Source organism: Gossypium hirsutum, chromosome A03 (assembly GCF_007990345.1).
Source record: "Gossypium hirsutum isolate 1008001.06 chromosome A03, Gossypium_hirsutum_v2.1, whole genome shotgun sequence".
Taxonomy (NCBI): Eukaryota; Viridiplantae; Streptophyta; class Magnoliopsida; order Malvales; family Malvaceae; genus Gossypium; species Gossypium hirsutum.
Window position 1 is genome coordinate 101,372,357 of NC_053426.1, and position 72,089 is coordinate 101,444,445.

General features: G+C 32.3%; 2 protein-coding genes across 2 annotated transcripts; both read right to left on the reverse strand.

Moving 5' to 3' along the window:
• Positions 1 to 26,913: 26,913 nt before the first annotated feature.
• On the reverse strand, positions 26,914 to 28,678 carry LOC107886627 (probable galacturonosyltransferase-like 9). Its single transcript, XM_016810650.2, has one exon. It carries the CDS (start codon positions 28,286 to 28,288, stop codon positions 27,164 to 27,166), a length of 1,125 nt encoding a protein of 374 aa, XP_016666139.1. The 5' UTR covers positions 28,289 to 28,678; the 3' UTR covers positions 26,914 to 27,163.
• An 11,972-nt stretch (positions 28,679 to 40,650) lies between these two features.
• Positions 40,651 to 49,583, reverse strand: LOC107886628 (pyruvate dehydrogenase E1 component subunit alpha, mitochondrial). Its single transcript, XM_016810651.2, has 8 exons — positions 48,400 to 49,583; positions 48,245 to 48,324; positions 47,617 to 47,694; positions 43,680 to 43,775; positions 43,492 to 43,563; positions 43,336 to 43,389; positions 43,103 to 43,168; positions 40,651 to 41,002 (listed from the first exon to the last, which is right to left on the reverse strand). Exons 1-8 carry the CDS (start codon positions 49,097 to 49,099, stop codon positions 40,958 to 40,960), a joined length of 1,191 nt encoding a protein of 396 aa, XP_016666140.2. The 5' UTR covers positions 49,100 to 49,583; the 3' UTR covers positions 40,651 to 40,957.
• Between the last annotated feature and the right edge of the window lie 22,506 nt (positions 49,584 to 72,089).

A 72,089-nucleotide genomic window follows, 5' to 3' on the forward strand; every position in this document is an offset into this window, starting at 1 on the left:
CCTTCAAGAGTATGTGAAGATTGTGTTGTGGGAAAAATGCCTTGAGATAGTTTTCCAAAAGAAAAAGCCTGGAGAGCCTCAAAACAACTTGAACTGGTTCACTCTAACATTTGTGGACCACTGAATCCAACTTCAAATGGAGGTAAGCGTTATTTTATAACATTCACAGATGATTTCAATCGAAAGAGTTGGGTCTACTTTCTACATGAAAAATATGAAGCCTTTGTAGCTTTTAAGAGCTTTAAAACGCTAAAAGAAAATTAGAATGTTAATTAAAGCTCTTCGCAGTGATCGTGGAGGAGAATATCTTTCTCAAGAATTTGTAAGCTTTTGTGACTTTAATAGGATCCATAGACAACTCACTGCAGCTTATACTCCTCAACAAAATAGAGTGAATGAAAGGAAGAATCAAACAATCTTAAATATTGTTCGAAGTCTCTTACGAAGAAGTAATGTTCCAAAAGCCCTTTGGCAGGAGGCGGTGAGTTGGAGTGTTCATGTTTTAAACAGAAGCCCTACATATGCTGTTCGAAACATGACACTGGAAGAAGCTTGGTCAGGTCGACAACTGGATGTGCATTATTTCAGAGTGTTCGGATGTGTTGCTTATTCTCATGTGCCGGATCAGAAGAGGACAAAACCTGATGACAAGGCTGAGAAGTGTGTTTTTCTTGGCATTAGCAATACGTCTAAAGCCTACAAGTTATATAACCCCACCACCAAAAAAATTATTATCAGTCATGATGTAGTTTTTGATGAGCAGGTGTTCTGGCCGTGGGAAGAAAATAATGACAACCAGGAGTTAAGGCAAATTCCAGCTGATTTTAGTGATGAGATCACAGAACCAGTAATGGAACAACCTGTAGTTAAAACAGATCAACAGAACGGGCGTGGTAAAGGAAACAAAAGAAAGCCGGTGTTAATGAAAAATTATGTGGTTAGTGAGAATCAATCTGAAGATGATGAAGATCCTCAGACACCTTTTGCTTTATTTGCAGATTGTGATCCTGTGAATTTCGACGATGCCTGTAAAGAGTTGAAATGGCAGGAAGCTATGAATGACGAGATTGCTGCAATTGAAAAAAACGACACTTGGAAGTTAATTGATCTTCTAAAAGGGCAAAAGCCAATTTGAGTTATGTAATATCCCCTACCCGTACCCATTTCCGGAATAGGGTACGAGGCATTACCGGAGTTTACTGAACATTTTCAGATAATTCTGAGTCATTTATTACTCATATTTTAGAAATAATCATAACGTCTCTCTATTGGGCCCTCGAAGCCCCAAATATACATTAGAAACCAACCGGAATTAAATCGGGATTATAAAAAAATATTTTGCAAAATCTTAAATTTTATTTTCATCTAAGTACTTACTATTTCAATGCTCCTTATAATTAAACATGTTACCGTTCAATCAATAGTTTGGCACTTGTCTAAGCGTCAAACAACATCATTGTTAGTATACTTGCACACATTTCATCTAAATTCAACATTGATATACTTATTTTCTCTACATATCGCACTTGAGTTTAATAATAGTCTCAACTTACATAATTTCCTTGTATCAACATATCAAAGATAACCATATATGTACATGTCATGAAACATATCATGCTCTTACCGTTTCTTCATAAGCATATATCATTCATTTCATTATATCAATATTTCATGCTCCATCATTTCCATATATTTTATGTACATTTATTCCGGTAATAGTTTATATCAAACTTGACATAAATTATATTCCATGTACTTATACTTATTTCGTTTATTTATCTTCATAATTATTTCATACAACTATTTTGTACATGTATTTCCATATGACCAGTTCTTGTAAACATTTCACACAACCATTTCATATAACCATTCGTCATCTGATAAGTATTACCTGAATATCAATTGTTCAATAGATGTCATACCGTCTCCCATCCACGGTCTTATTTATCTTTGACATGATGCCATAGTGTCTTTCAACTATGGTCTTACTCATTCATTTTCTGTCATGTTGCCATGGTATCTTTCAACCATGGTCTTATTCTTTTCATGTCACGTTGCCATAGTGTCTTTCAACTATGGTCTTACGCATTCATTTTCTGTCACGTTGCCATAGTATCTTTCAACCATGGTCTTACACATTTCATATCACGTTGCCATGGTATCTTTCAACCATGGTCTTACACATTTCATATCAGATAGCACACTCTCGCGAACCTCATCCTTACAGTGAGATTACCAGTCCAAGCTAAATCCCCTGTAATATAAACTCATAGAGTATTGTCGGGATTACCAGTCCAGGCTAAATCCCCTGCAATGACAATTACTCTAATAAGCTTGGATCGGATTACCAGTCCAGGCTAAATTCAGACCCTAATTCGGATTACCCGTCCGGGCTAAATCCATTTTACACGTATTCTTCGGGAGGACTGTATCAGAATAGGATCACCCGTCCGGGCTAGATCCTTTTTACCGTCAATTCCTTTTTAGAGATCCATCGAATTTTTCTTTCATTCAACTGGGCTTTATTTTCAATTTATATCGAGTATTAGCAATATTTCATCAATTATCATGAATTGAACATTCAAATCATATTTTCATCACATAACCACATATTTCAAGTATTTAAAATACAATTCAAGTTACACAAACTTACCTCATTGCTTGTTTGTGTTTATAATTTCATTAATCCGATATCTTTTATTTTCTACGATTAAGTCTCATTTTTGAGTTGTCCGGATCTTTATAAATAAATTTGATCATCATTTTCATTCATTTCATATTCTAATGCATTTAATTAATGCTCTAGGAAAAATTGCCATTTTGCCCCTAAACTTTTAATTAATGACGATTTCATCCTTAGGGTCAGGAAAATAAAATTCTTGAAATTTAATCCTTATTTCTAGATATTATTCTCATACATATTGATAACAATCCATGAATTCTATAAAATATCAGAATTTTCCATAATTTCAACACTTTTCAATTTAATCCCTAAAACATGTTTTCCCCCGATCTTGAACTAAATTAATAATTTCATTCAATTTTGTAATTTAAATAATAAAATAATTCATTTCATGCAATTTGGTCATTTCTGACATTTTTATAAAATTACCCATAAATTTTTACTTTTATTCAATTTAGTCCCTAAGCCTAAAACATGCAAATTAGCCATGCTAGATGAATATTCATACATATTTTTCCTCCTCCTCCTCTCCATTCCACATCCTTAGTGTATATAACACACTTGTAAGTAACATTATCTATAATTTTTATTATTTACTTTTATGAATATTCGAGCTGTCTATCTGTGTCATAGTTACTAAATTATTTATAACTCGAGCTACGGAACTCCAAATTAAGATCTGTTAATTTTCCCTGAAACTAGACTCATATATCTTCTTACCATAAAATTTTCAGAATTTTTAGTTTAGCCATTAGGTACAGTTTATTCTTTAAATTCACCTCTATTCTGCTGTCTGACAGTTTTGACCCTTCTTCACTAAAAATTAATTATCTCACAGTACAGAACTCGGATAATATTTCGGTTGATTTCTCTTTAAAATATACTCATTATGAATTCTAAAATATAACTTTAAGCCTCTAATTATTTTTCTTCAATTTTTAGTGATTTTTAAAATTCAGAACAGGGGAACCTGAATTCATTCTGACATTGTCTCACAAAATTCATTTTATCTCATAGTTTACAATTCAATTGTTTACACCGTTTCTTTTATAAGAAACTAAACTCAATAAGCTTTAATTCCATATTTTATTAATCCTATAATTCGATTTCTAAAATTTTTCGTGATTTTTCAAACTTAGACTACTGCTGCTGTCCAAAATAGTCTTAGTGCAAAATGTTGATTTTCACTTTTAATTTCAATTTAATCCTAACTAAATTCACTTACTTTTCTATCTTAATTCATACTTTATTTCTACTCAATTTTTAACTAAACTCATACTTAACTATTAAATTTCCAGCATATTTTCCTAATTTCAAAATTTCATCAATTTAGTCCCTACAACATAAAACTTATGAATTAATTTACAATTCAATCCTTATTTCATTTCTAACTTGAACTCCTATCAATCTAACCCCTAATTCATATTTTTATTCAACATGAACAATATTTAAAAATCTAATAACTTTCAAAATATTCACTTAATTTCATCAAAACATTGTCCCAAAGCTTCCAAAACATCAAAATTAAGTAAAAAGGGCTAAATTGACTTACCTATTTAACTTTCAAGCCTTGAAATCCAATTTTTCCCTTTTTCCTTCTTTCCCTTTTTTCCTTCCTTCTTTCTTTCCCCTGCTCTCTGTTTGGTTTCATCCTTTCTTTCTTTTTCTATTCTTTTTCTTTTTATTTCTTTTACTTTATATATATATATATATTATAATAACTTAATAATAGCTATAATAAAATATCTATTTAATATCCAATATCTATTTTACATTTGTATACACATATATTATTACATTTTTCTTTCTTTAATCTATTTATTATATAAATATCTTTTACTTAATAATAATATATAATTTAATAATATACTTACAGTGTGTTTGGTTCAGTGTAATAGGTAATCCATTACGCCCCGATTACGCGCCTATTACATTACCGACCTATTCCGGCGTTTGGTTCGCTGTAATAGGTATTACGCGCGTATTACAATACCGACCTAATCCCCAAATTCTCTGTTTTTCTATTCCCTTCCCAAATCGAGGATTACCCATTACGTCCGGCTTCCCTTTCCAAGTCTCTGTTTTACCCTCCCTCCCTACCCGACCCTCTCATTTTTCTGTCCTCATCATTTCTCCTCGTCTGCCTTTACCGATTCTCTCTCTCGATCATTTTTTCCCTTTCATTTGTTGCAGCACGTTTGAAAGCCACTGCTTCATTTTTTCTCTCGGTCTCGGCGTGAGGTATGAATCTTGGTGTTCATTTTTCAGGTCTGGTTCCTTTTCGGTTTCTTGGTGTTAATTCCCTTTTCTTTTTATTTGGTGTTCAAATCCATCACTGCCAAGTGGCTTCTGGGATTCAAAAATCCAACTATTCTGGGTTTATTTTGTGTTTGCTTCATGAACTTGGATTTTAATCGAGAATTTCTCTGTGTATGTTTGTAGTGGAAATATACAATAGAGGGTGTATTTATACATGAATAAATCCCTAATTTTTTTTTCTATTTACAACGTGATAATATTAATGAGCTCATTAAGATAGTCGAAATGCTAGAAGAGCTCATCAAGATAGCATCATTAAGCTGGTTATAGTTGGAGTAATGAACCAGGGATTTTATCTTGCTGGAAAATAAGTATTGAAAGACCTAATAGTATAAACATGGTTACAATTGTGTGCACATGTGGGAATAAGGTTAAATTGAGTGTTTCTTGAGAAGAATGAGTGAACCCAACCCTATAATACATTGTAGCTGTGTGTTTTTTTTCTTCCTTTCTATGTGAAACTGAGTGGGATACTTAGTATTGCAGGTGATAATGAAAGCAGGAATGTGCTGGATGTTTTTTTCTTAGGGAAGGCTGTAGCTGAAGCATTGAATGAGAGAATCGAGTCCACAGTTGGGAATTTTTGAGTGTTGTTGGAAGGTTGCAGGTTGAGCAACAAAAGCAAGTGCAGGATTTCCAGGTAACCAGATTTTGTTCTTGAATCTAATCCTTGATAAATTCATGATTCATGTCATGGCCCTTTCTTTTGGGGGGGAGGGGGTGTTCACTTTTGCTGGGTTTATTTCATAGCTCTTGGAATAGCTTATTTGGTAATGCACAAACGCCACCAGTGGAGAGTTTTATGAATTTGAAATTTGGCTCTAATACACTTCTGTGCTGCTTGACCATTACGTGTGTTTCTGAATCCTAATGTTATGGTGCCCAAAGTGATTGGTTCTATTGCTTACAAACCAAACCTTACTGGAAAAATAACAATAATTTGAAGGTATTTAAATGGGAGGAGTTAAAGGTTTTCTTTTCTTTTCTTGACATATGTTCTTGGGAGCCTTACGAAATTGCAGTCATCATTTGTTTTAAATGCCTTCTTTTGATGCTGGTATTATTTTTGCTTCATTTACAATAGGAAGAGTTAATGTAAGAGACCCCTTTTCTTTCTTTTGAGGAAAATTATGGCGTTCAGGTTTTCAAATATACTGTATCAATGGCATTTCCAGTAACCAACCCTCTCTCTTAACCTCATCATGAACTGCATGGCCATAGTTTCACACCAACTTAAATTCTAGCAAGTTGTATTATCTGAATTCCATTTCTAGTTAGTTATTGGAGGCTCAAGCTAGAATTCAACTTTACATCTACTACAGCATTTTTGAAACTGACCTTTGTCGGTTTACATAGGGATGTACCATTATTTTCTGAGTAAATGCAATAACAAATTGGCCATCAGGATCTTTTCTTCTTTTGTTGGAATTGAAATCGTTCATCTACAAATTTGCTGCATTTTACTACTCCATTTTGATGATTTATTAAAATATGACATCCCCTTTAATTCATGCACACAGGAAGAGGTATTGGAAAGAGCAAAAAGAGCCAAAGAGCAAGCGGCACGCGAGGAATTGGAGGCACAAAGGCTGATTCCAAAGTCTACTTCCCTAAGTACATCTATGGGCAGTGGTGCCACTGCAAACAATGGGGCTGCAGCTAAAGCTTCGCCCTCAACTGCCAATAACGGAGTTTCTACAACCCCATCCTCCTATAATCCCCCCAACCCTGCTGCTGCTAATACAGACCCTGGGCCTGATACTAAAAAGGAATAGTGCCAAGTATCTCTATTTGTATTTCACACTTTTCATCTGATACAGTACCAAATAAATATAATATCCAGGGTGTTTAATCCCCATTATCCTTTTTGTTTGAATCTATTTCTGCTCCCTTTATATTCAACAAAAAAATAACTTTCAGGTTTATACGTTCAGGTTCTTAAAAAGTATGTAAGCATTCATTAAATAACATTTTAACAAGTGACAGCATTGAAAGGAATTACATCGATTAAACAAAATTTCTGATCCTGCATGGATCCAACACCTTCAGTGTCTGCATAAAATTTTCTAGGTATGTCTAGTTCTCATCACTCATCAACTTCAACACCTGACATTGGAACTCCTCCACTAGTTTTGCTCCTTTCCCTTAACATAATCCACACCAAAGTCATAATTATCATCATCATCATCCATAGCTTCATCCCATGAGGTTAATTTATTTTTGGCTTTTTTCCTTCTCTTATTCTCAGCTCTTTTCATCTTTGTGTTCAGCATGCCTTCTACTGCATACAGCTTCTCATTTTGCCTGCTTGTGGCAGATTTTGACTTTGCCTTTTCAGCATCTTCTTCTTCAGAAGCCATCTGCTCATCATTACCACCATTACCAGATGTATCTTCTTGCTTTTCATCACCTTCAATTGATTGCAAGGGTTGGGCATTATCCTGTGGTGCGCAAATATCCAACAGATTTATATAACACCATTAGTTCAAGCTATTCCAACTATTAACATGCAAAACTAAGATTAAACCACAAAAGTGTCCTCAAAGAGCAATTATAAATTATCTTATATGAATTCATATAAGAATATTTTATTATTAAGAATTTTATGAAATTATATATCATTATTAAATTATATTTAATATTAATTATTTTAAATTGTATAAATTCATATAAGAAAATTTATTAGGAAGAATTTTATGAAATTATATATTATTATTAAATTATATGTAATAATAATTATTTTAAATTATACAAATTCATATAAGATAATTTATTAGTTATAATTATTTTAAATTTTATTAAGTCATATATTTTAATTAAAATATATTTAATATTAATTATTTCAAATTATCTTTTATAGTATCATATATTATGATTTGAGTAAATTCATATAAGAATATTAATTATTAAGAATTTTATTAAATTCATGATATTTTAATTATAATATATTTAATAATAATTATGTTAATTTATATTTTATAGTATCATATATTATGATTTGAGTAAAATCATATAAGAATATTGATTATTAAGAATTTTATTAAATTATATATTTTAATTAAAATATATTTAATAATAATTATGTTTAAATATGATTAAATTATTTATTATTGATAATAATAATCTTATTAAAATTTAAATAACAATAACAATAATCATTTACCAAAACAAATTTCTGCTAAGGGTATTCTAGTCATTTTATTTTTTCATTATGCTATTACACCTCTATTACACTCAACCAAACACAGGATTACTATTACGCCTCTATTCCATTACATTCAACCAAACAGTTGATTTGCTATTACACAGCTTTTCCATTACACCTCTATTTCATTACACCTCTAATCCAATACACCTCTAATCCAATACAGCGAACCAAACGTGCTGTTATTGTACAAGCCCGTTTGGCCCCTAGCCCAAAACCCATTTTCTAACCCCCTAGCCCAAAACCTATATTCTAACCTACAAAGCCCAAACCTAAAAATTTTAAACCCAAATAACCCTTAAACCTAATGACACAGCCCAATACATAAAAAAAGAGAAAAGGAAAAAGGAAAACAAAACCCTAGCCGTCGGTCAACCCCCCTTTTGCCCCCACTTGCTTCTGACGACGCCTGCAGTACCGCCCTCGTCAAATCCACCGCCCAAGCTGCACCTGCAAAGCATTAAACGAAAAACACAGCATAAAAAATAATAATGTAAAAGGCTTTAAAAGCCAAAAACAGAAATCCTTTCGGGGATTTTTTTTTTTGAGACAATCTTGAGCAATATAGCACTAGATTTTAAAGGCAAAACATTGATTCAAACGCATAGAATAGAGAATAACAAAAAACCAAGCAAATTCGGAAGAAAGAGGTGATCCCGTCAATCTTTTTTATTTATTTATTTATTTCCCTTCTACTTCTATTTATACACAAATATATAAAAATAAATAACAAAATAATTTCAAAAAAAAAAAGAAAAAATTACCTTTTTCGGCCACCGTGCACTGTGGCCGGCGACGGCGACGGCGACGCACGGCGGTCCGATGACCGGACGGTGGCCGGCCTTGCTGCCGAAAATCGCCCCACTCCCCTTTCTCCCCTTTTTTTTCTTCTCAGCTGCACAAATGAATTTTTTGAAAAGAACTTGGCCTTTTATAGCCTCCCAAAACGACGTCGTTTTGGGGGCTGCCTTTTAACCCCAAAACGACGTCGTTTTGAGCATGACCCGATCCGTCCGACCCGACCTCCCTCAAGATCCGCATGTTTTTGTATCATGGTCTAATTGCGCGCACGGTCCTTCCGCTTTTTATATGTTTTGCAATCAGGTTTTTATTTCTTTAAAATTGGCCCCGAAATTTATCGTGTTTGCAATTTGGTCCTCCCTTCAATGACGTCGTTTTAGGGGCTTGGGTAAATTGCCCTTTTGGCCATCTGCAGTCGCACGCGCATTCAAATGGGTCCCCTTTGTCATATTTTATTTAAAATCGGCCCCAAAACTTCATATTTGTTTCGAATTTGGTCCCTTTTTTCAGATTCAATGTGGTTTCTATGTTATTTTTACCTTTTTTATTTTAAATATTATTGATTATTCTATTTTTGTATTATTATTATTAGCATATTTTACTATTATTTAGACATCTTAGTTTTAATTAATACTTACATATATTTTTTATATATATTCTTATAGTTTTTTTATTTTTATATTATTATTATTCCTAATATATATTTTAGGTACACACATTTAAATACTATATCATATTCCATATTACGCATATGCATATTAACATTATACCATGTATATATATATATATTTTTATAAATATTATATATATTTAATATATTATATATTGTGTACATGCTTTTAATATTATCATGTATTCATTTTAATATATATGTATATATCTATGTAATATCATTAATATTTATTTTTTAAACATTATTATTATTTTTAGCATGTATATATTATGTAAATATTTCAAATATTGCATTTTTATTACTTATATATTTTAATACGGATACATCTTTTATATATTACATGTATATATCTTTTAATATTGTATTTTTATTGTTATACATATACCTTAATACTATATCATTTATATATTTTTATTTCTCATATTATCTTATGTTTATGTTTTTTAAACTATATCATGTATATACTACTACTATATATCTATTTATATAGTTATTAATAGTTGTTTTTAATTATTATGATTATTTCTAATATGTACGTATTATGTATTTACCTCTAATACTATATATTGTATATTCTTACTATTATCATTACTATATTTATTATTATTATTATTATTATTATAGCAATCCATTACTACTCGTGTATTGTTATTTCTCATTTTTCATATTATTGCTATTATTAGTATATATATTGTTTTTAGTATTTCACTACTATCATTTTTTTACTACTGTTATTTTTAATACTTACTATCTAACATATTGTTATTCCTTCTTTATTACCATCTTATTAAACTACTATTTTTTAAAAAATTGTTACTATTATTATTATTATTATTTACTTATTTTCTCATTACTTAGTTATTTATGTTTCTTATTCATTCATATTTTCGCTATTATTATGCTCTAGGCATTATGTTTACTCGTCTATTCATATGTGTCTCAATATATTTGCAAATTTACATTATTCGTCATTATTATTGTTTATATCATCACCTTTGTTATTATTATGCATGTTAGTGCTGCGATTTGTTTCTCATTTCATCATGTGATTACGATTACGTTGGTCCTTTACTCGAAGCATATAATTGTGTTTTCTAAAATAAAACAAGTTTCGTATTTAGACAATTTGAGAACATTGTGCCCTAACTTACTGAGTTTCGGTTTTTCTCGTTTAATCTAAGTAACGACATAATCCTATTAATCACATTATGTTTTTACTCAATGCCTTAAAATAATTCATTCGTAAAAGTGATATTCCGTATTTGGTAATTCGAGACAATCGTGCCCTAACTTATTGTGCTTCGATTTTTCTCATTTAACCTAAATAACGGAATACTCTTTTAAATCGCTATACGAGCTTTGAAAATGTTTATTCTCGAAGATACGAAGTGTTGTGCCCTTACTTACTGGGTATGACATTTTGTCACCTCGAAATAAGAATTTGTTTTAAAATAAAGGCGATATTCGGTGTTTGAGAATTCGAGAAAACGTGCCCTAACTTACTGGGCTTCGATTTCTCTCGTTTACTCTAAATAATCGAATCCCCTTTTAATAAATTAAAATACGCAAATTTTATATAAAAGGCAAGCTCGCTCTCGAAAATTCAAGATGTCGTGTCCTAACTTACTGGATGTGACATTTCATATTTAGAGAGGAGAAGGTCTTTAACACTTGAGCATTTTTATAAAGAAGGATCGTATTTCAAAATTCTTTCAAGTATTTAAATTTTCGACACTAAGACACTAATTAATCAACTAGGTACCAATTTTGGGCGTATCGAGGGTGCTAATCCTTCCTCGTGCGTAACCGACTCCCGAACTCGTTTTCTGATTTTCGTAGACCAAAAATTATCATTTTAGTAAATCTTAACTTTTATTAAAATGATTAATTTAAGGTGATCCAATCACACCTCATCAGAAAAAAGGATTGGTGGCGACTCTCGTTCTTTCATTTTCAAAATCTAAGTCAATTTCCGTTTTTTTTTTTAAATGGTTAAGACACTTATATAATAAGTAAATATACATGTATTTTACAAATGTATGTATATTAGTATCACACATGTCACTATACATACCATACATTTGTCAACTTTTTATTTATTTATCATATAATATTAATTTAATAATAATAACTACATTAATATTTACTTAAATAATAAGCAAATAAATATATGTATTACAAATGTGTGTATTATATTTATTATACTTGTATTTTATTTTTGCCATACACTTGGCACTCTTTTTGGTTTATTTACTTATTTAGTCCTTTTAATTTTCTTTATTCTATAATTAAACTTTCACACTTCATTCAATTTAATCCTTTTATCTAATTATCCTTTATTTAAGCTAATTTGCTTCATTAAACTTTAATTAATCACTCTCTTAACTTCGTAAATATTTTTAATAAATATTTACAAATCTATTTTTCAGAAACGGAGACCCGAAAATGCACTTTTTTTATAACTGTAAAAATTCGGGTCATTACAATTCTTCCCCCTTAATAAATTTCGTCCTCGAAATTTGCCTAAAAAGAAGTGGGGTACAGAAATCTAACTGTTGCTTTCGGTTCCCATGTTGCTTCTTCAGTCTTATAACTTTATCTTTCAATCTAGTATCTCAATCGGTTCTTCTTTTTCATACAACAAATCAGGTCAAATTTCAATATCTTTTGAGTACCAAATCCTGAAAAATCTCATAAAATTTTCTGTAATTGCAGAAGTAAAACCAGTCAATTCATTACCAGTCCAACTCTTTCTATAATCTCAGATAAAAAAAAAAAGAACGGAAATTCAATTTCCTTAACCAACAGTAATTCAAGTAACTCTTCTGGGAACATATCAAAATTTTCACATACTATTGCCACTGACTTAAATTTTAACTTAAATACTTTAATATCCAATACCTAAGCAAAGTAAGTACCATAACCCCTTTTTGGCACATTTCTATATTGACATTGTTAATATCATAAAGACAAATCATTCAATCTTCTCTGATTCGAAACAAAACATTTCATCATTCCATTCTTGAAGTCACATCAAACAATAATAACATCAAATCGATTAGAAAACAGTAGTATCATTATCAAACAGTTCCTGCAGATCTCATCAGCCCATAAATACCGATCCAATAATTTAATGTTTCAATCCAAAAATTTCAGCAAACCCAACAGACAAATCTTTAATGGATACTGAACTCATGTAATCATAGGAATAGTCAAACCAAGATCAATTTAAAATAATCATATTAGTGTCAATAAAGAAGAAAGTTCCTGTAATAACATCCAGTAGAGATAAATCTTCTTATATGCAATTAACATATGCCCTGGCTGATGTTCATTCTTCAGATTTTGCAGTGAAGTCCTTTATCACATTTCGACTATCATTCATATTTCTGAGGTTACAGGATGATCTATCTCTGGTAGCTGTGTTACTCAGTCTTGCAGTTTGATTAATATTTTTTTTCAGCTTGCTTCGAGTAATCACTAAAATAATGATCAAAAGAATTATATCCAGTTCATATTCCACTCTTTATTCTACATTTTTCAGCTTTATGTCTTCATTTAAACCATCTTCAAACCATTTATACCTTACAGTTTCTGTCGGAATACACTCTCTGATACATTTATTCATTTAAAAAATTCCTTTCATACACAGTTTCAATCATATAACTTTGTTTAAGCTTCAAAAATTCTTCTCATCCCTGATCAAGAAATCCCTGACCGAAGTATATATATTTCTGTCAGAACCCTTTTTAAAAAGTTTCCAAATAACCCTTTCTTAATCACAACATAGATCAACATTTTCTACCACTAGTAAGCTGAATCCTTTAATAAAAATATTATACCTTTTTAACATCTAATCAGTGTACAGAACAATTCATTTATAATCCTGATAACTTTCTCTAACCAGATTCCAATTCTTCCAAGATCATTTCCAATTAAAATTCTCAATTCTTCCACACTATGTTCACAGAGTATTAATAGCAGATGACTTACCCGTTCGGTCAATCCTTGTACCTTAAAGCACTTCGGGAACCGATTTAGAAACAGAAGGGGTAGATATCGTAGCAAACACAGTTTCTTTTTACTCACTAAAATGCATCAGTCATAATGCTAAATAATTATATATCATCTTTTTTCTATCATTTCATCAGTCAACATTTAGCAATTAATCACTTATTAAGTTAATACTCACTATTATCAATTCAGTTTCCTTTTTAATTCACGAGACTACTCGTCTCCAGTATACATTTCGTAATCAATACCATTGATATGTTCATCTAACATTTTCAACTATAAAACAGTACCAAACAAATATATCAGTATCCTATCCCGACTTAATTTCGACTTAATTATGGCATGTACCTCTAGACTCCTTTTAGTACTCGACTTAATCCTAGAATCGGCTAAACCCGATTAGCTCTGATACCACTAAATGTAACACCTCCTACCCGTATCTATGTCGGAATAGGGTACGAGGCATTACCGGAGTTCACTGAACATTTTCAGATAATTTTGAGTAATTTATTATTCATATTTTAGAAATAATCATAACGTCTCTCTATTGGGACCTCGAAGCCCCAAACATACATTAGAAATCAACCGGAATTAAATCGGGATTATAAAAAAATATTTCGCAAAATCTTAAATTTTATTTTCACCTAAGTACTTACTATTTCAATGCTCCTTATAATTAAATATGTTACCGTTCAATCAATAGTTTGACACTTGTCTAAGCTTCAAACAACATCATTGTTAGTATACTTGCACACATTTCATCTAAATTCAACAGTGATATACTTATTTTCTCTACATATCACACTTGAGTTTAATAATTGTAATAGCCTGAATTTTCAGTGGTGTCGGAATAGTGATTCGAGATCACTAAATCGGACAAATAAGTAGAAAATATTAATAATTTAGTGAATATAAGTTAAGTGTGAAGTTAGGAAAATTTTTGAAATAGCGAATAGTGTACTAGAAATAAAAAAAATTAAATTAGAATCGAAAACGAGATATCGAGAGTTTGAAAATTTTTAAAACGAGCCATAAATATTTTTATAAATATTTATGGAGTGTTAATAAGTTATTATTAAAGTTTCGTCAAGAAATTTTAAAGTTTCGATAGTTAATTGAATAAAAAGGATTAAATTGTAAAAAATGTAAAATTATGGAAAATGATTAAATAGCTTAAATGATAAAAGAAAGAGGGTTTAAAAGGAAAATAGACCCCAGGTCTATTTGGGCTGGACGGCAAGGTGCATGAAATCAGCAGGAAAATTGATGAATTAAGGGCAAAATTGGAATATTGCAAAATTGGAATATTTGGGCTCTACTTTCACTTGCTGACAGATTAGACATTTTGCAACAAATTCACAAATCTCTCGTTTCATACCAGGCCACCAGTACATTCTTTTTAAATTGCAATACATTTTTGTACTACCCGGATGAATAGAATACTTACTATTATGAGCTTCAGCAAGAATATCATTTTTCAATTCTGAATTATTCAGAACACAAATTCTATTACGATAACGCAACATACCACCATCATCAACGCTATATTCTGAACTCAAATTATCCTGAACCGTTTGTCGTTTCAGCACTAGTTTCGGATCATCACTCTGTAATTCACGGATCCATTGAAGGAATGTAGATTTTGCTTTCAATTCTGCTAATACTGAACCATCTTCATTAACAGACAAATGAACATTCATTGCTCGAAGTGCAAACAATGATGATTTTCGGCTAAGTGCATCAGCAACCACATTAGCTTTCCCTGGGTGATAATCAATAACAAGATCATAATCTTTCAATAGTTCGAGCCATCGTCTCTGTCTCAAGTTTAGCTCTTTCTGTGTCATCAAATATTTCAGACTTTTGTGATCGGTATACACATAACATTTTTCCCCATATTAATAATGTCTCCAGATTTTTAAAGCAAACACAATCGCGGCCAACTCCAAATCATGGGTAGGGTAATTTTTCTCGTGTGGTTTTAATTACCGAGAAGCATATGCCACTACTTTCCCTGACTGCATTAAAACACAACCCAAACCATTTAAAGATGCATCACTATACACAACATATGGTATACCTGATTCTGGTTGAGTTAACACGGGAGCTTCTGTCAACATTTTCTTCAACTGGTCAAAACTTTGTTGGCACTTTTCAGACCATACAAATTCAACATTCTTCTGAAGTAGTCGAGTCATCGGCAAGGCAATCATTGAAATTTTTTTAACAAATTGGCGGTAGTATCCCGCTAATCCCAAGAAACTTCGCACTTCTGTTACGTTCTTTGGTGTTTTCCAATTCACCACTGCTGACAGTTTACTTGGATCTACTCGAATTCCTTCAGCTGAAACAATATGACCCAGAAATCCAACCTCTTGTAGCCAAAATTCACACTTGCTGAACTTTTCATACAATTGCTTCTCTCTCAAGGTCTGCAACACACTTCTCAAGTGTTGTGCATAATCAGGCTCGGTCTTCGAATAGATCAGTATATCATCAATAAAAACAACCACGAATCTATCCAAATAAGGTTGAAAAATTCGATTCATCAAGTCCATAAATGCAGCAGGAGCATTAGTTAAACCAAATGGCATTACCAGAAACTCGTAATGACCATACCGAGTTCTGAAGGCAGTTTTTGGCACGTCACATTCTTTAACTTTCAACTGATAATACCCAGCTAGCCCCAAGAAACTTCTAACTTCAGTTACGTTTTTCGGTGGTTTCCAATCAACAATGGCTGAAATTTTACTAGGATCAACCCGTATACCATCACCTGAAACAATATGACCCAAAAATCCAACTTCCCGAAGCCAAAATTCACTTTTACTAAACTTAGCATACAGCTGCTTATCTCTCAAAGTTTGCAAAACTATCCTCAAATGCTCAGCATGCTCTGTCTCATCTTTTGAATAAATTAAAATATCATCTATAAACACTTTGGGATTTTGCGAAAAATTCCCTATGGTTTCGATTTAATTCTAGTCTGGTCTCGAAGTATGTTTTGGGCTTTGGAGGCCCATCTAAAGGACACCATGACATGTTTTAGTAAATAAATAGTATTTAACTCGTACTAACGGAAAATTAATTCGGTAAACTCCGGTAATGCCTCCTACCCTATTCCGGCGATGAATACGGGTAAGGGGTGTTACAATAATAGTCTCAACTTACATAATTTCCTTGTATCAACATATCAAAGATAATCATATATGTACATGTCATGAAACATATCATGCTCTTACCTTTTCTTCATAAGCATATATCATTCATTTCATTATATCAATATTTCATGCTCCATCATTTCCATATATTTTATGTATATTTATTTCGGTAATAGTTTATATCAAACTTGACATAAATTATATTCCATGTACTTATACTTATTTCGTTTATTTATCTTCATAATTATTTCATACAATTATTTTGTACATATATTTTCATATGACCAGTTCTTGTAAACATTTCACACAACAATTTCATATAACCATTCGTCATCTGATAAGTATTACCTGAATATCAATTGTTCAATAGATTTCATAGCGTCTCCCATCCACGATCTTATTTATCTTTGACATGATGCCATAGTGTCTTTCAACTATGGTCTTACTCATTCATTTTCTGTCATGTTGCTATGGTATCTTTCAACCATGGTCTTATTCTTTTCATGTCACGTTGCCATAGTGTCTTTCAACTATGGTCTTACTCATTCATTTTCTGTCACGTTGCCATGGTATCTTTCAACCATGGTCTTACACATTTCATATCACGTTGCCATGGTATCTTTCAACCATGGTCTTACACATTTCATATCATGTTGCCATGGTATCTTTCAACCATGGTCTTACACATTTCATATCAGATAGCACACTCCCGCGAACCTCATCCTTAGAGTGGGATTACCAGTCCAAGCTAAATCCCCTGTAATATAAACTCATAGAGTATTGTCGGGATTACCAGTCTAGGCTAAATCCCCTGCAATGACAATTACTCTAATGAGCTTGGTTCTGAATTACCAGTCCAGGCTAAATTCAGATCCTAATTCGGATTACCCGTCCGGGCTAAATCCATTTTACACGTATTCTTCGAGAGGGCCATATCAAAATAGGATCACCTGTCCGGGCTAGATCCTTTTTAGAGATCCATCGAATTTTTCTTTCATTCAACCGAGCTTTATTTTCAGTTTATATCGAGTATTAGCAATATTTCATCAATTATCATGAATTGAACATTCAAATCATAATTTCATCACATAACCACATATTTCAATTATTTAAAATACAATTCAAATTACACAAACTTACCTCATTGCTTGTTTGTGTTTATAATTTCATTAATCCGATATCTTTTATTTTCCATGATCAAGTCTCATTTTTGAGTCTTCCGGATCTTTATAAATAAATTTGATCGTCATTTTCATTCATTTCATATTCTAATGCATTTAATTAAAGCTCTAGGAAAAATTACCATTTTACCCCTAAATTTTTAATTAATGACGATTTCATCCTTAGGGTCAGGAAAATAAAATTCTTGCAATTTAATCCTTATTTCTAGATATTATTCTCATGCATATTGATAACAATCCATGAATTCTATAAAATATCAGAATTTTCCATAATTTCAACACTTTTCAATTTAATCCCTAAAACATGTTTTCCCCCGATCTTGAACTAAATTAATAATTTCATTCAACTTTTTAATTTAAATAATAAAATAATCCATTTCATGCAATTTGGTCATTTTTGACACTTTTATAAAATTACCCATAAAGTTTTACTTTTATTCAATTTAGTCCCTGAGCCTAAAACATGCAAATTAGCCATGCTAGATGAATATTCATACATATTTTTCCTTCTCCTCCTCTCCATTCCACATCCTTAGTGTATATAACACACTTGTAAGTAACATTATCTATAATTTTTATTATTTACTTTTATGAATATTCGGGCTGTCCATCTGTGTCATAGTCACTAAATTATTTATAACTCGAGCTACGGAACTCCAAATTAAGATCCGTTAATTTTACCTGAAACTAGACTCATATATCTTCTTACCATAAAATTTTTAAAATTTTTAGTTTAGCCATTAGGTACAGTTTATTCTTTAAATTCACCCCTATTCTGCTGTCTGACAGTTCCGACCCTTCTTCACTAAAAATTAATTATCTCATAGTACAGAACTCAGATAATATTCTGGTTGATTTCTCTTGAAAATAGACTCATTATGAATTCTAAAAATATAACTTTAAGCCTATAATTATTTTTATTCAATTTTTAGTGATTTTTCAAAATCAGAACAGGGGAACCTGAATTCATTCTGACCTTGTCTCACAAAATTCATTTTATCTCATAATTTACAATTCAATTGCTTATACCGTTTCTTTTATAAGAAACTAGACTCAATAAGCTTTAATTCCATATTTTATTAATCCTATAATTCAATTTCTACAGTTTTTGGTGATTTTTCAAAATTAGACTACTGCTGCTGTCCAAAATAGTCTTAGTGCAAAATGTTGATTTCCACTTTTAATTTCAATTTAATCCTAACTAAATTCACTTACTTTTCTATCTTAATTCATACTTTATTTCTACTCAATTTTTAACTAAACTCATACTTAACTATTAAATTTCCAACATATTTTCCTAATTTCGAAATTTCATCAATTTAGTCCCTACAACATAAAACTTATGAATTAATTTACAATTCAATCCTTATTTCATTTCTAACTTGAATTCCTATCAATCTAACCCCTAATTCATCTTTTTATTCAACATGAACAATATTTAAAAATCTAATTACTTTCAAAATATTCACTTAATTTCATCAAAACCTTGTCCCAAAGCTTCCAAAACATCAAAATTAAATAAAAAGGGCTAAATTGACTTACCTATTTAACTTTCAAGCCTTGATCCAATTTTTCCCTTTTTCCTTCTTTCCTTTTTTTCCTTCCTTCTTTCTTTCCCCTGCTCTCTGTTTGGTTTCATCCTTTCTTTCTTTTTCTATTCTTTTTCTTTTTATTTCTTTTACTTTATATATATATATTATAATAACTTAACAATAGCTATAATAAAATATCTATTTAATATCCAATATCTATTTTACATTTGTATACACATATACTATTACATTTGTCTTTCTTTAATCTATTTATTATATAAATATCTTTTACTTAATAATAATATATAATTTAATAATATACTTATATAATAAGTAAATATACATGTATTTTACAAATGTATGTATATTAGTATCACATGTCACTATACATACCATACATTTGTCAACTTTTTATTTATTTATCATATAATATTAATTTAATAATAAACATTAATATTTACTTAAATAATAAGCAAATAAATATATGTATTACAAATGTGTGTATTATATTTATTATACTTGTATTTTATTTTTGCCATACACTTGGCACTCTTTTTGGTTTATTTACTTATTTAGTCCTTTTAATTTTCTTTATTCTATAATTAAACTTTCACACTTCATTCAATTTAATCCTTTTATCTAATTATCCTTTATTTAAGCTAATTTGCTTCATTAAACTTTAATTAATCACTCTCTTAACTTCGTAAATATTTTTAATAAATATTTACAAATCTATTTTTCAAAAACGGAGACCCGAAAATGTACTTTTTTGATAACTGTAAAAATTCGGGTCATTACAAGTTAAATGGGTTTACAAGACCAAATTCAAAGAAAATGGTGAGATTGACAAGTATAAAGCTCGTTTATTAGCTAAAGGCTACAAGCAGAAATTCGGTGTTGATTACAAAGAAGTATATGCTCCTGTGGCTCGGCTTGACACAATCACATCAGTGGTGGCAGTAGCAACACAAAACTCGTGGCTGATTCTACAACTTGATGTAAAGTCAGCTTTCCTACGTGGGGATGGAAGAGCAGGTATTTATCAATCAACCTCCTGGCTATGTGAAATATGGTAGTGAACAGAAGGTATATAGATTAAAAAAGGCACTATACGGGCTGAAACAAGCTCCAAGAGCATGGTACAGTCGAATAAATGCTTATTTCATTTCAGCAGGTTTTAAGAAGTGTCCATATGAGCATACCCTTTACTGCAAAGTTGAGAATGAGAAGATTGTTATTGTGTGTTTGTATGTGGATGATCTAAGATATATTGAGAATAATTTAATGATGCTTGATAAATTTAAGCAATCAATGATGAAAGAATTTGATACGTCTGACCTTGGGTTAATGCATTATTTTCTTGGTATTGGAGTATATCAATCAGATTGTGGAATTTTTATTAAACAAAAGAAGTATGTCAGAGAAATTTTAGACAGATTTGGGATGAAGAATTGTAATTCTGTAGCCACTCTCACTAAGCTGGGGTTGAAATTGGAGAAAAATCCTTCTGGTGAGAAGATTAACAGCACATTATACAAACAACTCGTAGGAAGTTTGATAAACTTGACAGCCACACGACCTGATATTATGTATTCCGTTAGTCTTATTAGCAGGTTCATGGAACACCCAAATGAAATGCACTTTCTTGCTGCCAAAAGAACTCTTTGCTACTTACAAGGGATATCAGATTATGGGATCTTATACAAGAAAGGAGTAAAGTCTAATCTCATTGGATTCACTGATGGTGATTTTGCAGGGGATACAAATGATCGAAAGAGCACTTCGGGGTATGTGTTCATGCTAGGATTAGGGGCTATTTCTTGGTCATCAAAAAAACAATCGATTGTTACTCTGTCAATTACCGAAGCAGAGTATGTTGCAGCCACCACATGTGCTTCTCTAGTAATTTGGTTAAGAAACATTATTGCGGATGTTTTTTTTTCCACAGAAGGGACCTACTCCAATTTTTTGTGACAACAATTCAACTATAAAGTTGTCAAATGATCCTGTCTTGCACAGAAGAACGAAACACATAGATGTAAAATTTCATTTCTTGAGAGATCTCACGAAGAAGTGAATTATAGAAGTTGTTTACTGTAGAAGTAAGGATCAAGCTGCTGATATTTTCACCGAACCTCTCAAGATTGAAAGGTTTATAAGTTGAGAAAGCTGTTGGGAGTTTGCATATTGAGGGAGAGATCGCATGATGAAGTTACTTAAACTGGAAATCTGCTTTCAGTTTAAGGGAGGGATTGATGGAAAATTAATCACACCACGTTTCTATCTTCTTCTTTTTTTTAATTAAGTGTTATGGTTAGACTTCTATTTTTAGCAAGTTTGTTAGTCAAATAAGTTTGTTTAATCTTTATGGGATTTTTCTGTTTTCATTAATTTGTTAGTGGAGAATCTTACTTCCATGATTTAGTTTCTCTGTAAGCCTATATAAAGGCATAATTGTTGAAGTTAATAACAGTGAATTGATTTTGGTTATCTTCCTCTCTTGTGTTAAGTACTCCTTTAAATTTTGTTATCAGTGGGCTCAATTGTTTTATCCCATCAAAGCCAGAATCCTCATCTTATCGAAGATATCCCCCCACACACTTTGTAATAATGGCTAGATGGCAAGTCCAACACGTTAATATCATCTTACACGAGACCCCTGCTATAAATACCTCCACAAACAAAGAAAAGAAGATCGACTAAAAAAGAATACTAAATCTACACTCTTTCAGTCATTAGCATTCACGTATTAAAATAAAAATGCATGAAAGATAACAAAATGAAGTTTTGGTTGAATGGTAAATTTAAGGTTTTGCTAATTTAATTGATGTGGATTCAAATTCTACCATATGCATATTTTATTGGTTTTTGTTAAAATAAAAAGACAAATACCGTCAAACAATATAACTTATTTAAATTACTAAAGAACATTTTCGTAATTTTCCTAACCAAATTGGTGTCTGGTTGGCTCATGACACTAACTCAATTAGGGATTTAAATAATATATAATAAATAATAAAACTTATGGTTTGAAACTAATTAACAATAACACATGAAATATGTACAATTCTAAAATAAAAAGAAATATATTAAATTGAGAGTAAAATGAAATTTAAACACGTTAATATATCATATTAAAAATTCTAAATACAGTACAATTGTTTATCATGATGTTATCATTAATCCTGAGTTAGTTGAATTGACTTATGACACCAGCTCAATCAACAACATTATCAAGATACTAAAAATCTTATCACACGCCTATGTGTATGGAAACCACATATTTAGAACACGTATGTGTGTTTAAAAATAGTAATATATATTATTGATGGAAGTAATAAAGTGTGCAAAATGAAATTAAAATGTATAAAAAAATTAAAAATAAAACTTTGGTTGAGTGGTAAATGTAAATTTCTACTAATTGGACTAATATGTAGTTTATCCCTGAACTTGTCCAAAAGTACTGACCACCTCCGAACATGCGAACGTTTAGAGTAAAAATCGTGCAAATAAGAATATATAAAATCAATGTGGTATCTTCAAGTGAACATGTCAAATTTTAATATAGTTTTGTGTTACAACGGAGCATAGAGAAGTATTCCAAAAATCGCAATCAAGGGAGGTTGAATTAAATCTAAATATATTATCTACACTAACAAGTTTAAACAGTTATCACCAAAAATCATATTACGATAATTAAAATTAAGTATTAAGATTGTAAAATAAAAACTAACTATTAAAAACAAAGTTGACAAATAGAAATCTCTCAACTAACAGGCAGAAGATTAACTTGCTTCAGTAATTACAATTAAAAATAAAATATAAATACAATAAAATATGAAAATGAAATACAAATATAATACAACTATATAAACACACCAAAAATTAACTTAGCCAAGTTACATAAAATATTAAATATTAAATTACAATGAAAAAAATATGTAACATATAAATTTATAAAAAAAATAAGAATCAAATGAAATTGTAGTTAAAATAATAATAAAAACATTGAAAATTAGGATGTTTTAGTTTGAATCTTATCGATTTCACATTATTTTCGATAAATACTTAATTAAATTGAGATTCAGTTAAAGGATAACATCAATTTAGTAAACCCTTTAATATAACATTAGATTTTGTTGCAAATACAAAATGAGTGAAAGAAACACATAATATTAAAATTAAATTTATAAAAAATAATAATTGGTTTATAGGTGAAATAAACATTTTTTAGACTTTCGTTTTATTATTAGAGATTGTATTTTTAGTTGTTTTATTTAAACATTTTATACAAAAATAATAAAAGATGAAAATATAATTATATTAACATTAATTAAAATAGGGTTTTTAAGTAATTTTTTAATTGAGTTTGTGTGAATTGACTTGTGATAATAAAACACTTTGGTTAAAATATATTCTTCGTATATTTGAAATTTAATCCATTAATCTCTTTACTTATTGGATTTAAAAATTAAAGACCAATTGATAATATTATTAAAATTATTTTGTTAAATTTAGTGGAGTAACATTATACTCACTTGATAGTTATGAAAGAAAGAAAAATGAAATAGATCTACCATTTCTTAAAATCTCTCTTCTCATTCAAAATCGTGGTATAACATTTATCCCTCCTGATCTGATCATGAAATAGATGAAATAAATCAAAAAAATAGATTTTTGTTTAAGAATGAAATCTTATTGGAACTGCCCAGTTCATCCGTCGGAACCATATCACATCCCGGATCTGACGAAATAGGATGAATTGAGACTGTATTTTGTAAATACGTAATTATCTTGAATATATTAACTACTTCTTTATTTTTCAATCGCCTGGAAGGGACAAAAGAAACATATTGTTCTTTCTTCAACAATTTCTGATTTCTAGTGGACCTCTTAGTGGGGTTTGAACCCATCTATCAGAGAAAAAAGAACGAATGGATCTTATAGGATTCCCAAGAAATTCTTCTATTTCTTCCAGAAGCAGATGATTATTCATCTGCTTCTCACGTTCCGTGAATAGTCGGGACATTGAGGAATATCTAGAAAGACACTTAGGGAATCGGTCTGATTCTATCTCCGTTCGTTTCGTTTGAAGAAAGGAAGAATCCCAAAGAATCGAGTTGTAATAAACTTAAATTTAATGAAAGAATTTTAACAATATTAATAATTCAACATTATAAACTTAAATTCTAAATATATTAAGAGTAAAATTACTTACTGTATGTTTTAACCAAACATTTTGTATACGTATAGATATACAAATATGAGACATGCACAAATTGACGCTGTTTTCTTTTTCCAGTCAATTTTGAAGACATATATAATCCTTGTCCCTAGGGGAACTTAAGTTCAACTCCTCTCTAACTTGCCTTCATTCTTCCTCCTGTAATGCCTCTTAAGCTACTCAATCTCCACTACTCCAGAAATGGAAATAAAAACTTCCACTTCCACAGTGAACATCACTGTCTGAATTCCACTATATATATACCCTCTACCTTCTTACTGAAATTCCATCTCCATTTCATCAACAAAAAAACCTTGTAACAAGGTTTAAGTCAACATGAAAATGTGTTGTTTTATTTCTTCAACTATGCCTTGGTTTAACTCTCCTATCGGGCCTTGCTAAACCAGACCCTGACCCACTTCAAGATTACTGCATTGCAGACACTAAATCCCCTTTGTACCTCAATGGTGCACCCTATCTCAACCCAACTTTGGCTCATTCCTCCCACTTCACCACCTCGGCTCTAGCCAAAGCCGGTGACACCAAGGCTAACCAATTCGGCTTCAGTGTCACCCTCACCACCCTTGCAAATTTGCCTGGAATTAACACCATGGGCCTCACCATGGCCCGTGTCGACATAGCAGCTGACGACCTTGTTCTGCCCCATTCCCACCCTCGGGCCTCTGAAGTCACCATTTGTCTTCAGGGTGTTATCCTTGTGGGCTTTGTGGATACCTCTAACCGCTTATTCACTCAAAAACTTGAGCCCGGTGACTCCTTCGTTTTTCCCAGAGGACTCATCCATTTTCTGTATAACATGGAGCCAGAGAAGCCTGCTTTGGCTATCTCTGGGCTCAGCAGCCAAAACCCAGGCGCACAAATAGCTTCAAGGGCCGCTTTCGTATCCAATCCACCCATTCTCGAAGTTGTTTTGGAAAAGGCATTTCAAATCAGCCGCCAGGACATTACCAAGATACGCAAAAACCTTGGCGGCTAACCTATGTGATTGTTTGTTTCTCATTTCTTTTTTTTTTTTTGAAATGGGATCGTTGCATATTATTATTTGATTCTTGCCTTTGATCATGATGTAGGAAAAAAATGGTAGTTCAAGTCTTTATTCACATAAAATAGACCTTCCAACAGTCGTATAATTGTGTATTATTATTAACATTATTAGTTTTTTTTAAATAAAATAATCAAGGAGGTGTGAATTATTTGTTTATTACGGTTGCTTGTAAAGGGAGTTTAACAAATAATTTATGTTTGAATGGAAACTAAATTAATATTTAAAAAAAAAAAGAACAAAAGAATTCAAGTAGCCTAAAAGTTGCGTGTTCATCTTCATCATAAAATATTCTGGAAAGAAGCAATTCAGTGTACAAATATGGTAAAAATGTAGTAAAACCCAATCCGTTATTTCCAGATTTGATTCTTTGAATTGTGTAAACAATGTCTTGGTTTCCCATGTGAAAATTTTGAAGTGTTAGGTGTGAAGAAGCATGTGATGAAATGGCAATTCACAATTGGATTGGAAACTATGAAAATCAATCAAAACACTCATGTTAGGCTAAACCAGAATAACAGATATGACGTTATCTAAAATGGATTGATTGGACATTGACAAATTCCACAAAAATGAAAATACTAGAACAGTCGTATGTCAATTCAATCAAACCCTAAACTATAACTTCAAAAATTAAATGTCATCTTACGAGGATGATCAGCAATCCATTTCGAGATTTATAACAACGCGTGCTAATGTTGAAAAAGAAGACGATTTCCGTCATCAAAAAAGATAAATGTGAAAATGGTTTATTGCCTTGATAGACAGGTTTGAACCATCCACATGTAAATTTATTGAGTTTCTTATAAAAAGAGTGCGTCCCAACAACGTCCCGTGAACAGCTGATAAAGTGACATTTCACTAATGCACAAAAATGTTGCAGTCTTCTGGTATCTTCTCAGCTTTTTCTTAAATTCAACTTCAATCTTATCTTGCCTTATAATCATCGTTAAACACATTGATATGATTAAATTAAACCAACCATACTGATACCCATTTCATTTTCTAAAAGAGAACCCACCAAAAAAAAAATGTGGAGCACAAGGGAAATGGAAAATGAATCAATGAACAACTCAAACCTTATTCCTCTCTCCAGAATTACATACAAAGGAATCAACCCAACCAAAAATTGTTCCACCCTTATCTGATGAATGAAACGAATTGATATTTGGTACTCATATGCAGAGCACAAATTAATAACCCAAAAAATATATATTCAGTTCGTATACAGCTGAGCTTTTCTATCAAAAGAATCAGTCATCATTTCTGTAACAATGTAAAATTTTAAAACAAAGAAAAAATAATAATCATGACAAGTAACTGGAAAATCCCAAGAAAATTGAAGAAGGAAAAGAAGATCGATCTTTGATTGAACTGCCCTTGTAAAGATCGTAGGGTTTCCAAAGATGATCAAGCGGACAAGGGTTTCTGGCATCGAGTCGAACCCAGGGTTTCCCTTTCCCACTCCAATGCAACAAACTCACCGGACCCGTATGCAACGACCGACATGAACCTCTTACATTGTCCCCACCAAGTCCATGTTGGTTCCATTTATGATCAATCGCTTCCACATTCCCAGCAAATACTAGCAGAAACGGAGGCAACGAACCCAATTCGTAAATCCTTCGTTTCCTCTGTATTTCCATCCAATTCTCGATTCTTTTCCTGTAATTCCCTTCTCTCCACCGAACCAAATCCATCACCATAACCCCCGTGTTGAAATAACACGGCCTTCTCGAATGGAAAACCCGGGAAAGAACTGGGTCGGACCAGAACCCGTCCGTGAAATACTTGGTGAAGTTGGCGTGGCAATATTCGGGTGCGCCGATGACGCGTGAGTTTGTGAGGGCTGTGTTCCAGAGTTTGTGAATGTCGTCGACCACGACCAAGTCCGAGTCGAGATAAATGACTCGGTCAACGCAGAGATCTAGGATGTCTCCGAGGTAATTTCGAGCGTAGTTGAGTGGGTTTTCCAGGGCTTGCCGGATTGAAGACGAGATTAAGTTGATTACCGCGTCTTCCCGGAATATGTAGATTTTGAAGTTGAGTGAAGGAAACGTGGATCGTACGAGTTTGCTCAACACTCTTGGACTCGCCGGGTCGAACTCGGCCGCAATGAAGTGGAAGAAGACGTTTTCCGGACACGAAGCGTGCCGGAGGACGGAGTGGACGGCGGCGATCGAGCCACGCAAGTATTCCGAGTCTAACGTCATCGCCACGTGGACTAAATCCGGGTCGCACGACGAAACAACTTCTTTGTTGACAGAAACCGGACATTCCACACCGTTACGATAATCCGGTGCCTCCGAGAATCCGAACCCGGGCCCGGACCCATCCCCTCCACCGATAGTCCGAATCCCAACAGAAAACGTCACCGTTAGAAAGAAATGAAGAAGGAAAACGGCGGCCGCAGCATGGAAAATGGAATGCATTATCGTTAAAAAGAAAAACAGAACAAGAAAAAGACAGAGTCCTGTTCTGTTATAAGCTTATTAGATGATTGATGAAAGGGATATGCTCGTAAAGATAACGCGGAGCTTTCAAGAGTGTGGGTTTCACAAGAAAGCGAAACGCGGTTTATTGATAAAAAAGGAAAGAGCCCAAAAAATGAGAGTGGGTTTGGGGTTTTGGGGGTGGGGGTGGGTTCGCCGGCTCTTCCCTGTTTTTTTCCTTATGGGAATAACAGATGAACAGAGAGGGTGGGAGCTTTGAGTTGTCCTTTAAATGACAAGAATAACTGTTGATTTAAGGAGGGAGTTAATTGAATCAGATCATGGGAGATTTGTTTTTTTATTTTTGAATTATAGTTTTATTTTATGAATTTAGATTTAAAAAAAAAAGAAAATTGTAGAAATTTCAAACAAAGTACAAATATTCTAGATTTTAACTTGATTCTTGCATTATGAATTTAACAAATTGATTAAATATAAGGAATAATAGAGTACAAATACAAACATCCTTTAAAATATTATAAACAAAATATTGTTTTTTCTCTTTTAATCCAAAACATCCCTCTTATCTTCATAATTAAACTCCATTTGATTTAGTTTTGTTTCATTTTTTGTCCAATTATCCGACTTTAAATTTCACATTCTCACTTTTCCATCTTTATGTTACAACTCCACTTTTAAATTTTCATTTTCCTAATTCATCAAATAACGATTCTCATTTGGTGCATTTGCAATAAAATTTTTAATGTTTATATTTTTTTTAATTTGATTTTTATTATTATTTTTGGGTAAATTACGTTTGTGGTAATCCAATTATTTAATTTATTTTTTTTTCACTAAACTATTCGATTATTCTTTTTTTATCTTCAGCGGTTAAATAACTAACCAAAACGTGTCATAGTAGCTTTTAAAATTTCCCTAATAACAACATCAACCCTCATACATTTATATATTGTGTCAATTTATTTTTTATTCAAAAAAATTAAACCCTTAACGTTTACACACTATGTAATTTGATCCTTTTACAATTTTGTTTTTCTATGTCCTCTTGTTTGATTCAATGAAAAAATAAACACCTGCTTTGTTAATTCAATCCAATTTGTAAGTCTAACACATTAAAAAAAAAATTGAGCTTTGATTTGCTTTGTCAATGGCCTCCAACTCAAGCCACCAAAAAATGAATTAATTATCGTTAAGAGATATCAAGTTCTTAGTCATTTAAAGTATAAGGAAAATAATATATTTGAGGATTTTATAATTTAATAATAAACGGAATTTAAAAATATATATATTCTTGCTTCTCTCTAATTTACACATTTTTATTAAATTATATTTTCATGTAAAAAATTAGGTAATGTATATATATTGAGGGCTCAAGTTTTAAAATTTAAGACTAAATTGACAAAATGTATAAGGATTAAGGGCTAAATTTTTTATTATGTTAATTTTAAAAGTTGCAATGTTATGTTTCCATTAATCATTTAACAATAGGTGGCTAAGAAAGAAAAAATTGAAAAGTTGGGTGATTTTATAACTTTTCATAGTTGAGTGACAAAAAACGAAACTTAGTGATAGTTGAGTGGCTACCAGTATAATTTACCATTATTTTTTTTGTGCAAAAATTGATCATTGACCTTTTAAAAAAATCAAGTCATTTTTCTTTAACGAAACTGCTAACTAAAACATTAAAATTTTTAGTGATATTGGCATGACAATCCGCATGTTAGTCCATACATACTTCACACTAACGTAACAATACTTGTCTTATATGTCAGGTTAACAAATAATTTATAATTATAAAATATATAAAGAAAAAAAATGAAGTATACATGAATTGCCTTACAGACTCCTACCATGTTTAAAAAATTAATATTTTAGTTAATATTTCTGTTAAAAAAATCAAATAGACTATTTTTAAAAAATTAATGATTAAATTTAACAATTTTTAAAAGATTAAAAACAAAATTAGCTAAAAAAATAAGGATAAAATAAATAAAAAATATATATTATATCTTAAAAATTGTCAAATTTTTTATACTTAATTTTCTTTTAAACATCTTCTTAAGTTGTGGAGTCTAATATGAATTAAATAGGTTTTTTACTCATAGTATTATTAAAGAATAAATAAAAAATAATATTTATTTACAAGTAATTGAGTTAGGACGTGATTAGTTTGTGCAATGCCTGCTCAGCCAAGTCTACTCTCGCCTCAAATAATCTTTTATTGCATTTCATAATAGAATTATCCTTATTTAGCATATTATTGTAATGTTAAGTTGTTATGTTTGAATTTCGACATTATTTCTAATAACTCAACTCAGACTTCTTCAACCAATCTTCCCACATTACTTAACTCAAATGTCAAAAACAAATGCCTGTTTAACAACCGATCGCAAATTCACCTATTCTCTCTAAACTTTATTTAAAATTACATTTCAACCGCTTAACTTTCAAAAATTATATAACAATCACTAACATTATTGAATTGTTACATTTTTTTTCATTTATCTTTTAACTACCGTTAAGAAAATAACGTAAGACATTAATTTATTGGTAAATTACTAATTTAATCCTTCAACTGTAACTAAAATATCAATTTAATTTTTTTTAAAAATTCTTAACAATAATTCTAAAAAGAAAAACTACAAACAAATAAATAAATAAATTAAAAAATATTGAATGAACTAAACTCCATTCCTTTAGCTTTTTAAAGCTTGTAATTTATTTCTTTATTTAAGGTATTTTAAAAGTACGGGTTGAATGAGTTTACAAAGAGTGGTCCTCCTTATTTTTCACCTTAAAAAATCTCACCTTTTGGATAAAATCTGAGCCTTGAGTTTGGGTAAGATTGTTTATCTCAAAAACTTGTCTACTTATTCAGCCTTTGATTTTGATTTTAGTTAGAAAATAAGTAAAAATGATTGCTTTTGGTACTGTTAATTATTTGTGTCCCAGGATCAATCCAATGAAAATATAGGAATAAGAACGGGTTTGCTTCAAATTTCCTTCTTTTGCACTTCATTTGTTTAGATTTAGGTTTAATTATGGCAGGGTAAAAGAGAAATAAATTTAATAAAAGAAGAGCACGTACTTTTTAAAAAAAAAAGAATTGAATATATTTATTTGTTTGTTAAGATCTTTTAATTATTGTTAAGAAATTTTTTTAAAAATTAAAGTGATATTTTAGTTATAGTTCAAGAACCACATTAGTAATTAATTATTTAAATTAATGTGTCATGTCGTCCTCTTAATTGTAGTTAATGAACAAGTGATAAAAATATAACAATTCACGTTAGTGATTGTTATATAATTTTTGAAAGATGAGTGATTGAAATATAATTTTAAATAAAGTTTAAAGATAATTAATGTAATTTACCCAAAAATTAACGTGTTAAAGATGAACTCATAAGTGTCATGTTATATGCAAAAATCATAGAAAAACATATATATATATATAATACAAAAGATAATGTTAGCAAAATATCTTATAATAAAAAAAAACACAAAATTTTATCTAAAATAATCCTTATCAACAATCTATAAAAAATTCCTGTGTAGAGATGAAGAGAGCTTTAATTTAATCTTTTAACATCCCTACTTCTATCCCTATTATTAGCCAAACAAATCAAATAATCCTCTATGAATATTAATGATACCATTTTGTTAAGCACTATCTTAATTAAGCACTATTTTATATTTCTAGGAAGTTAACCTAAATTATGGTTAAACATGATAAAACTTGAGTCATTTTTCGGGTTTGCATTCACATCATTTCCATCAAATACATATCAAATCTAATATATTTAAAAAATTTAAATTATATATATATATATTTTTATACAACATTAAGAATAGGGGCTGGAGATAACACGGTTCGAATCAATGTCAAATAAGTGTCTAATAAAAACTTTATCCATCGCTCCTTTTAAGTCAAAACAATTTTAAATCAAATTTTTAATACTAAACTTAAAAATAATTTCTAAAAAAAACAATTTAGTTTAATTTTTAATGTAATGCATTTTTTTATTATAAAATTTTGCATAAAAATTTTAACAAATAAGTATAATATATTTAAATTAATACACAATCAATTTATGCATTATATGAATAAGAAAACAAGTTATGTATATATCTTAATATATCTATACTACTAAATATTTGATTGAGTTAGTATCACAGGTCAACCAAGTACCAACTCAATTGTGTATGACAAAAATACCCTTATTATACAAAGCAAAACATATTATTATGAAGGTGTTTTTGGCATTTTATATAATTTACATAATATATATATACAACATAAGATTTGAACCCAATACTCTATAGTTTTTAACATTTATACTTTACCGTCTCGAATAAAATTTAATTTATTATTTATATAAATTTTTATAAATATATTTATCATGTAATTTATTTTTTTACCATGAATATATCATAATCTAGAATATATATTAAAAGTTATATTTATTTGGAATAAATTATAATATATTTTTACAATGCTAAATTAAAAATCAATAAAGAAAAGCTTGTAACATAAATAAAATAATATAAGGGTACAGAGGCGGATCCTCATCGGGGCGTAGGTATCTTGGCCCCTCAAAGTTTTAAAAATCTTAGTTATACTCTTAAATTTTTTTAAAAACTTCAATTAGGTTTTTCAATTTTAAAAAAAAAAAAATTAAAAATTTCAATTAGATTCTTCAATTTTTTTTTTATAAATTTTCATAAAATCTCTAAAAAAATTATAATTTTTAAAATTAAATCTACCAAAAGTTTTGAAATGTCTCACTAAAACTTTCAAAGTTATTAAAAATTTTAATTAAACTCCAAAAATTTAAAGTCGGGGTTATAAATATTATTAACATCCATAAAAATGGATATTTTGAATATTGATATAAAAAGGAAGGAATAAATATAGTAATGTTGTAATCTCAAATTAATGTTGGCGAGTCCCGTTGGATTAGCATATTAATTATGGCATAATCTAAGTGGTTGAGTTTCCCCGAGGTGCCAGCCTGAGCATGGGCCTGCCACTAATAGCCTGACAGCTACGCACCCAAAGCATTCCAGCTGGTTTATGCCTAATTTCATTCATCGTGGCTGGTATTCCCCCATGTGATCACGTGCTCCCTTCCTCTTTTTATTTTTGTATCATTATTAAATAAAGCCTTCTTTCTTGTCTTCTCATTGGACTACAACCATACAATTTGGGTTTTGTTTTTTGTTTTCGAGATTTAATTAAGCTTTTTCACTTTCCAAAAATGTGATATGCTTGCAATACATGTGCTGCAAAATTTCATCAAGTTGGACTGATTATTTAAGCAATTTCAACTATATAAAAAATATTAAAATATTTACTTCTTTCTTCATCATTGCCACTGGTTTTGTTAGCTGTTAAAACTTTTATTTTTCTATTCTAGAGATTTTTAATTTAATTTTTCGGATTAGAGGTTTTTTTAATATATAAAATATCAGTTGATGAGTTAATTAGTTTGTGGGCGTGCCTTCGGACACGTTGCAGGTACTTTAAATGAGAATTGACAAACAATCGAAGAAGGATCAAAACAGGTTCAATGTCGGGACGACACAGTAATTTTTGGCAATAGACACGACGATGATGCCATGACGAGGAGAATCGAAATGTCACGACGATTCCTAATGTTTTGCAGCCACGTTTTGTATAGATCAACAGGACTACTTCTCCTCATTGGATTTAGACATGCTTATCAGCAAGGAATTTTTTTTTAAGGTGACAAGATATAGTCGCATATGAGTTTTAGTGAGGGTTTTGTGGTAACTATGGATAGAATTTTGTTCTCGAGTTAGGGCTTTGTTGTAATAGCCTAATTTTCAGTGGTGTCGGAACAGTGATTCGAGATCACTAAATCCGACAAATGAGTAGGAAATATTATTAATTTAGTGAGTATAAGTTAAATGTGAAGTTAGGAAAAATTTTAAAATAGTGGATAGTGTACTAAAAATAAATATTAAAATAATTAGAATCGAAAATGAGGTATCGAGACCTCGGGGATTTTAAATCGAGCCATAAATATTTTTATAAATATTTATGGAGTGTTAATATGTTAGTATTAAAGTTTCGTCAAGAAATTTTAAAGTTCTGATAGTTAATTGAACAAAAAGAACTAAATTGTATCAAATGCAAAATTGTGAGAAATGATTAAATAGCTTAATTGATAAAAGAAAGAGGGTTTAAAAGGAAAATAGACCTAAGGTCTATCTGGGCTGGACGACAATGGCATGAAATCAGCAAGAAAATAAGGAGAATTAAGGGCAAAATTAGAAAATTGCAAAATTTTCTTAATAAAGCTAGGACTAAAGTGGAATTATCTAGATTTCTCTTTATTTTTCTGCATTCTCATCAGAAAAACGCCATGGAAGAGTTCTATTAAGCTGGTTTTTCATATTTTTACTTCAATTAAGTTCAATTCTTGATTATTTCTAGAAATTTTTGTGTTTTTGTGACTTTTACAACTAGGTCCACTTGTTGAATTCATTAGTTTTTTATTCTATGAAAGAAATTGAAAGTTTCTATGCATATGTTCTGGAATTATATGATTATTTGGAATGGAATTAGAGCTTTAAATTGTTTATATTTTGATTTTATTGAAAGAATTGAATAGAAAGTGAATGTTTGGGACCTAATTGTAAAAGAGTTTGAAGTTAGAGTTTTATGTGGAAATTATGAATTTCAATAGTTATGAAATAACTTATAATGTTTAGGAAAAGTATTAATTGAGAAAATTATTGTAATTGAAGGGTTAATTGAGTAAGGACTGAATTGTATGAATTGTGAAATTTGGGGCAAAATAGAAATCAACATTTTGCACTAAAACAGTTTTGGACAGCAGCAGTAGTCTAACTTTGAAAAATCACAAAAAATTGTAGAAATGTAATTAGAGAATGAATAAAATATGAAATTAAAGCTTATTGAGTCTAGTTTCTTATAGAAGAAATGATGTAAGCAATGGAATTGTAAATCATGAGATATGATAAATTTTGTGAGACAAGGTCAGAATGATTTCGGGTTCCCCTGTTCTGACTTTGTAAAATCATAAAAAATTGGATAAAAATAATTATAGGCTTAAATTTATATGTTTAGAATCCTGAATGAGTCTATTTTCAAGAGAAACAAACGGAAACATCATTCGAATCCTGTACGAGGAGATAATTAATTTTTAGTGAAGAAGGGCTGGAACTGTCAGACAGCAGAACAGGGGAGACTTCAATGAATAAACTGTATTAATTGGCCAAACCAAAAATTATGAAAATTTTATGGTAAGAAGATATGTGAATCTAGTTTTAGGGAAAATTAGCCGATATTAATTTTGAGTTTTGTAGCTTCAGATATAAATAATTTAGTGACTATGACACGGGTGGATAGCTTGAATATTCACATAAGTAATTAGTGAAATTTATGGATAAGGTTACTTACAAGTGTGTTATTTATACCAAGGATGTGGATGGAGAGGAGGAGGAGGAAAAATATATGAATGACTCGTGTATAAATTGATCACATGCCCAATTATAATCGATAAGTGTTGAATTAGAAACGATATAATGTTTTATTTGGAATATTTATTATGAAAATTATGATTATCGCTATAATACAAAAATCGAACTTGTGAGTTTACATAACTAAATTTAGTGACCATTTGTTAATATTATTAAATTTCAATATTATTTTATGAATGGTGATTAATATTTATGTATGTTAATTGTTGAAAATAAGTAAATTATGTACAAAAGTTATCAAATTGAACTGAGAATTTCAGAGGAACGGAGCGCAGGAAATGAGTACAATCTTTCAGTGAAAAAGATGAATTGACGGTAAATTACCCAAGTAAACCGAGATTCAGCATTTGTTGCGAACTCTAGTGTTTGCTTTCCGTTTAGCTCTTATGAGCTTCCGTTAACTCATATGAGTTTCAGTCAACCCTTTTGGGGTTTCAGTTTAGCTCTGATGAGCTTCAGTTAGCCTTCGGGCTTCCGTTTAGCAGTTATGTGCTTCAGTTAGCCTTCGGGCTTCCGTTTAGCACTTATGTGCTTCAGCTAGACTTCGGGCTTCAGATCACGATGTACTCAAATCCGTAAGCCGTTCCTTGAATGGACAAGTTGGTAAGTCGTAAATGTAACGTGTGGAAAAAGAAATGTAAGTAATGTTATCATTATTATTATTGAGCTCAATTATGTGATTTTGTCATTCAGAGATTGTATTTGACAGGATATGTTAGTAAATTATGAGTATGTGAATCAAAGTGACAGAATTTAAACACCTAATGAGATTGAGCTCATGCACACAAATTTGTCATTTGAAATTGTAATTAACAGGAAGAAACAATGAATTGCATGCTTATCAATAGTTACACATAATTATCTGAAAAACAAAAAAATGACGGTTATTGATATATGGAAACGTGAGACATTGATATATGAATGTGGAATATGTTTGATAAATGTGTTCATTCTTAATTATGGAATTATGTACCTCATGTGTGCTATTTGCATAAAGATGATATTTCAAATACTTTGGTGAGTAAAGCTTAAATATGAAATAGTATGAAATCGAGACAAGTTGTTATGAAAATATATTTAAATTATCTGTAAGTGTTTTGTACTCCTCGGTAATACCTCGTACTCTATTCCGGTGACGGATATGGGTAGGGGGTGTTACATTTGTTTTCTAGGTTTTGGGTAATGTACATTTAGGTTAATTTTCTCCATATTGTACTCTCGTTTTTTTACTCATTCAGTGAAAAGCTAAAACCTCTTTTGCTTGTTTTTTTTCTCTGCGGAGGAGTTTTTTATGTAAATATTTGTGTTTATTCTTCTCCACTTTTACTAATCTTATTATTTATACGGGTTGATTCCTAACATAGTTTAATAATGTGGGAACTAGAATTTTTAGGTTTTAAGTTTAATTCTTACCATGCTAATGAAGTTAGTTATTTGATTTAGTATTTATAATAATTGATTCTAATAATAACATTTGTTTTAAAAATAGAGTTCTTTCCTAAAAAAATAAAATTCTCACAATGCATGGATTTGAAATTAATACATTGTTGTTATTTTTTAATTTCATTTTTTATCAAATACATTCAAAACTTGTTCACGTAATGTACTATTTGGCATTCAAGTTTGGTTTTAAGGTTCAATTTGATACTTTGAGTTTGAGTTGTCCCAATTTAGTACAACGAGATTATATAATACAATGAATATTTGACACGTATGTTTAATAAAAAAAGTACTTAATTGGGATAAAAAAAAACTTAACTACTAAAACAGGATAAAAAAATTTCAAGTATCAAATTGAGAAATTTCAGTACCAACATGAACATTGAAACTAAACTCAAGTACCAAATTAAAATAAAAGAAAACTTCAAATACTAAATTGAACGTTAAAACTAAACTTAAATACCAAAGAGTATATTAACCCAAAGCAAATGTGTTAGTTTACAATTTGCGAAATTAAATCCCAACTTTTTCTTTTTGGGTTTTAGTGAACACTATTATTTATGATAATAACATTCTATTAATGAATAATAATCTTAAAACCTTATCCAAACAAAGGAGCATGAAAAATTTAATCTCCAAATAGGGATGGTTGGATTTTTTGGATTTTTCCAATCGATTCAATTCTTTGTTTTTTTTTTTTAGATTTTTAGATTTATTTTTGATAAAAAAACAAATTTTCTTTTATGATTTTTAGATCTTATTTGGTAAAGTTTTAAAATCTTTTTCATAAATATTTCAAAAAAAAGTTTTCATAATATTTCAAAAAAAATGTTTTCAAGTAAATAAAAAATAATTAATAGAACTCAACCCGGTTTGAAGTATCTGCACTTTTTTAACTTGCATTTCATAAACCATCATAACACCTCGGTTCAAGTCAATTTTTGAGTTTTCTTGCTCTAACCCTTTTCCAAATTCGACTTGATTTCTATAGTTTTTTTGTTTAGATTCTATTCTGAATTCGATTTATGTAAAATTCTAATACTAAAATCCGACCCAAAAAAATTATACAATTTAATTTGCTCGAAAATTTATTATATTATTTTATTTTATTTTTACAAGATTAAATGAAATACATATTATAAAATTTCATAAAATATAAAAAATAGTTAAAATGTTATAAAGTCTTATATAAATTTTAATTAAAATATATAAAATAGTTATAAAATTTAAAAAAAAAACTTTGAAAACTTTGTTAGAAAGAGACGATATAGATTTAATTTAAACTCAGGCCCCAAATTTTTTATTTGGCAATCCATTCCACCCCAAACTCGACATTGAAAAATAAATGACACTTTCAAGTCGGATTGGGTTAAAATTTAGTTGAGTTGGAGTTGCCATGGCTCCCATGGAAAGAGAAGGGAAGAATAATCAATGGTTGAGTGGGGATGAAGAGTGAGATTTCTTGATGAAGGGTCAAAAAAGCCAATGTCCTTAGAAATCAGAATCTTATCCAACTTTAGTTATGTGCGTAGGCTTAAATTTGTCTTAAAAGCTTCCTTTTTTTATTTTCACAAGTCACAAAATGAAGCATAAATTAGTCATTCCACCACAAAGACCCAACATTGAAGTCTTTGGCATGGAAACAAGATAAAAGATTTTTACTTGAATTTTCAAGGCATAGTCCAATTGTATAACATAAATCTATATTTCTATACTACAATTATTTTGGAGGTAGTAAGCCTGGACCTTTAAAAGGGTTGATTCAGATACTTTCTAAGTTTTTTTTTTAAATTATTTTGTGATATATGGTTATATAAATATTTACATGTTAACAGTTTGTAGATCTTAACACATTCATATTGTTTTCATTACATGTAATGTTTTAATTATTTTTTTCAATTCAAGTTGTGTTCTAATTTCTCTTATATTTTTTCATAATAATTTAATTCAGAGAATAATTTAATTATACCCGGAGCGAATTATAATTAGAGTAAAATCAAAGGATAAGTAATGGGGTTTGGTTGGTCGGTGCACATTTGTTCATCAAAGAGAATCTGAGCAGCCCAGGCAAGTTGTAAATAAAAAAAGGGAGGGGTTTATTTGATCAAAAAGACTCGTGAACCAAGCAATTAAAAGTTGCAACCTCCAACAACAATTTTAATTATCTACTTGCTCAAATCTAAACACTAAATCACGGCGATTTCAATTAAAAGTTAGCAAATAAACAATGGGGATTTTGCAGGGTCTGTGAGAGAGCAATGTAAATCTGATGTCCTGACCTCACCTGTTGAATAATGTAACAGAGAGCAATGGAGACAAACTTATCATTCTACTTAAAAGTTAATTGGGTGAGAAAGATGGTGCTTTTTAATTGCACGTGTGGGTCTGGTCTGGTCAGGTAAAAAAAACCAAGTGTTTGGTAGCTGATTATTATAAAGAAGGTTAATAAGGGATTAATTAATGTGTGGTTTATTAATAAATTATTGGAAGATGGGGAGGTTGGGAAAGTAGGTGTACTTGTATATTATGCTGGCATAGGATACCCTGAGTTTGTCTTTATGGTAGAAACCAAGCGAAGCCAGAAGTGAGAAGAGTCGCAGTATTAAAGTAAAATATTCAATTTTGGGGGAGTGAATAATGCTTAAGAAGGGAGGAGGTGATGGCATATCAAATGCAGAAAGTGACTGACTTCAATAGTACCAACACAATGGGTAAGAAAATGGTGTGGCCTGAGGCTGCCTTGGTTGGCTATTGGCTCAATGTGTGGGGGCATCCCCTACTGTATGATTCTCCTGCTCTGCTCCCACCACTTGGGTCTTTGGGGGATGGAAGACACTTGGAAGACACGAGAGTGAAAGACCAAAGACTTTTGATTCGTGAGTCTTATGAATAATAAAAAAGTTGATAAAGAATAAACGTGATAATTTTGTTTAGCATATTTCAAATTTCGGCTAGCCCGTGAACGCTGGCGACTTCCTTTCTACTTCTGCCGTTCCATGGTTTTCACATGGTTTCTTCACGGTATGTGTTGGATCGAAGGATATAAAGTTCGCCTTCAAATTTCAAACGTAAATGCTTCTTACGTGGAATAATGCAGCAGTGATGAGGACTAAGATAAGGCCACCAGACTTCAGCGGTGCCCAGCAATGCTTTGATGATCATCCCTAACTAAGTTAGCAATGGTGGAAATGGATTATAAAAAAGGCACATATCAAACCATTAATCAATCACCAGATGTGTCATATCCTCCGCAGTGTGGTCCAAAGCAGGTGGCAGGCAAAATTAGGAGGAACCCAACCCAAGACATTTCAGCCTAAGTTATCAACAAAAATATATAGAATGAACACTCAACCACCATTTGGATCGATAAATGCTACCATTAAAGCTCCTCTGCATTTCAAGAAATGAATATCCAGGTATTGCTGTGAGCAAAACACCAAACAATTTAATCATAGGAGTGTAAAACCTTGGGCGGGTTAACCCACAATTTAAATCGAACAATTCTGCCCGTAATTTTTAGGGAAAATAATAAGTATTCCGTACAAATACAAGTGCTAAGTCATATTTGTAACTTGGAAGAGCTGGTTAGCCTCTTTTGGTTCTTTATTCTTCTTTCTTCCAAGGTTGAGGGTGGTAAAACTAAAAAAAAGAATGAAGACGTTCCAACAAAGTCCCAGTTTATGGAAGTACAGCTCTTACTTCTTTCCTATCTGCTCCAAATGACTGCAGTTAAAAGCATAAATAAAATCCTGTTAGAATCGTCACAAAACAGAACGAACAGTTGCCATAGTTCTAACTGTACGAGGGAACGTCAAATTACTTATATATGTATAAACAGAATATGCATATCGGGTTTGTCAATGTCATTTAGTCCAGTGAAGTTTTCTCATCTATAGGGACTATTAATAGATGTCCTAAAGTCAATCAGCTTGGCTAAGCATATTCAATAAATAAAAACCTATCACTTTTACTTTATCTTCATGTTAGTGACATACATGATTGACAATCATGTATTAATAATGTAAGATCAAGCGGGCAAGTGCAAGCTAGAATATTCCAATAAATTATGCGCTCATGTCCTCCCGTATATTCACTACTACGATTTTGATGGTAGACCTGATTAATGGAATGTGTTTTAATCAAGTTAAAACTCCCCTAAGTGGACGGACAAGGTAGTTCATGAATGATGTGATTTTTAACCAGCTTAGAACTCTTCATCACTTGACTCACCTCATCATCCAGAGTATTAATTCGAACACTCAACCTTCAAGTAGGATTGCCACATTCAATGCCTTGAACAATAGAGCATTTTACTCTTAAGATGTGTTTGATAAATCATTGAAAATGAAAATTAACATTTAATTTTTTAATTATTTTCAACAAAAAGTGTAAAATATGATAAGTAGATAGTACTTATCACTTAATATGAAAAATATCAAGTTGATTTTGTTTTTCAAAATTTTATTTTTAAAATAAAATATTTCTTCATTTTATTAAAATATTTTTTATCTTTTAACTTTTATCCAAAACTATTCGAAATAAAATAAATAATACAATATCAGTAAGACTAAAATTATGAAATAAATTTTCAAAAATCATGATTTACGATTATCAAACAAAAAATTTATATTCAGTATTTAATTTTGATTAATATATCAAATAGTTTTATAATATAAATTCAGTGCTTATAAAATTTAGTACTAAAAATTCAGTACTTAATTTTTCAGCATCCAGCTGAGTTGGACATAATCTCCCGAAGATCTAGTTGCACTCAAACCAACTCAGACTTCGGACATATTCAAAGCAAGCTTGAGAACAAAAATATTTGTCAAAACTCACGCACACACCATGATTGCCAACCTCTTTCATGATTTCTCAATTTCTTTGAGAACACTCCCCAAAAAGTTTTCAAGTGAGTCACATTAAAAGAAATAAGAGAGTTTTCCCTAGCCTTCTGAATTTGATTGAACTAGCCTGCTGGCACTAGTGAATCCCCCCATCCATTAAAAAGGCTCCACCAATTGTTTGTGTGGACCATTACAGGCAACACTTTTGGTTTGCTCATAAGCTTGGAGAAAACTCAAGATGACTAATGTCTGATAGGATTCATGCAGGGATCGGTATCCTTAAGATTACAATATCTTAAGTAGGTTGGGACATTGTTTTCACATGATTGAAATTTTGTATGATGATGGCCACACATATATCTCAACCTAAAGTAAGAAGATTTAAGCAACTCCTATGTATTTACCTTTAACTACTTCTATTTAATGGAAGCTCATCAACATTAGATAAATTATTGTTTATAATATTTTGATATTTGAACATGAGGCCAAAACCCAATTCCCTTTCAGACACAAGTACACAAAGAACATTAATACCTTGATTAAGCAACAAAAGTATCTTAATTTTTAAGTCATGGTTCCTACCTATGATATTCAACTTTATTGCCAAACCACCAAGGATCATTGATGGATAGCTAAACAAACTTAATCATAGAAGTCAAAACTGAAAGGGATCAACATAACATTTTTCCTGCTGACATAGAAGCCTACTAGCTTTCATCAGGTAATTTCTTGCCCATTTTTCAAGGACAACTTGGTAAGAACGAAGAATGGGCTAACAAATAGATTAGTTTGGATTAACAAAATTTTCAAAATAGATACCTGATGAGGTGTTTCAGCAAATCTCTACGTTTGAAGGATAACAATCTTATCCGATAGCAATGTTATTTGATGGTGACATTTAACAAATAGGACAAGTAAGGTACATTTGCAAAGATGGTGACAAACAAAGAACATGCATTAGGTAAATATTTCATACCTCAACACCCAAACCTTTTGCGTACACATTTGTGAAGAGCTCAGAAGATTCAGGCAGTGGATTTTCCTGGAATCAAAAAAAGAGAGGAACAAAACCCAATGTCATATATGCTGACAACTAGACAAAATTTCTAAATAATAATATAATTAAAAAATAAATACAGATAAACTTCAGTACAATCATTTAAAATGAGAATCACAAAATTAAAAGGAAGTCAGCAAAAAATGTACTACCTTAGCTTGAGCAATTGCGTCATCTACCTCTTTTCTTATTTCCTTCTCAATGTCCTGACAAATTTTTTCCAAATACTTTCATATATCTATCACCATAGATAAGTCTAACGATATTTCCATGCTGATAGCTTCATAAATGAACTTAGTTAAAAATACCTTCAACTCTTTCTCAGTAGCTAGGTCATGAGACAATATCAGCTTCCTAATTCTTTCAACTGGATCACGCTCCTAGAAACATCACATCTAGAATGTCAGTTTTGGATTAACTTTGATTAAAATACAACATGAAATATCTAACATCTAACAAATGAATCCCTGAAAAGGCAACGTGATTGAAAATCAACCTGTCTAACACCAGTAATCTCATCACGGGTTCGATAGGTGCTTCCAGGATCAGACATGGAATGACCGTGATACCTATAAGTGTCCATTTCAAGAATCTGCATATAGGCACAACAAACTAACATAATTTATTATGCAATAAAATATAGAAAATGGTATGAGGTTTCGCAAAGGCAATAGCACCGTATAAATATTTCTTATCAACTAATTAGATAAATTGCAAATCTAAATCCTTCCTTCAAACCCAACCCAATTATCATGACTTATAAAGACCACGAAATTAGGATTCATATATAATTAGGCACTTGTAGAATGACGTTTCCACAACTTTGAACTCATGTCATAATATATATGTCATAGTAATATATTATGATGATAATTATGATGACATATAAGACACAAAAGCACAGGCATATAAAATTGTGTTTTCACTCAAGCAAGCATTTATTTTTGTACCTCGCACTTGAAGCAATATGAGGATTCTCACACATAGACTGCACTTTCGCTTTATATGTGGCAATGAAAAGTGAAAAAGAATACAGCTTTTGCCTCCTATTACTATTATCTAGGCCATTAGATTGTCACCGTAAACATCTTTTCATCAAATATAAGCAAAAAAGCAAACTTATCAGCTACCCAGTGATTACCATATATCTTTAGGGCATGATCAGCACAACTATCAATACCAAGCAACTGATATTGGAGATTCACGAATCCCTTAAAGCTTTTGTAACATAAATAGATGCTCATCGTTTCTATAAAAGTTAGGAAGTTATGATTACCCTGGACTACAAATTTTCAGAAGATTTCTGAAGCATCTTTAAAGCCATGAAAATTTCTCAACTTTTTTTTTTGTGTTTTTTTTTTGGGGAGGGGGAGGGGTGTTGGAGAGAGAGGGGAAGGAAAACATTTCTCAAGCAAATGGTTCCAATGTTATTCTGGAAAAGCTCTATCCTTTCCAGTGCGTCTGAAGCACTATTCATTTAGAACCAGATATAATCAAAATGAGGGTAAAAAGTAGATGATTCTTCGAAATTTCAAGGCCACAGTTGAGATCAGTAAGTTAAAGGAGTTTTAGAATTTTACTCCAAGCCTATATAGGTGGGATTTGTACACTGCTAAAATAGAAAGCTTATACTTTTGTACGTCTAAAGATAAAAATTTAAGTGGATAATATGCTTCTAGGTTGGAGAGCCTAGCTCCATATAAAATTCAAGACTCAAAGCTTTGCTGAGCTTCATTTTTATGCTTGAGCTCTGCTCGCAAAAGTTACTTGAGCAGCTAGAGGTCAGCTTGATAGCCTCAACTACGCTTAGTGATTTTCCTTTACTTAGAACTTCAGCTAATATATGAATCCAAGATTTTCAAAATTAAAATCTGAAACTATGAACCTAAGTAAAGCTATGAATAGACAGCTCACAACACAAAAGATGAAAAAGAATTATTAATATAATACAGAAAAAAAGGAATTCAACAATGGCCTAAAATGAATAATTCCCCAAAGATCCACATCAACTAATAATGCAGCAGCAACAATATAAATAAATATATAATCAATTATTTTAAGCTAACAGTAAAATTATATAGCACATAATGAATGAAAGAATAAATCAAAATGAAAATTAAAAATGAAAAACAGAGCTGTATTTATGCAACTTGAATTGCAGTAATATCACAATGCAGCAATAGATTCAAGAAAGTGAAAGATTTGATAGCCATATATTCAAGAAAGGAAAAGATTACATAGGAAACAAAATTGTCATACTTTGGATTTGAGAAGAAAGTTCTTATACGTGCCCAACTGCAAGGTACAGGGCTTGAATCCCACATAGGAAAGCAAGGGGTTTCTTTGTGGGGTTTACATGGATCTAGGCTTTCCAACCTCAACAGCTAGCTTTCGAGGTGTGGTTCTCCAAAGGTCCATATCAATGCCAGCCATCATGTCTCTTAGTTGCAATCATGTAGGACAAGTGGTGATGTCAGTATTGCTATGTTCGCACGAGACTAGATAGTTTAAAGCCATACTGCATAATGTGTGTGGTGATGACGGTATTGTAGTGCTCGCCGAAAGCTAGAAAAAATAACTAGCATAAAGCCAACCCATGGCTCAAATTGTGACGTTGATATTGCAATGTTCACTCAAAGCTAGATTAAGCCGAAGCAAAGCTAACCCCCACGGGCACTAGGACTATGAAGCATGGTGAACTGATATGCGTCCAATTGCAAGGTAAGGGACTTGGATCCCACATAGGAAAGCATGAGATTTCCTTTAGGGGTTTATATGGACCTAGACTCTCTAACCTCAACAGCTAGCTTTTAGGGTGTGGGGTTTATATGAACCTTTGAAGAACCACACCCCAAAAGCTAACTAATGAGGTTGGAGAGCCTAGGTCCATATAAATCTCATAAGGAAATCCCATAATTTCCCAAGTGGGTTCCAAGTCTCATTCCTTGCAATTGGGCACATATGCAATTAAGAAAGATCCATAGGAGAACTCAATTTTGGAGTTTGAAAGAGGCAATAAATGCAGAGAATAATCATTAGAATTGTATTTTTTGAAAGATTGTCTCTTTTACTTGGAGAGTTGGGCTTTATGTATATAGGTTGGTAACATTGTAAATACCAAAACTTAACTAAGTATTTTTGTAATTCACTTAGATATATATATAATATGTTAAAGAAACGAAAGGCTTGAGTAAGTTTTACAATATTCTCAATCAGGTACTAAATGGCTTAAACTCAGCTACGAATAAAATTATGCACAAAGTCAAGTCAACAGCCAACTCGCTTACACCTCTAATGTAGAGCCAAAAAGTTTTAACAGCTACAAAATAAAAAACATTCCAACTTCCTAATACAACTTATCAGCTTCAAAAGAGACTTCTGGTAATGATTCGACCATTAAGAGAAATGAAATAACAAATAATATATCACCTAATCCACTTTTCAAATCTCACCAAGTATATTCTAATTTGTAGCCAAAAATGATCATATTCTTCAATAGTTCAATTGCCATTTCATCTAATATTTCACCAAGTCACTTATTTAAATATCTAAATAACAAAACAAATAGAAAGTTGCTTGTTTCACTTTACCTTATGCTATCCAAATTACTACATATATATACACAAACACACACATATAAGCTTCATCTCCTTGTCAGCTCCCCTCTAAAGAATCCAAACATGCTAATATTGTTAAAATGGGACAGAATCAAACTGCTAGAAAAACAGCAGCAAAACACTCAGGCCCATCCCAAAGGTAACAAGTGTTTTGCATAGTCTAGTCCATTATATGCAGATCTCCTGTATTTTAGTACTTCTGCAATCTAGTCTCAAGGAGTGACCTTCCAATCTTAAGGCTTTGGATGCAATACAACCCTTATTATAGCATAATATATCAAAATAAAATATCACACTGCAAAATTTTAGATCTATGTCTTCAGTACCACAAGCATAAAACAGTTTGAAACAAGCACAATATTCCAACAAAGTGTTGTATCCTGTTGCTTGGTGCTCAAATGTTGTAAATCAAATATTGATTAATCAGAAAAAGTTCAAAATGAAGCACGTATCTCTCATAGTGTAGAAGAGAAACAATAACATATTCTATGAGTCTACTAACTGTAGAGGTGACTAGTAGAATTAGCTTATAAGGTTAAGCATGTAATTATGGAGTTTGTTCAAGCATGATCAATCATGTAGCAGGGGATTTGATCTCTAACAGCTTTAGGCATAAGGAAGATAACACAATTTACACAAACAAACACTAAAATGAGTGATGAAGAAAACCAAAGTTTTCTCAAGTTGATGTGGTAGATTCACACCTTTAAATAAAGAAGTATTAGTATGTGGAAAATGGCCAGAAAATGAGCACAATAAAAGATTATTAAAAAGAAAAAAATGAAAAACAGGTAATAGCTGGATGAATAAACTTACAATTGGTCCATTCTTCAAAGCATGTTCTTTGGCAAACGTGCAAGCTTGCTTCACAGCAAGAGCATCCATTCCATCCACCTAGAAGATATGAAACACATAACAAATAGAATTGAAGTTAAAAAGTATATCAATGTCTACCGTCTGGAGAAAAGGAATTTTAAGCATGCATTATCCTAAGACATGTTTTGTCAGAAAAAAAAAATTATTCTTCTTAAGCTGAACAGAAAGGTTGTTGCTTTTAAAGTTCTGCTAGAAGGCATTCTTTTTGCATCAATGCCTTACATCTTAGAAGAAAACAACCTTAAATATTAAGAACCGATAGTATAAGCAGGAAAAATCCCTTGAGATTCTGCTTTTCTGAAACTTCATTCAAACTTTTAGCTTCTAATATAAAAGGATAAGAGAACAAAACAACAATATAAAACCAGCAGAAGAAGCATCTCACATGGCACAAAATCACAACTATCACAGTTTTTTACCATCCACTATCACTCTTACGACATCTACGGTCGTAGTCACTTCGACATCACATACATCTAAATCCTCATTTACTTAATAATCATAATAACAATACTAAAGAACCAACAAATTACAACCACTATTTATCTCTCAGCCAACCAAGTCTCACCTTCAAACCAGGAGCATAATCCCCACGTTTGTAGTAAGCAGGACTCTTTGCGGCTCTCCATTCAGCCGTCCCCATACCATCTGTTACATCAAATAAATAAAGTCCACAAAAATTTAATAGACCAATAAAATTTCATTCCAATTCAAATTGCTCACAATGATTATTCTCGCAGACCAAAATTGCAGGCAGATCCCAAAGTGCAGAGATGTTCAAAGCCTCAAACAACTGCCCTTGATTAGCAGCCCCATCACCATATAAAGCAAAGGTGACCGCTTCGTCTTTAGAATACTTTTGGGCAAACGCCAAGCCACATCCTAAAGGAACCTGGGCTCCGACAATCCCGTGACCGCCATAGAAATTTGAATCCTTCTTGTAAAAATGCATCGAACCTCCTTTGCCCCTAGAACATCCAGCCTGGCGTCCCATCAGCTCGGCGAAAACTTCCAGCAGGGTCCCACCGCGAGCGACGAACGTGCAGTGGTCACGATAGGCGGTTATGATACAGTCCTTTTTAGTTATGGAAGCTTCCATGCCGACGGCGACAGCTTCTTGACCGTCGTACAAGTGGCAGAAACCGCGGATGAGCTTGGCCTTGTAGAGTGAATCGGCAGCGATCTCCATCCGACGCATCAGCGCCATGTCCCGGAAGAAGGTGAGGAGCTCCTTGGCATTGGTCTGGACGGAGCGTGAGGGGGTGTCGCACTGGTGAGAGGTGAAAGGAACGGAGGTCTCCACAGTTATGGGAGTGGTATCGGTGGAGATCGGGCGTCGGAGGGAGATGGCAGAGCAGAGGGGTTTCAGAAGATCAGCGGAGCGTGAAGAAGAAGAAGAAGAGGCGAGCCGCGATAGAGCCATGCCCACCGTCGTATTAAGAGATGGCGGTTGATCGGATCTAAAGAGAGAGCGAAGGAAAAAGGAAAGCGAATAAGAGAGTTTGGTATATTTGGTGGAGAGGAATTAAATATTGATTGTTGTAGCGGGGGAGATTTTCAACTCTTCACTGCTTCTAAAGAATTATTTTTAAACATTATTCCATATCCCATTTTAATCGTAATATAATAATCCTTAAATATATCTAATAAGTCAATTAAGTAGCTTTTAATGTAGAGCATCTTTCTATATCTCTCGAAAATTTTATTTTTATTAATAATTTTTATTCTTAAATTGAATTCTAACCAATCAAATTTTTCGATAATTTATAATAATCTCTTTTTTTATTAAATTTAAAAATGTAAATTAGAAGAGATAAATAATAAAATAAGAATAAAATAAGATAATAAAGAAAGCACATTTATTGTATTTCTAGTTATGTAAATGATGGAATTAAAGATTATTGAACAAGGAAAAGTTAAGCATGCAAAAGTAGATATAAATACTTTGACGGTAACCTCTGATGCTGTTGATTGGCCAGCAAAAGGAAAAAACCAAGCAAACCTTAGATGATGTTGACTTGTAGTTGCCATTTATTTTGGTAAAGGAATTGGTGCGGCACTGCACACGGGGTTGGTGGCTTGGCGGCCTGCTTAATACTTTATTCTTATTACCTAACACTCTGAATAGACTGCCTATTTCATTATCCGCTGCCTAAATTAGACAACATATTTCTTATTCTAACTCAATCAATTTAAGGAATAACAATTAATACTAATTTTTATACATAATTGGAATTAATGACTAATTAATTATTTATTGTTATAAATATCTTATTAAGTAGATGTTTATTATGATCAAGGTAAAGTTTTGATATATTTTAAATTCTAATAATTATTAAAATTAGATCTCTACTTCTTTTATACTTCTTATGCCTATAAATAGAGATTATGATGAAGTATTGTAATTATCCATTTGATTAATAAAGTATATTCTCTATTGCTTTCATATTTTCTTTGTTCTTTATTCTCTCTATCTTTCTTTATTTTATAACACGTTATCAGCACGATGATTCTCTATTTTTTCAAAATATTTCGAAGTCGTCCCACAAATCAAATTCTTTTTCACCTTAAACTTCCACCCTTACAACTTCATCTTCAGGATGTTGAAAGATTCAATCTCAGAATAGATACTCGTGATAATAGTCAAGATGATGACAATGATGTTAAAGATTTTCAGATGTATTTTACTATATTTTATTTATTATATCATGTTTATTATAATTGGAGAATAATCATGACAACATGAATGGATAGATTCTGATTTAAAATCCACGCATGTTTACGATGGTGATTATGGAATAAAAAATCAATAGAGGTTGTCCTACTAAATTTGTTACATTCCCTAAAGTGAATGCAAACATAAAGAAAATAAAAGATATAATTAAGGACCACTAAAAGTAGGAACATAGTAATAAATAAGAGAACAATAAGAGTTCTCAAGATAGCTCTTGAAAGGATAAAGAATTTATGTTATCAATGTAATACGAAATATTATTGGCCACATATGTGGCGTATGCCCAAATATTTTGTTTCTGTTAATATTCTTTGAGGAATGATATGAAAATGTAGTAATGAATTCTATCATTACAGATAGAAAATATTTATATTATTTGGTACTGAAACAAACAAATATTATTTCAATATTTGATGGTACAAAATTAGTTGAAAGCTTCAGAAGAGCTAATATATCAATATCTAAAAAGCATAAACTTTGTGATGGTTATTGAATTACTTTTAAAATATATTTGTAATGAATCTCATATTAAAATTGTGAATGAGGAAAATATTATATTTCATATAAAAAAAAGAGATTGAGTTATTAATTTATATTTATTTGATAATATTTGTGATCTTTTTTTCTCATCATCCCCATTAAAGGGTTGAAAGCAAAATATTTGACTGTGAAAGATTTATTTATGAACAATATATGATAATGCTATCTAAAACTTATTATGGTTGGATGCACCTAAAGTTGCAAGTTTTTTTAAAAAACTGATAGTATAACTCTACAGTATTCAGAATATGTTCTCAATTAAAATTATGTGGTAAAATATCACTGATGCGAACTTGCAAGAGAGAAAACTTATGTATGAAAAGTCATTGGTTCTGTACCTGTTCTACACCTGGAAAATAAAATCTACTCTCAAAGTTTTATATTAATAAATTTTTGGGCATTTGAAGATTTTGACATATTCCCTAAAGCGAATACTGCATATAATTATTTGGAAATTATATTTGTTGACTTAGTGGCATTATAGACTTCATATTGATTTAGATATTTCCAATAGTAAATGTCACAATAGTACTTATATGTGGACACAATTAAAAGGAATGATAATAAAATTATCAAATTGTTACAATTCAGTACAATTGAAACAAATGTTAAAGTAAACCAAAAGTTTACTAATACAAATGCATTTACTACTTGGCGTGACTAGTTAGACCATCCTGGATCATATATAATGCGAAAATTAATTGAGAACTCATGTAGACATCTATTAAAGAACCAGAAGATTCTTTAATTTAAATAATTATCATTTGTTATTTGTTCTCAATGAAAATTGATTATTAGAAACTCACTAGCTAAAGTTGAGATTTAATGTCTTGCATTTCTGAAATGAATATGGGCACATTCATCCACCATGTGGATGGTTTTGATATTATATGATTTTGGTAGATGCGTCTACAAAATAATCACATATTTTATCAACTCGCAACCTGTCGTTTGCGAGATTGCTTATTTAAATGATTAATTTTAGATTATGCATTTAAAATAATTCATCTTGCTAAAGTTGGTAAGTTTACATCCCAAGTTTTCAATGATTATTGCATGTCAATTGAGATAAAAGTTGAACATCCTGTAGCTTATGTTCACACACAAAATGATTTAACTGAATTGTTTATCAAATGCCTCCAACTAATAGCTAAATCATTACTTATGAGAACAAAAATTTTCTATTTTAGCATAAAATTGTATCGATTTACATGTTATACGCATCAAACCAATAAATTATAAATACTTCCCATTACAATTAATTTTTGGTCAAGAGCCAAATATTTCCCATCTTACAATTTTTGGATGTGCTGTATATGTTCCAACTGCTCCACCACAATGCACAAAGATAGGTCATAATAAGAGACTGAGAATGTAATTTATATGAGTCTCCTTATAATATTTTTGAGCTATTAATTCGATATTTAGTTATGACATGAGTTGTCATTTTTCCCAACATTAGGGGGAGAGAATAAAAAGTTAGATTAATAAAATACTTGAAATAAATTATCAATGTCTAAGATATTCATCCAAAACAATGTGAACTAGAAGTTCAATAGATAATTCATTTTACAAATTAACCGCTAAATTCAATAAATCTCACATACCAACTAAAAATTCTTCGATACGAATTGATGTCCTAATAGGGCAAAATGTTAGTGCAAAATAAAGTAAACCATGCCTGAAGTGTGGAAGATCGGCCGGTTTCAAAGATAAAAATCCTCGTAAAAAAAAGAGCAAACATTCAAGATGATCATATAGTGGAGGCGGGGCTTCCTGAAGAGACCCATGAAATAACTAATTATAAAACTTAAGAAAAGATTCAGGTACCTAAAAGTGAATATGGAAATAATGAAAATAAAGAGATCTCGATAAGTTATGTCAATATGAGAAAAAGACGGAACCAAAAAAAATGTAGTTGTCGACAACAATTTTGCTTATAATGTTGCTATTGAAATAACAAAAGAAAATGAGGATCTCGAGCCTAAATCTACTAATGATTGTAAAAATAGAAAAAATTGGCCAAAATAGAAAGATGCAATCCAAGCAAAATTGAATTCACTGTCTAAACGTGAAGTTTTTAGACTTGTAGTCCAAACACCTAAAGTTGTAAAATCGGTAGGATATAAATGGGTATTTGTGCAAAAATGAAATGAAATTAATGAAATCGTAAGATATAAAGCTCAACTTGTAGCGCAAAGATTTTCACAAGGACCCGACATTGATTACAAAGAGACATATTCTCTTTTGGTGGATGTAATCATGTTTAGATATCTTATTAGTTTGGCAGTACGTGAAAAACTTGACATGCATCTAATAAATGTTGTTACATCCTATTAATATGGTACACTTGATAGTGAAATTTATATGAAAATCCTTAAATGATTTAAAATCCCAAAAGGATATAGAGTTTCTTGAGAAAATTGCTCAATCAGATTAAAGAAAAGTTTATGTAGATTAAAACAATCTAGATGTATGTGGTACAATCGTCTTAGTGAATACTTATTAAAAGAATGTTACAAAAATGATCTAATTTGTCCATATGTCTTTATAAAAAGGTTTGGATCAGATTTTGTAATAATTGTTGTTTATGTTGATGATTTAAATATTATTAGAACTACTGAAGAGCTTCAAAATACAATAAATTGTTTAAAGAAAGAATTTGAGATGAAATATCTTGGAAAAACAAAGTTTTATATTGGCTTACAAATCGGGCATCTAAAAGATGAAATTCATGTTCAATAATCAACTTATTTGAAAAAGATATTATAGAAATTTTACATGGATAAAGCAACCAATTAAGTACTCTGATGGTTGTGCGATCGTTAGATGTGAATAAAGATCAATTTTGTCCTTATAAGAATGATGAAGAGTTTCTTGGTCCTAAAGTACCATATCTAAGTGTCATAGGGGCATTGATGTATCTTGCAAATAGCACAAGACCTGATATAACTTTCGTTATAAATTTGTTAACAAGATTTAGTTTTTCTCCAACATGTAGACATTGGAATGGAATTAAACATATATTTAGATATTTCAGAGGGACCATTGATATGAAGTTATTTTATTCAAATGATTCAAAATCTCTATTAGTTGACTATGTTGATGCTGGATACTTATCAAATCTATATAAAGGTCGATCTCAAATAGGATATTTATTTACATGGGGGTACAACCATATCATGGCGTTCAACAAAGCAAAATTAGCTATTGCTTCTTCAAATCATGCAGAAATAATTGCAATGCATGAGGCAAATCGAGAGTGTCTTTGGCTAAGGTTATTGACCCAACATATCCAGAAGATATGTAATTTGCCTTTATAGGAAAAGATGTCAACTATCTTATATGGAGATAATGCAACATGTATAGCTCAATTAAAGGGTGGTTACATCAAAGGTGATAAAACGAAACATATTTCACCAAAATTATTCTTCACCCATGGTCTTGAGAAAAGATGTGATATAAATGTTCAACAAATTTGTTCTAGTAATAATTTAACATGTCTTTTTACTAAGGCATTGCTAACTTTAACATTTGAAAGACTGCCACACAAAATTGGAATGCGTCAACTCAAAGATGTAATGTAATGTTGCCATTAAGGGGAGTTTAAAACAAGTTGTACTCTTTTCCTTTAACCAATGTTTTGTCCCATGGGTTTTCCTGGTAAAGGTTTTTAATGAGGTAGCTTGTAATAGAAGATTGTGTACTCTTTTTCCTTCATTAGGTTTTTATCCCACAAGATTTTTCCTAGTAAGGTTTTAACGAGGCACATTATCTACCAATGAACATCCAAGGGGGAATGTTATGAATATCCTATTAAGTGGATGTCCATCATGATCAAAATAAAGTTTTGAGTACTTTAAATTCTAATAGTTATTAGAATTAGATCTTTACTTCTTTTATACTTCTTATGCCTATAAATAGATACTCTAATGAAGCATTGTAATCGTCCCTTTGATTAATAAAGTACATTTTCTATTGCTTTCGTATTTGCTTTGTTCTTTATTCTCTCTATCTTTCTTTATTTTATAACAATTATGTAATTATTAATGAAAAGTGAAACAATTCAAATGCCTAGAATAGTAAAAAATGGAATAGGACAAATACCATATGTTAAGCATCAGTGGTGAATTTGGGGGGCTAGCAGGAGCTCGTCCCTCTAAAATGGAAAATTTCTATTTAGGCTCCTTAAAAATTTAAATTTGTAATGGTAAAATTATACTTTGGCCCCCTAAAAATGATAAACTTTGATTTAGTCCTTTAAAAATTATAAAGATATAGGCTATTGAAATGATAAAATTACATTTTTACTGTCGTGAAAATATAAATTTAATTTCGGCCCCTCTAAAAAATTTTCTGGCCTCACCCCTATTAAGCAATAAGATGAAGATGAAGAAAAAATGAAGGGAAGGAGTATGAAAGTTGGGAGGAGATTGCAATTTCGTGGAGAAAGTTTAGAGAATGAGAGGGAGAGAGCCTATGTGAGCTATTTGCATGATCTTTTTATAGTTGGGGACAAACTTAGCTATGTGTTCTAAGATTGTTGACATGAAAGTTTGATTTGATACCCTTGGTAGTGACCATGATGTGACGTCTTAGAATAAAAAATGTTAAGGCGACTATCAATCAATTACTTCGGATCTCCACGTGACCCTTACATAGTCTTAAAAGTTTGTCAAGTAGGGTTCGTGAACTAGCCAAGGTTCGCATGTGTTCAGTGAACACGTTATAAGGCCCGCAAAGCCCATTACACAAGGTATAACAATTTCCCCCGAGGTGAGTGAATATTATAAAATGACCTTCATGAGCCTGTTAGGAAGTTTATGTTAAAGTGTCATATATTGTATAAGTGTCTTTCTCTTTTATATGAGTAATTTAATTTTAAATTTTGAGTTTTAAATAACCGAAATGATTAATTTCATTAAATTTACTGTTGGGTAAATTATTTTTATGTGCACATTTATATATATTTAATGATAAAATTTGCGAAACGTACAGATTTTTACGGCATGTTTATTGGCTTTCCTATGAAACCGTCATTATTTTAATATTTAAATACATGTGTTGTGCTTCAATTGGAGCAACTTTCTGCGTAGAGATAATCGTGCACGCATAGGCGCATGATACCTTAGTAAGTTTCGAAGCAGCTGCAATTTGCATGTTCTATTTTCTAGTCTCTTTCCCTGGTGGCACTATTATTGGTAGGTTTCCATTACCTTTCTTTTCTCTATAATAATTTTAGTTTCACTTTAATCTTGTTGAAATATGTCTTTGAGACTGAATAGTGTTCCAATTGAGAGTGAAGAGTTTGTATATTCTACATCGTTAGATGAAATGTGCAACTGTTAGCATGTAGATGGATTACTTGTTTCAACAATTTTAAATACAAATTTGAGATTCTGACAGGAAAGCATCGACTGAGTGAGATGGAAAACCATATTATTGCCTTTGTATGTATTTGAAGCAGGTTTTCATTTCCCTCTGCACCTTTTTTTTTGTCAAAATGTTGAATTCCTATGAAATAGCTTTTGGGCAGTTGATGGGTTCTTTTTTGTGGATCTTGAAAGCATATTTTTTTTAGATTGTTAGTTACATAGACAAGTTTCCTTTGTAAATGTATTTAGAATGATATATATATAGTAACCCTTACTAGTGAAACAAATAAAAAAGGATTCTTAATGTTTACTACTCAAAGGGGAAAGAAAATCATTATTGACCATACCATCTGCAACTTGCATTTAATGAAGGAGTACTTGGGATTTTCCTTTCCTTTTAGCTTGGGTGAAACTCTCACACTTGGAAATCTTAAAGGTTTGGTATAATGGAAATTCTGAGTATTTAATTAGAAAGCTTTTTGATTAAGCGGGTTCTGATGTGATTATGAAATCTTACGGACTGACTTATAAATAGTTAAAATTCAAGTTTAGTCTCGTTACATTAGAACTAGGAGTTTTCTTTTAGTGGGAAACATTATGATTAAGGGTATTAATAGTACTAACTAACTTGGGATTGAGGGAAACAGTAATGGAAATATTATATAATAGGAGGATTCTTTCATTCTGGTATTCATTTTCTTTCTTCCATCTTCTTCTCTAGTTCATTCTATAAGAAAGGAAATTAAGAAGTGGTCTACATGAAGAGAAGAATCTAGAGTGTTAGCATCAATATTTGAGAATCTAGGGAAGAATATTCTTATATGAATCTGTATGTATGACAGTCCGCTAAACTTGTTCTCTAAGCTTCATGACAAAGTTATATGTGAAATTTCTTCATACGAAAGTCCGCAGAATAGTCTACGTGTATGAATCCGCATATATATGTAAATATTCGTCTATGAATACGCATGTCCGAGTCTCTCATATATGAGTTCGCACCAATAAATCTTAAACATGAATCCATATGTATGACAGTCCACTGGTTGTGTCTTTATGATTCAAGCTATAGTTGCCTGCTGATCTTATATCCATGTTTCAAGTTTAAGAGTTCAAAGACACTATCTTTCACAATAGTCAGTATGGACTATTATCTAAGGAAGAGATCGCATGGTCTTGTCCCTATGTTCAAACTACGAGAGTTTGTATAAGTTATTTTTCTCAAGCTAAAACTGTTGGGATCACCGGTATGCCCCGTGGTGTAGCGAAAAAATTATTTCGGCGATCCACAACCATGGATCCATGTATGAGGAACGAAATGGTTTGAGATAAGGTTGAATATATACCTTTTTAACCAAAAAAGATGAGAGGATGCTGCTGATTCGATATCGATTCCAAGCCACAATGAAAATATTTCGGCCTTTACATAGTTCACCCCGTATTAAAACGAACAACAAAACTCTCTTGGAACTATTTCAAAGAATAATCTCCCAAAACAACTGCTAGACCTTTTTTTTCTCAATTTTCATTTAAAAAACACTTACCCTAATTCGGGATTTTAGTATGCATATATTGAAAATAAAATCAAATCTTATAGAGAACATATGGAAAGCATTAAACACGCTATATTCTTTCTAAAAAGAATTATAACATATGGAAAACATTAAAAAACGTTTTTTTTAAAAAGAATTATAACTACCATGATTCAATGTTTGACCGAAATAATAATTTATTACAATAATTTCGGTAAACTATATTCTGTTAAAATTTTATATGAACCAAATTCATATATTAATTTTAACTATGTTCTCTATTTATGTACAACAAGCTTGTACATTTAATTCATTTAATATTTAACTATCAAATTAAATTAATTCAATAATTAATTTAATTCACGTAACAGCTAAACACAATACCAAATGTGTTTCGATTTTGTTCGTTAGGTTGTGACCCTGTAGGTTCTTGTAATGTTAGTAGTAATACTAGAACATTTCTAATAATACAAGCAATGAGTGGCATCTAGCAATGCATCATTGCTACCTAAGTTACAAGAAGTCGTAATTCGACATAACCTTTCTATGATAATCTTTTCATGTATTATATCATTTTATCCTTAATCTCTAGATTGGACACAAGTCATGGAATAGTCACACTTGTATAGTCGAATATCATATTTCTTGATTTTCTAAGTAGACTACAATAAACAAATAAGTGTGACATCTCATATCAACTTATTCGAGCATGGTCATGCTTTTTTAGTCCCACTCCATCAAAAGGCCTAAGATATTGCTCTCATTATATATGAGGGATAAATCCTATATTGATCAACCATATCCTACTACATAGATTGTGGTATATCCAACATCAGTTTTTATAGTACAATCTGTTACAGTGGACATTTGATTGTATCCAAATATACGACACACGATGTTGGGACAATAAGTAATATTATGACTATTACATAATAATCCAATAAACATACTTATAGCGGGTCAGTCTAATATGTTATTCTCTAACACAAACTTATGTATTGATTTTGACATCCCTATGTCAATAACAACTTTTGTCATCAATCAACTACATATTTGTCTCAATGCATTATTGTTGTCCAAGCCCACAATAATACTTAACTAAGGACTTTTTAAGAATAATCATATTTTCTTAGCATTTTATTACAATTCAGTTTATTTATATACACAGAAAAAGAAACTAAAATAATAATGGCAATGCCTTATATTAATAAACAAGGTAAAACAAGTATGTAATTACAATCATCTCATGCTTGCTCTTTGGGCATACTATAACAATAATCGTAGGGATCTTTCATATAGGATTCGCCAAGGACTATCTTTAAAACAAGAATTTGGCAGTAACTATCATTTAAGAATGAGTTCACAAGTAAGAATCCACATTTATGAATATGTGATTATGATTCTGCATATAAAGGATTGCAAGTATGTGTTCGCAAAGCTCGAGTCCGTGTTTTTAAGATTTTATGTGTAAATCTGCAGGTAAAAATTCTCTATATGTGAATCTCCATGCATGAGTTTTCTGAAATCAATCCATCATACGTTAGTCTATAATGAAATAATTGCTAAAGAAATACGTACATGTTTTGCTGACTAAAGTGGTAATAATCCATCTTGTAATAAACCAGAGCAAATGGTTAAGCGAAACCATTCCACATTGTAGCCTATAGCCACATTGTAGCCTATAGCACGAGCAATAGAATTAGAGGATTGTGGAAATGATAAAAGGGTACAACTTTCCAAGTCGAGCCAATGCAAGGGAGGATAAAAGTATGCCAAGAAGATGGGTGAACTATATTATGCAAGTGATGTCAGATAGGAGATCAAACCCATAAAGTTCTAACTTATAGTTTCATGAACAATATGATATATTAGTAACTCACTAAGTTCATTTTAACTTAGTTTTTGTTATGTCTTCCAAGTATAATGGTTTATATGAGGAGCTAAAGAGGGATCAAGCCAGAATTCGATCAAGCTTAGGCGAACTTATGTTCTTAACTGTAACATGCATGTCGTAACCATTTTTAAAAAAAAACGGGTATCGAATTGGAGAAAAAAGAAAACGGGAGTCGCCACCAATCTTTTTAGGTGTGATTGGATCACCTTGTAAAAGTGGTTGTTTTTAATAAATGGTTTGATTTATTTAAACAATGATTTTGGTCCACGTAAATCAAGAAAACAGGTTCGGGAGTCGGTTACGCACGAGGAAGGATTAGCACCCTCGTAGCGCCCAAAAATTGGTACCTAGTTGATTAATTAATATCTTAGTGTTGAAAATTGAAAGCTTGAAAGACATTGAAATACGATCCCTCTTCGTAAAAACGCTAATTTAAAAATGACCGAATAGGTTAAAACAAACGTTAAAGACTCTCTCATCTCGAAGTAATAAAATGTCACACCCAGTAAGTTAAGACACGACATCTCAAACTTTGAGAATGAGCTTGCCTTTATTTAAAATTCATATATTCTAATTTTTTAAAAGGTTGTTCGGTTATTTAGGATAAACAAGAAAAGTGAAAACCCAGTAAGTTAGTGCACGTTTTCTCGAATTTCCTAATACCGAATACTGCCTTTATTTTAAAACAAATTCTTACTTCGAGGTAACGAAGTGTTATACCCAGTAAGTTAGGGCACAACACCTCGTACTTCCGAAAATAAGTATTATTCAAAACTCGTATTGCGATTTAAAAGAGTATTCCGTATTTAGATTAAATGAGAAAAGTCGAGACCCAGTAAGTTAAGGCATGATTGTCTCGAATTATCAAATACGGAATATTTATTTTTATGAAAGAATTATTATTGGGTTAGATAAAACCTAAATTCGTGATGGAACGAGATAATAAAGAACGCATAACAAATAAAAATCAATAACTATAACAAGATAAACATAAACACAAATATGAATAGTAACGCTAAATACGAAAGTAAGATAAATGAGTCAAATAAATAATAAGAAAGGGAAATAATGAATAAGCTAAATGTTTGAAATTATTTAAAAAACTATAAGTAGAATAGATGATGAAATAATAATAAAAAAGTAATGATATGTAAATAAAATAAATATGCTAAAAAATATATATTTATTAAATTAGTTAATATAAAAAATAATAACGTATAAGTAAATACAAAAAATGAAAATATAATAATAATAATAGTAAAAACACAATAGTAATAATAATGAAAAGGTATTATAATATAATAGTAATAATGATGATAATAGTGGTATTAGTAATAATAATAATAATAGAAAATAATAACAATATTAAAAATAACACTCTTTCCCTCCCTTCTAAATCCGGCTATTGGTCCGGCTTTGCTCCGGTCACAGACCCCCACGGGCCGCCGTCGGCACCACCGTACACGACGGCCGGACCTCAAAAAAAACTTTTTCGGTAATGAAAATGTGGGTAAGCTTCTTACTTTTATTTTTACTTTCGTATAAAAAACAAAATAAAATTGAAAGGAAAACAATAAACAAACGAAGAACTTAAGATGAGAATAGATAAAAGAAATCTCTTTTGCTTTGATCTTTTGATTAATCTCCAAAAACTAGCCTTTCCAAAAAAAAAACCCCTTCTAACATAGTCTTGAATGGCTTTTATAGCCAAATTTTACAACTAATTTTTTTGTAGGCAAGTGGAGTGGTTGGGATGGTTTAGTGGGGTGGTTGGGGTGGTTTAGTGGGGTGGTTGGAGTGGTTTAGTGGGGTGGTTGGAGTGAAGATATTTGGATTTTTTTATTTTTTTATTTCATAAATGGGCCATTAGGGTTTAGGTGATTGGGCTTTGGAGGTTGTTGGGTTTTGGGCTGTTGGGTTTTTAGATGTTGGGCTTTTTAGCCCGGGAAAAATTTAGGTTGTACAGCTGCTCCTCTTTGCTTGTTGACGTGTAACGTGAACAGAGCAAAGACTATAAAAAGACCAATTTTGCCGGGGCTCGCCGAGTCTTGAGTTCTTAATCATTGATCTTCTTTAAATGGCCTCTTGACGGCTTCAATCTGTTTCACTGCAACTCAAGAAAGCGATATCTGCTATCTTTGATCTACTCCCCGTCTAATACAGAGACGCCAAATCTGTCATTTTCGATCTGCTCCCCGTCTAATACAGAGACGCCAAATTTGCTTCGTCAATCTACTCCTTGCAAACTCATGGATGTCATGTTGATATCTTCAATCTGCTCCCCGTCGAACACAGAGACGTCAAATCTGCTTCTTCAATTTGTTACTTGTAAGCACAAGGATGCCAAATCGTCTTGGATCTTGCTTCTGTATAAACATTTGAAGGCCAGATCTGCTATGTATCTGCTTTCCGTCGAAATGGAGATACCAGACTTCGACTTGTTCTCTGACAATACAGAGATGCCAAATCATCTTAGACTTGCTTTAGCGTAAGCACACGAAAGCCAAATTAGCTATATCTTCGATTTGCTCCTTGTAAGCACAAGGATGCCAAATAATCTTGGATCTTGCTTCAATATAAACATTTAAAGGCCAGATCTGCTATGTATCTACTCTCCGTCGAAATGGAGATGCCAGACTTCGACTTGTTCTCTGACAATACAGAGATGCCAAATCATCTTAGACTTGCTTTAGCGTAAGCACGCGAAAGCCAAATCAGCTATATCTTCGATTTGCTCATTGTAAGCACAAGGATGCCAAATCATCTTGGATCTTGCTTCAGTATAAACATCTGAAGGCCAGATCTGCTATGTATCTGCTCTCCGTCGAAATGGAGATGCCAGACTTCGACTTGTTCTCTGACAATACAGAGATGCCAAATCATCTTAGACTTGCTTTAGCGTAAGCACGCGAAAGCCAAATCAGCTATGTCTTCGATTTGCTCATTGTAAGCACAAGGATGACAAATCATCTTGGATCTTGCTTCAGTATAAACATCTGAAGGCCAGATCTGCTATGTATCTGCTCTCCGTAGAAATGGAGATGCCAGACTTCGACTTGTTCTCTGACAATACAGAGATGCCAAATCATCTTAGACTTGCTTTAGCGTAAGCACGCGAAAGCCAAATCAGCTATGTCTTCGATTTGCTCCTTGCAAGCATAAGGATGCCAAATCATATTGGATCTTGCTTCAGTATAAACATCTGAAGGCCAAATCTGCTATCTATCTGCTCTCTGTCGAAATGGAGATGCCAGACTTCGACTTGTTCTCTGACAATACAGAGATGCCAAATCATCTTAGACTTGCTTTAGCGTAAGCACGCGAAAGCCAAATCAGCTATGTCTTCGATTTGCTCCTTGGAAGTACAAGGATGCCAAACCATCTTGGATCTGCTTTAGCCAGATCTGCTATGCTGCGGCCTATTACCCTACTGCTTAGGGGTTAAGGTGCGTCATCTTTGATAACCTGTAGAATGATTATGCTTGATAATTAGGATGCCATGATCGAAATGAGTCGGATGTTCCTAATTAAACATGTTATGATGCAGAATTTTGTGAATATGACCCCTATCCTAGACGTCACCACTCATTCCTTCATTTGTCTTTTCAAAGCATTATTCTTGCTCAACCTGTAGGCCTGTACCCTTCCTCTAATGCTACGGCCCACTGAGGATGTGTGAATTTCTCGAACAATTGTCCTGTTTTAGTTTCTTGTATTATCTAGAAATTCCAAAGTAATGCGCAAAACTTCATTTGTAAATATATTTAGTTCATCTATCATTATTTCAATGCAACATAGAAGATGAATAACTCTTTAAGAATAATTGGATTTGAATGAATTAAAAGGAAATGATACAAAGGAAATTAATCTAAAAGCCTATCTTTAGGAGGGAACAAAATCTAAAGATAGAAAACAAGATAAAAGTTAGATGCTCAAGATATTGCTGCTTGAGTGCCTATACACCAGCTTCATGAAGTCTTTCTTGAGTTCAACATGTGTTTAAAAAGATCCAAAATACTTTGTTAATGCCCCAATATGCAACGTGCTTCGCCCTTCAAATATAGCAAGATCATTGTGTACTCTTCAAAATTTGAGCTGCCCTTTCGAGTTTTCAACTCAAAACCCCTTTGGTCACAAGGTGCCCTTTGCGGGTTTTCACCTTGGCCTCTCTGTTTTTTTTTTAATCTCAAGGCGCCCTTTGCGGGTTTTCACATTGGATTCTCTTCTCCTTTATACAAAGTATTTTTTAACTGAGTCTGAGTTCACTAGGTTGGGTAAACTTTTCCCATCCATTTCTATTAAGATCAATGCACCGCCGGAGAAAGCTTTCTTCACGACATATGGCCATTCCCAATTCGGCATCCATTTCCCCCTAAAATCATTTTGAGTAGGAAGAATCTTTTTCAGTACAAGGTCTCCCTCGTGGAACTCTCTGGGTCGAACTTTCTTGTCATAAGCTCGCATCATTCGCTTCTGATACATCTGACCATGCCGAACGGCTCTTAGCCTCTTTTCCTCAATCAAGTTCAACTAGTCATATTGGGATTGAACCCATTCAGCTTCATCTAACCTTATTTCAGTCAAAATTCGAAGAGAAGGTATTTCTACTTCAATAGGTAACACTGCTTCCATCCCATAAACTAACGAGAATGGGGTTGCCCCGGTAGAGGTTCTGACAGATGTTCGATAGGCCAGGAGTGCAAACGGTAACTTCTCATGCCAATCTCTATAGGTCTCGGTCATTTTCCCCACTATTTTCTTAATGTTTTTGTTGGCAGCTTCTACTGCCCCATTCATTTTTGGACGATAGAGGGAAAATTGTGATGCTTAATCTTGAACTCGTCGCAAACCTCTGCTATTATTTTGTTGTTCAAGTTCAATGCATTGTCGGATATGATCTTCTCAGGCATTCCATACCGACAGATGATCTCTTTCTTCAAGAATCGACTCACTGCTGACTTAGTGACATTCACATAAGAGGCGGCCTCTACCCATTTTGTAAAGTAGTGAATTACCACAAAGATAAACTGATGTCCATTTGAAGCTTTCGATGATATTGGTCTAATAACATCCATGCCCCACATAGAGAAGGGCCATGGAGAAGTCATAACATGCAAAGGTGAATGTGGTACATGAATTTTGTCCCCATAAATCTGAAACTTATTGCATTTCTTGGTATAGTTGATACAGTCCCCTTCCATGGTGGTCCAATAATAACCAAACCTCATGATTTGCCTTGCCATCGTGAACCCATTTGCATGCGTCCCGCATACACCTTCATGAATTTCTTCTAAAATTAGCTTAGCTTCCACAGCATCAACACATCTCAAAAGTACTTGGTCTTTCCTTCTCTTGTACAGGATATCCCAATCCAAGACATAGTCGCAAGCTAACCTTCTCAAAGTTCGTTTGTCATTTTCATTGGCCTGTTCAGGGTATTTACAATCCATCACATATCGTAATATATCTTGATACCAAGGGTTATCATCCTTTTCTTCCTTCTCAATGTTGTAACAATGTGTTGGAGCCTCATAGACACTCATTTGAATTGGTCTTATCTCTTCTTCTTTATTCACTTTAATCATTGAGATCAAGGTTGCTAAAGCATCTACCATCTGATTTTCGTCTCGTGGGAGATAATTGAAGGTGATGTCATCAAACTCCTCAAGTAACCCCAAAACTACCTTTCAATAATTGATCAATTTAGGGTCCCTTGTTTCCCATTCACCTCTAAGCTGATAAGTTACCAACGCAGCATCTCCATATACTTTTAGGGTTTTTATACCTCGCTCTATAGCTACTTGAAGTCCCATGATCCATGCTTCATACTCAGTCATATTGTTCGTGCAATCAAAGTCCAACTTGCACGTGAAAGGGTAGTGATTGCCATTTGGGGATACCAAGACTGCCGCAATTCCATTTCCGACTGCATTAGAAGCCCCATCAAAATTGAGCTTCCAAGAAGAATCTTCGGTCGTTGCTATACACATCAACTCCTCATTTGGAAAATCAAAGTTCAATGGCTCATAATCTTTTAGAGCCCTACTGGCTAAGAAATCTGCTACCGCACTTCCTTTTATAGCCTTCTGACTTATGTAGATTATATCAAATTCTGAAAGAAAAATTTGCCATCTCGCCATTCTTCCATTCAGAGCCGTTGACTCCATCATGTATTTCAATGGATCAAGCTTTGAAATGAGCCAAGTGGTATGGTATAACATGTACTGTCTTAATCTCCGAGTTGTCCAAATCAGAGCACAACACAACTTTTCAATTGGTGGATGTTTCATCTCACAGTCAGTGAACTTCTTACTGAGATAATAGATTGCCTTCTCCTTTTTCCCTGACTCGTCATGCTGGCCAAGCACACATCCCATAGAATTACTGAACACTGACAAGTACAGTATTAACGCTTATCTAGGCTAGGTGGAGATAATAACGGAGCATTCAACAAATACTGCTTGACCTTTTCAAAAGCATTCTGGCATTCCTTATCCCAAGTACCTTGATTGTGTTTTCTGAGGAGGCGAAAGATAGGGTCACATTTTTCGGTTAGTTGTGAAATGAACCGAGCAATGTAATTCAACCTTCCTAGGAATCCTCGAACTTCCTTCTGAGTACGTGGTGGAGGTAACTCTCGTATGGCTCTGACCTTGTCTTAGTCAACCTCAATTCCCTTTTCACTGACTACGAAGCCTAATAACTTTCCCGATCTGGCTCCAAATGTATACTTTACTGGATTGAGCTTCAACTGAAATTTTCTCAACCTCAAGAACAATCTTCTCAAGACCTCAATGTGCTCTTTTTCTGTATGTGACTTGGCTATCATATCATCAACGTATACCTCAATATCCTTATGCATCATGTCATGGAATAAGTTTACCATGGCCCGTTGGTATGGTGCCCCTGCGTTTTTCAGTCCAAACAGCATTACTTTGTAGCAAAAGGTGCCCCATAAGGTTATGAAGGTGGTTTTATCCATGTCCTCTGGATGCATCTTTATTTGATTGTATCCTAAGAAACCATCCATGAAGGAAAACAACGAATATCCTGCTGTGTTGTCCACCAAAGTGTCTATGTGTGGCAGAGGGAAATTATCTTTGGGGATAGCTTTATTTAAATCTCTATAATCAACACACATTCGTACCTTCCCGTCTTTTTTAGGAACTGGTACAATGTTAGCTACCCATTCAGGGTATTTCACTTCTTGTAAGAACCCTGCATCGAATTGCTTCTTAACCTCATCTTTTATTTTTAGAACAATGTTCGGCCGCATTCTCCGCAACTTCTGTTGGACTGGCTTAAAATCCCGCCTTATCGGAAGACGATGTATTATAATGTCAGTACTCAATCCAGGCATGTCCTGATATGACCAGGTGAAGATATCCTTGAACTCTCGAAGCAACTCAACCAGACTATGCCTTGTGTCCTCGATAATCAGTGTTCCAATTTTCAACTCCTTCCCTTCCTCTAGGGCTATATTCTCTATTGCCTCTTTTTCATGTGGCATGATTCGTTTCTCTTCCTGCTTTACCATTCTTAACAGATCGAGAGATACGTCACAATCTTGAACATCTTCAAAATCCTGAGATACCTTTAAACACATGTCTTGTTTGTAAAAGAAATCAGGAGTGGCAGTATCAGTGCTCATATCATTGATATCTAGAGACCTGCGGGGGTATGAAAGAATATACAAAGAATGAATGAATCTAAGAATGATTGTTTATGTGCTATGAATAAAAGAATAAGAATTGCCAAAATTTAAAGAAATATTGGTTGATAAAGATGAAATAATACTCGTTTAAAATTGATAAAAGTTATGTTTTATTTAAATAATAATAGATGAACATAGGCCTATTTTCACAAAGGTAATCTTATTACTCTTAGGCCTTAGAGTAACAAGAATGTTTCAAAAATTACTTTGAAAAATTCCAAAAGACTACAGGAAGTTCCTCCGCAGTCCAATTGTTCAAAGAGCTTCCCGGTTCGTAAGGGCGAATGCCCTCAAGGTTTCCTTAATCAGTCCCTTCTTCATGTATGACATTGATGGGATGATTTTCATTTCCAAACACCCCCTTCTCCGGGTAAGCTATCTCTCTTGACACAAAAGTCGGGGATATGTAAGGGAACGTCGTTAATTTCTATTCAACTTCTTTTTCACTTAGTCGTGACCCTATTTTCTCTCTCTCTTTTTCTTTCTCTTTTTAATAACTTTAACTAATTAGGGTCTTTTTATGGATTTAAATGCATGTGATGTGATGCAATGCAAATGCATGAATGCAAAAGAAAAGGAGATGCTGATCTTGAATTCAATTCCATTAGAATAACTTTTCTAGAAAACATATTTCTTTACATGAAAATAGATTACATATGTGGTTTTGCCCTTCATAGTCCAAGTAAACGCTGATCTTGCTCCTTGCTGCTTAATCTGAGCCTCGATCTCTTGCTCACTTATCTCCATGATACTCATCAAAAAGTGTCGGCTCTTGGATAATCTTCATTGGCAATTAAATCAAGTGATGTATTCCTTTGTGGACTTCCGGCTTTCTCTCGTCATGCTCTTGGATAACCTTTGTTGGCTTGAATCTCTGGCAATTACATCATGTATTCCTCCGTGGATTATCAACTTTATTTCGTCGTGTTTACTTGAACTATATTCAGACGACGGCACTATAATCCACTTAATCAAGAAATTCGTTTCCTTATGAGAAACTATTCTATTTAGGAATCAAATTTCGAATCAACATCTTCTTTTCTTTGATGTAATGTAATGCAAATGCATGAATGCAAAAAGGTATCGATCTCGATTCAATCTCATTTAGAAAACTTTATTTAGAAAAAGAATATCTTTACATATAAATGGATTACATATACGCCTTTGCCCTAATGCCCAAAGTTCTAACTTTATCTAATAAAAGGGCTAACTCTCGACCTTTATCAGACGTTGACTCATACATCATGCTCAAAGCATCCGCTCGTACTGCTAAGTCTTGAACAGATTCAGCAACCTCTCGGATCTAGGCTATTGCCTCTGCAATAATATAATCCCTATCTCTGACTTGACCTTTAACTTGATGGAGCTCTTCTTTGAGACAATCTTCTTGCACCTCGAATTGTTCAATCCGAAGTTCACTACCATACAATGCCGCTTCCAAATCTTCAACCTTACTTTTTACCTCTTCTAACTCGACCGTAGGATCATGGTTTCTATGCCAACGAAGAGATCTTCCAAGCTCAGTTACTTTAGTCTTCAACCCTTTATTCTCTCTCTCTAATGTCAAATTCTGCGACCGCATTTCTTGACACTTCTTCTCCCAGTATTCGGCTCTAACTTTTTCCTCTTGAACTTCTTTTTGCCACTGTTCTAAAGACCTTCCTAACCCCACTCGCTTCAAAGATACTTGTGCCTTCTTATACTTTTCTTTTAAATCATCTCGGTCTTTCTCAACCTTCCTATTTTCTTTCCTAACCTTTTCAACCTCCTTCTTTTGCAGGTCGACATCTAGACTTAGGTACATATTCTCCTCCTCAATTTTTTTTATCTTCTTTTCGAGTTCCAAATTCTTTCTCTTAAATTCTTGCTTCATGATATCAAACTCCGAGGGTATCACTTGTAGATATTCCGCCATTGGTCGAACCTCCTCCATTTTTGTCATAGGGACATTATCGTTAATCCTTCTACTCCTCCACTCGACATATTCCGGTGTCGTAGCAGGATTAATGGCCACTCCCTTCAATCGATAAGTCTTGTTCCAAGCACTAGAAACTTCACTAACCTTCCTCTTGTAATCAGCTCCTCTGTATACAAACTCACTTTGAGCTAACCCCTGAGTCACTAGTATGAGCTGTCTCAATCCATGCTGCCTCAGCACGAGCAAAGGGGCATAACCAATGGCACCCCAAATTCCCAACAGGGGAACCCAATTAAAGCTGCCACATTGATAAAGTATATCACCAGGAACTATCCATGGAGCTCTCCATTTCACATCCTTCGACTGAAGATTCCGAAGTAATGCTCTCTAATTCTCCTTCGGCACATCCACTTTTCTAGGCGAGGCTACTATATCTTTCACTGGGGAGTAGTTCTCAAAGAAAACTCGACAAACAGTGCTATCAATCAACCGAAAGTGACTGTAGAACCAAGCCAAAAGCAACTGAGCACATCCTATAAACCTGCCTGCGCCAGCCCTTCTACATGCACCTAAGGACCTGAATGTTTCCGCCAAAGTCGCAGGGACAAAAGTGACCCTTTTGCTGAGTCGATGAAAAAGATCTGTGGTTGCCTCGTCCACATATCCCAAAGCCCTAGGGAAAACCATCAGTCCATACAAACTTAAGGCAAAAATGTCTACCTTCTTCGTCTCATCAGGGTGTGTCAAAATCAAATTTTTCAAAGCACCCCACGAGATGCACTTGCACTCACCTTTCTCTTTAATTCTGGCCGTGACCCACTGCTCGCTCATCCCCGTAATGGCCATTAATTTCTTCCAAAAGATAGGGACACAAGCAGCTCGAGAATAAATCCTATCACTCTGAAACCTGGGACAACGAAGTAAGGCGGTGTACTCCTCTACGGTAGGTACCAAGTTTACTTCTCCAAAGGTGAAACAGTTGTATGCCGGGTTCCAAAACTGAGCAAGGGCTTGGAATAAGTGCTCATTTACCTGAATATCGAGTAAGCAAGGTAAATCTCTGTAATTATCGTAGAATAACTGCTTGGTCCCATTGCCCCACTGATCCCAAATTTCCTTAAGCTCTTGGAGATTATTCTGTGTGACACTTATACGAGTATAATCTGGCAGCGACACATATCCTATAACTATACTGTCTCCCTTTTCTAATTGAGTTTGCTCTGACCATTTATGAACATCGGTGTTGTCCTCCACTCTATCAAGAAGTCCGTTTTCCATAATAAAACTTCCTAACTTAGAAACTGACCGTGAATCGATACCTTTATAAATGCAAAATGACATGCAAACAAAAGAAAAGAAGTAGTCAGTATTGCATGATATCAATAAATCTCAACGATAGTTTATAGGGGTAATATCTAATGTTTAATCCTAACTAAGTTGGGTTCTTACGGTTTTTCTATATGAGGTTGGTTCTAAAGTTTGAGGTACCTGAATCAGCAGATTCCTCGATCCTCACCCTTTATAGGGTCTTTTGAATCGAGTTCAATTCAGGGGAATACATTTCCCTATGGCTACACGGAGATGAAAATCTCACGAAACCATAGGTACGGATGTATTCCGAAAGTGATCCACTATCCTGCACGGAGGCGAAAACCTCACGAAGGCGTAGTTTCTCACTCCCACTTAAGGGTGTGACCACAACGGTCATGCAATGCAATGCGAGAAGATATATGCATAAAAACTTGAAACGATTAAAGAAAATAGGAATAAAATGATGAAAACAGTACGAAAAACGAGTGAAACGCAATGAAGAGATCGTATATCAAAACCAAATTCTCAATTTTCGAAAAAAGACAAAAGTTAATCAACTTGTGGCTTGACTCTCTTATAAAAGTCCCCAGTGGAGTCGCCAAGCTGTTGTAACCATTTTTAAAAAAAAACGAGTATCGACTTGGAGAAAAACAAAAATGGGAGTCGCCACCAATCTTTTTAGGTGTGATTGGATCACCTTGTAAAAGTGGTTGTTTTTAATAAATGGTTTGATTTATTTAAACAACGATTTTGGTCCACGTAAATCAAGAAAACAGGTTCGGGAGTCGGTTACGCACGAGGAAGGATTAGCACCCTCGTAGCGCCCAAAAATTGGTACCTAGTTGATTAATTAATATCTTAGTGTCGAAAATTGAAAGCTTGAAAGACATTGAAATACGATCCCTCTTCGTAAAAACGCTAATTTAAAAATGACCGAATAGGTTAAAACAAACGTTAAAGACTCTCTCATCTCGAAGTAATAAAATGTCACGCCCAGTAAGTTAAGACACGACATCTCAAACTTTGAGAATGAGCTTGCCTTTATTTAAAATTCATATATTCTAATTTTTTTAAAAGGTTGTTCGGTTATTTAGGATAAACAAGAAAAGTGAAAACCCAGTAAGTTAGTGCATGTTTTCTCGAATTTCCTAATACTGAATACTGCCTTTATTTTAAAACAAATTCTTACTTCGAGGTAACGAAGTGTTATACCCAGTAAGTTAGGGCACAACACCTCGTACTTCCGAAAATAAGTATTATTCAAAACTCGTATTGCGATTTAAAAGAGTATTCCGTATTTAGATTAAATGAGAAAAGTCGAGACCTAGTAAGTTAAGGCATGATTGTCTCGAATTATCAAATACGGAATATTTATTTTTATGAAAGAATTATTATTGG

Bases quoted from the DNA above. Each gene is read 5' to 3' on its own strand.
- LOC107886627 (XM_016810650.2), bottom strand. From the start codon at position 28,288: ATGCATTCCATTTTCCATGCTGCGGCCGCCGTTTTCCTTCTTCATTTC.
- LOC107886628 (XM_016810651.2), bottom strand. From the start codon at position 49,099: ATGGCTCTATCGCGGCTCGCCTCTTCTTCTTCTTCTTCACGCTCCGCT. The intron at 43,776-47,616 runs GTAAGTTTATTC...GCCTATATGCAG, and splicing joins CTTTGAAGAATGGACCAATT to ATTCTTGAAATGGACACTTA. The intron at 43,169-43,335 runs GTAGTACATTTT...TTTTGATTCCAG, and splicing joins ACGCAATTGCTCAAGCTAAG to GAAAATCCACTGCCTGAATC.